The sequence below is a fragment of the Salmo trutta genome, chromosome 11 (genome assembly GCF_901001165.1).
Source record: "Salmo trutta chromosome 11, fSalTru1.1, whole genome shotgun sequence".
Taxonomy (NCBI): domain Eukaryota; kingdom Metazoa; phylum Chordata; class Actinopteri; order Salmoniformes; family Salmonidae; genus Salmo; species Salmo trutta.
In genome coordinates, this window is record NC_042967.1 from 6,057,694 (window position 1) to 6,129,596 (window position 71,903).

The 71,903-nt window shown below is 42.9% G+C and overlaps 3 protein-coding genes, 1 long non-coding RNA gene and 1 pseudogene across 7 annotated transcripts; 4 read left to right on the top strand and 1 right to left on the bottom strand.

Moving 5' to 3' along the window:
• The first annotated feature begins 3,314 nt into the window (after nucleotides 1-3,314).
• Nucleotides 3,315-15,842, top strand: LOC115202139 (fibrinogen gamma chain-like). Of its 3 annotated transcripts, none has more exons than XM_029766067.1 (9): nucleotides 3,315-3,456; nucleotides 3,574-3,621; nucleotides 4,116-4,299; nucleotides 4,729-4,813; nucleotides 5,182-5,312; nucleotides 6,341-6,474; nucleotides 6,717-6,901; nucleotides 12,578-12,855; nucleotides 14,607-15,842. In XM_029766067.1, the coding sequence occupies exons 1-9, from the start codon at nucleotides 3,394-3,396 to the stop codon at nucleotides 14,786-14,788; spliced, it is 1,290 nt and encodes a 429-aa protein (XP_029621927.1). In that variant the 5' UTR covers nucleotides 3,315-3,393; the 3' UTR covers nucleotides 14,789-15,842. The 3 variants fall into 3 exon arrangements, with proteins under 3 accessions (XP_029621927.1, XP_029621928.1, XP_029621929.1); XM_029766068.1 differs by having other exon boundaries at nucleotides 3,328-3,456; nucleotides 3,577-3,621; XM_029766069.1 differs by lacking the exons at nucleotides 3,315-3,456; nucleotides 3,574-3,621 and adding an exon at nucleotides 3,757-3,762.
• A 10,174-nt stretch (nucleotides 15,843-26,016) lies between these two features.
• On the top strand, nucleotides 26,017-36,266 carry LOC115202141 (pleiotropic regulator 1). The gene is made up of 15 exons (XM_029766070.1): nucleotides 26,017-26,158; nucleotides 26,479-26,585; nucleotides 30,021-30,151; nucleotides 30,271-30,324; nucleotides 30,660-30,753; nucleotides 31,026-31,119; nucleotides 31,259-31,360; nucleotides 31,611-31,703; nucleotides 32,235-32,384; nucleotides 32,568-32,669; nucleotides 32,774-32,876; nucleotides 33,158-33,266; nucleotides 33,443-33,582; nucleotides 35,232-35,425; nucleotides 35,661-36,266. Exons 1-15 carry the CDS (start codon nucleotides 26,150-26,152, stop codon nucleotides 35,718-35,720), a joined length of 1,542 nt encoding a protein of 513 aa, XP_029621930.1. The 5' UTR covers nucleotides 26,017-26,149; the 3' UTR covers nucleotides 35,721-36,266.
• On the bottom strand, nucleotides 35,823-41,592 carry LOC115202142 (uncharacterized). Its single transcript, XR_003879918.1, has 2 exons — nucleotides 41,295-41,592; nucleotides 35,823-36,436 (listed from the first exon to the last, which is right to left on the bottom strand). It is a non-coding gene; the product is annotated as an uncharacterized LOC115202142 (long non-coding RNA).
• A 4,659-nt stretch (nucleotides 41,593-46,251) lies between these two features.
• Nucleotides 46,252-50,404, top strand: LOC115202143 (E3 ubiquitin-protein ligase TRIM21-like). 2 transcript variants are annotated; one of them, XM_029766073.1, is made up of 2 exons: nucleotides 46,252-46,491; nucleotides 48,626-50,404. In XM_029766073.1, exon 2 carries the CDS (start codon nucleotides 48,645-48,647, stop codon nucleotides 50,274-50,276), a length of 1,632 nt encoding a protein of 543 aa, XP_029621933.1. In that variant the 5' UTR covers nucleotides 46,252-46,491; nucleotides 48,626-48,644; the 3' UTR covers nucleotides 50,277-50,404. The 2 variants fall into 2 exon arrangements, with proteins under 2 accessions (XP_029621933.1, XP_029621931.1); XM_029766071.1 differs by having other exon boundaries at nucleotides 46,255-46,491; nucleotides 48,643-50,404.
• Nucleotides 50,405-64,567: 14,163 nt separating this feature from the next.
• Nucleotides 64,568-71,903, top strand: part of LOC115201985 (E3 ubiquitin-protein ligase TRIM47-like) — an 8,087-nt pseudogene continuing 751 nt past the window's right edge.

Sequence of the window (71,903 nt, forward strand, 5' to 3'; positions counted from 1 at the left end):
ACAAACCCCGAAACACTCTAAACAAATACCCCCTGCCACGTCCTGACCAAACTACAATAACAAATAACCCCTTATACTGGTCAGGACGTGACATAAACATCTAATTATTTCACCCATTCAATCCCTCATTCACCTCTGTTACTTGTTATGTGTCCATGTGACCGGCTGACATTCACTCACTCATTTTCACTCTTTCCCTCCCTACCTCCCCTCCTCCCCTCCTTCACTCACAAACTCCCTCTTTCAGGGGTGGAAAGAGTGCTGAAATATCCTACTTAAGTAGTACTGTTACTTTAATGAATATTTACACAAGTAGAAATAAAATGTCTGACTTTGAAAAATACTAAAAAAAGTACAAGTACTCAGAAAAGCTACTCAATTACAGTAACAAGAGTATTTGTAATGAGTTACTTTACACCTCTGGTCATTATTCATAATTGCAGATACTTTTCATCCCCCTAATTGTTAAAATTAGTATTGGGGGAAGTTCCCCCTTTTAACCATTATCAAGGATAATCTGATCTGTGTATCAGGTATGAAGGTAAGACCCAGATGCAGACAATGTCGAATTAACAATGGTTTAATTATCCAACAGGGTAAGGCAATAGACAGGTCAAGGCAGGCAGGGGTCAGTAAACCAGAGGTGGGGCAACGGTACAGGACGGCAGGCAGGCTCGGGGTAGGCAGAGGTCAATAATCCAGAGGTGGGGAAAAGGTACAGGTCGGCAGTCAGGGTCAGGGGCAGGCAGAGTGGTCAGGCAGGTGGGCTCAGAGTCAGGACAGGCAAAGGTCAAAACCAGGAGGGTGAGAAAAAGAGATACTGGAAAAAGCAGAAGCTGAGACACAAAAACGCTGGTTGACTTGACAAACAAGATGAACTGGCAACAGACAAACAGAGATCACAGGTAAGAATACACAGGGGATAATGGGGAAGGTGGGCGACACCTGGAGGGGGGTGGAGACAATCATAAAGACAGGTGAAACATATCAGGGTGTGACACTGTGGTTAATAGCTATATCTACCTTGAGTGGCATGCAGAGAATCTCAATTGCATAATCCTCCTTCTCAAAACCCAGAGGATTGATCCAAATCAATGTCTCCTTCAATCATCAGCAAGAAACAAAATAGTATCAGCAACTTTGCTCTAACTGTCTGCCTCAGCATTGCCTATCAGATTATACTTGGTTAGTAATAGTAACACAAATGAGTCTCCATAACGCTAGAGAACAACTTCAGCCTATTACAAACGAGCACATCTGAAATGTACACCACTTTTACAACAATCGTTGTTATAAAACAGTTGTAACAATGCAATTACAGAGTTTGTCTTACTAGTACTACTGAAACTACTATAAGTAGAACTCCAAATAAAGTTGCTGTTTTTCTGTTTCATTTTCACATCTTGTTGGAAGGTTCGAAGAGAGGAACTGTCAGGCACTACTTCCAATGTTTGGAAAATAAATGCAGTGGCTTTGTGTCCACAAGTTCTGTTAGTATTGGGGGAGGATGGATCAAGTTGTTCATAACTGCTGATCCAGGGCTAGGTCTTTTTTTACTGTCCTGATGTTTAAAGGTAGGATTTGGGGTAAAAGGGGCAATCTGCACTTTAAACAATAACAAAGCCGTCGTCGTCACCGTTTTGGTAAACAGCTGAGGGATGGGCATGAAGAAATATTGGCACTTTCAAATTCATAGACAGAGCTATGGATGAAAGGACTGACCATCCATGGTATCCAAGTGATAGTTTTAACAATGTTTTAAGGTTATACAGCCTTTGTTTACAATTGCATTGTTTACAAACAAAGCTTATACACTACATGACCAAAAGTATGTGGGCGGCTGCTTGTCGAACATCTAATTCCAAAATCATTGACATTAATATGGAGTTGGTCCCCCCCTTTGCTGTTAAAACAGCCTCCACTATTCTGGGGAGGCTTTCCACTAAATGTTGGAACATAACTAACGTCACAAGAGCATTAGTGGGGTCGTGGGCACTGATGTTGGGCAATTAGGCCTGGCTTGCAGTCGGCGTTCCAATTCATCCCAAAGGTGTTCGGTGGGGCCAGTCAAGTTCTTCCACATCGATCTCGACAGACCATTTCTGTATGGACCTCGCTATGTCCATGGGGGCGTTGTCATGTCATGCAGTTGGAAGCACAGAATCATCTAGAATGTCATTGTATGCTGTAGCGTTAAGATTTCCCTTCACTGGAACTAAGGGGCCTAGCCCGACGTATGAAAAACAGGCCCAGACCATTATTCCTCCTCCACCAAACATTACAGTTCGCGCTATGCATTGGGGCAGGTAGCGTTCTCCTGGCATCCGCCAAACCCTGATTCGTCCGTCAGACTGCCAGATGGTGAAGCATGATTCATCACTCCAAGGAAAGTGTTTCCAATGCTCCAGAGTCCAATGGCGGCGAGCTTTATACCACTCCAGCCATTGCCTGGCATTGATTTTTACGCACTACGCGCTTCAGCACTCGGCGGTCCCGTTCTGTGAGCTTGTGTGGCCTTCCACTTTGAGTTGTTGCTCCTAGACATTTCCACTTCACAATAACAGTGCTTACAGTTGACCGGGGCTGATCTAGCAGGGCAGAAATTTGATGAACTGACTTGTTGGAAAGGTGGCATCCCATGACAGTGCCACGTTGAAAGTCACTGAGCTCTTCAGTAAAGCCATTCTACTGCCAATGTTTGTCTATGGAGATTGCATAGCTGTGTGTTCGATTTTATACAACTGTCAGCAACAGGTATGACTGAAATAGCTGAATCCACTAATTTGAAGGGGTGTCCACATACTTTTGTGTATATAGTTTATCACTCTCGCCACAGAAATAGCCAAATGGTAGAGGAATGTAACTTGAGGAGTGATTGCGGTCCTAAAAGAACCTTAAAGGGGACTCACTAATTATAGACAATTTTATTTAGAAAACACTCTAATATATCTAATGTAATATCTTGTCATATGTTTTATACTGGTTTGAGTGGAATTTGCAAGGTAATGTTTGGTTTGATTGGAATTTGCAAGGTAAGGATATGGCATGATTGACCCAGTGTTGTTTTGACCCCAACGAAGTTCACCACGCGAGCCTGCTGCCCACGACTTTCCCTGTGATCACAAAGCCGTGGAAGGAACCACACCAAACCTGTCAATCAATCCCAGTCACATCTGGGAAATTATGAGTAGTAGGACATTTGAGTCACAATGTTGTCCCATCATTGAGTCATCTACTAGGACATGAGTTGGATGACCCGGTTCTGTTTACACGCGGACCCCTTATCTGCTGCAGGAAGGAGGACCTTGATCAGATAAATACACCGTCAGGGGCCAGAGGCTCTTCATTCTCCAGCTGTACAACACCACAACTGGTGTACCAAAGGCTAGCAACATGGCTCCTTCACTTTTGTCCACAGCCGCGGGCGTTCTTTTGCTATTCTCCCTCTCCTCTGCAGTAAGTGTCAAATTTCAATGAAGATGTGTTCGCTCATAAACAGTGTTCTGCAACAACAAGAGATACAGTAGCATCTACTAAGATAACAGACTGTGCTGTTTTGCGTCTGTTCCGCAGCAGACGAGGGGAGACTATTCTGAGGACTGCACACCAAGGGATGGATTTGTAAGTATGATTGTAGATGGGATGCACCGATGTACTCTACTCCACTCATTAAGTGGTGTGTGTACAGGAAGAAATTCCCCAACTTACTATTTCATCCTCTTTGTACTGTATGCGTATTGACATTGTTATTTAGATGGATTTGTTGCTAAATTATAGTCCTCACACACATATGATATGTAGTTAATTCTGGGGTATTACAACCAATTTAGTTGGTGCCTCTAAGAACACATGTAATTAAACATTTTGTAGTTTCTTTGAATCCAATGAAAATGTCCAATACTCACACATCCACTGTCACAATATAACAATATATTGTAAATATGTGTCACAAATGGCACTCTATTCCATATAAAGTGCTCTACTTGTGACCAAAGATCAATGCGCCCTGGTCAAAAGGCAGTGCACTATAAAGGGAATAGGGTGTCATTTGCGACACAGACACACCTCTCACATAGTGTTGAAATGAAAGCATTTGTGTTCTGTTCCTGTTGTAGGGCAAGTACTGCCCAACGACATGTGGCGTGGCTGACTACCTCAACAAGTACAAGCCGGTGGTGGACAAGGACCTTGATGAAATGGAGGATATCCTGGATAGAATAACCAACCTTACCACGGGGGCCACAGAGAAAGTAACCTATATGAAGGATTCAGCAACACAACATCAGAAGTCTGGTACAGGTAATTTACTTTTCTGTATCTTGGGTTATTTGACTGTTAAACTAGCTAACAAAATAAACACTGTTAGATGTGGTGCTAAGAAGTGGGGATTTCAGTAGCAGAAAAGTCTAAACCTTCAAGAAATACATCAATGAGGCACACTGCTTTTCATTGCTATGTGATTTATTTTACATCACTTCACAAACAGTTTGTCTATAACCTTTATCAGGGTTGTGTTCAATAGGGAGAAAACGTTTTGAAACAGTGAATCCGGGAGATACTGTCTGAACTCGTCCAATAAGAACACATTTTTGTTTTCCTTTGAAAAATGTTTTTCTACAGTTTGCCCTCCTGAAGACACCCAGGTGTTAAGCTAATTGTAAAATAACTAGAATCTGGTAATTCATGTAGGTTACTGTAACTGAAGCAGGTATTGTGATTGTTCCACAGACGTCCACTATAAAAAGTCATCGAGCATACTGGATGATGTCCTGCGCTTTGAGAAGACCATCGTCTCACAGGAGGAGCAAATATAGTAAGTCCTTTTTCTTTCTTTTTTTACATCAGAATCGAATTTGGTCTCAATTCACTTAGAATTGGACTTGGAACTTCTCCTTAGGAGAGCAATTCACTTCTGGAATTGATTGCCATTTAATTGGAATTGACCCCAATGCTCGTATGTCTCTCAGCGGCTAAAGCTGGTTGAAACCAGTCAATGATATTACAATCATTTCAACCAGTTTTGCCTGCTGGAGACGAATTACCTGGAAATACCAGGGCTAAGGGTACAGGTGTCAAATGCTATGTACTTAAAACACATTGATAGCCAATATAAACCGCAATCTAAGTTTATATCCAAATCACCTGAGAAACATTTTCAATCTGTTCCCCTCTTCTGCTCAGTCAACTCCAGTCGATGCTGGAATCCAATAAGAAGAGGATGTTAGACCTCAAACAGATGTCCATTCAGCTGGATCAGAAATGCCAAGATCCCTGCAAGGATACTGTGGAAATCAAACCCACTACAGGGAAAGGTAAAATCAACAGCGTTCTGCAGGTCGATCCCCATTTCATCAGAGGTTGCTCAACCCTGCTCCTGGAGAATTCACTCTACATACCAGTCATTTGTCCTTGTTGCGTGTTTAGTCAGACGCGAATCAAAGGCATCAATCAATAGAGGCTGAGCAGATTTGTCCCAATACAGTTATTTGGATGTACTTTGTGTCACGGCTGTCGAAAGGAGCAGACCAAAGTGTAGCGTGGTTGTAGTTCCACATTTTATTAAATCCATGAAACTTTGCAATACATAAATAACTGAATTGACAAAACAACAAACCGTGACGCAGAGAGAAACAAACACTACTCAAAATATAATAACACACAAAACCCAGGAAGAAAAACCCCTACTTAAATATGATCTCCAATTAGAGACGAGGACCAGCTGCCTCCAATTGGAGATCAACTAAAAAAAACAACAACATAGAAATAGAAAACTAGAACTAAACATAGATATAGAAAACATAGAACAAAACACAAAACACCCCCTGTCATGCCCTGACCTACTCTACCATAGTAAATAACATCTTACTATGGTCAGGACATGACACTTTGGAAATGGTTAATGAATTAATTTGTTAATATCATGTGTTGGCATTTATAAGTGATATTCTTTATGCAAGGGGTATCAATCCAGTTATATGGATGCACTTTAGATTAGTTCAATTCATTTGTTTATATAATTTATTGGCATTTATAAATTATTGTTCCATAAATAGGTATAGCTTTAATTTAAATGATCAAAAAACGGCTGTTAATAAATACCACAGAGTGGATCTTTACCAGGGACAAGGGACAATAATCAACAATGTGCAAGATCATAAGAACATAATCAACACAATCAGCAAGGTAATAGAGCTAGAGCTCATTTTCATCTGGAACAGGCTAAAAGCAGAATCAAAACACTACAAAACCGTTGTGCATAACGCATTGCCTCATGGGAACAGTAGTCTTTGTTATTAACACGTAACAACATGATCATGACATGTTGTTTTTCTTGTATTAGATTGCCAGGATATTGCCAACAAGGGTGCCAAAATCAGCGGTCTATACTACGTGAAGCCACTGATGGCTAAGGAGCAGTTCCTGGTCTACTGCGAGATCGACAGCTTCGGCCGCGGCTTTACCGTCCTGCAGAGGGTACGTGTGTTCATTATGATTGGCTCATGCAGGGTTCAAACCCCCTACCCCACCATGCTCCAACCCACTGAGCCATTGGAAGTTGGAACCAGGGTTGAAGACAATTCTATTTCAGGAAGTAAACATTCCAATTGGAATTTCAGTTTCCGGATTGACTAAAGTGAAATGGTATTGACCCAAACCTGGTTGTAACCACATACTGTATTATTATCATAACCACCGTCCAACATATATCTCCACAGAGACGTGATGGCAGCGTGGACTTCAACAAGGACTGGGTCCAGTATAAGGAGGGCTTTGGCTACCTGAGCCCAGATGACACCACCGAGTTCTGGCTGGGCAATGAGAAGATGCACCTGCTCTCCACCCAGTCCTCCATCCCATACGTGCTGAGGATCGAGCTCACTGACTGGGTGGGCAACAAGAAGTACGTACTACTAAATTCTCTACTAAGGCTACTACTAGTGCACGCTTAGGGCCTACATTCCCCTCCTGAATAGAAAATGGTGTTCAAAATGTAGTGGGAACAGCTCAAAGTCTTATCCCAGCAGGTAAAACTGGTTCCAAGGATGTCACTCCAACCCGTTGTAAGAATGTTATAATGACATCATTGCAACCAACTTGACCCACTGGGATGCTTACCAATCCAATTCTGTGGTGTCTAGGTTTCATGCTTTAAAAATGCTATAAATACTGTATTTCGCTATTGTCAATTCCCCCTCAAAGTTATTGGGGGCTTGGCATCATTGGTCTTGCCTATATGACACATTTACTCGCACAATTCTCTCCACTAAATTAATGAAATATATAGGGGCAAATCTTAACTTCAGCAAGTCAAATTTTCACTTTATCATTAATGTCAATAGGAGACTAAGTTGAAATTTGACTTAAGGCGAAGTTAGGATTTGCCCCTTTAATATTTTTAGTGGTGAAATATTTAGTGCTATTTAGTGCCATTTTTTATGAGGAATTGTGGAAATAAGTAGCAGTAAGCTGTTTCTTGGTGAGGTGTCTAACCTCAAAATAACATGTGTTTCCACTCATCAAATCAAATCACATTTTATTTGTCACATACTACAACAGGTGTAGAGTCGTGGCCAAAAGTTTTGAGAATGACACAAATATTAATTTCCACAAAGTTTGCTGCTTCAGTGTCTTTAGATATTTTTGTCAGATGTTACTATGGAATACTGAAGTATAATTACATGCATTTCATAACTGTCAAGGGCTTTTATTGACAATTACATGAAGTTGATGCAAAGCGTCAATATTTGTAGTGTTGACCCTTCTTTTTCAAGACCTCTGCAATCCGCCCTGGCATGCTGTCAATTAACTTCTGGGCCACATCCTGACTGATGGCAGCCCATTCTTGCATAATCAATGCTTGGAGTTTGTCAGAATTTGTGGGGTTTTGTTTGTCCACCCGCCTCTTGAGGATTGACCACAAATTCTCAGTAGGATTAAGGTCTGGGGAGTTTCCTGGCCATGGACCCAAAATATCAACGTTTTGTTCCCCAAGCCACTTAGTTATCACTTTTGCCTTATGGCAAGGTGCTCCATCATGCTGGAAAAGGCATTGTTGGTCACCAAACTGTTCCTGGATGGTTGGGAGAAGTTGCTCTTTGAGGATGTGTTGGTACCATTCTTTATTCATGGCTGTGTTCTTAGGCAAAATTGTGAGTGAGCCCACTCCCTTGGCTGAGAAGCAACCCCACACATGAATGGTCTCAGGATGCTTTACTGTTGGCATGACACAAGACTGATGCTAGCACTCACCTTATCTTCTCCGGACAAGCTTTTTTTCCGGATGCCCCAAACAATCAGAAAGGGGATTCATCAGAGAAAACAACTTTACCCCAGTCCTCAACAGTCCAATCCCTGTACCTTTTGCAGAATATCAGTCTGTCCCTGATGTTTTTCCTGGAGAGAAGTGGCTTCTTTGCTGCCCTTCTTGACACCAGGCCATCCTCCAAAAGTCTTTGCCTCACTGTGCGTGCAGATGCATTCACACCTGCCTGCTGCCATTCCTGAGCAAGCTCTGTACTGGTGGTGCCCCGATCCCACAGCTGAATCAACTTTAGGAGACGGTCCTGGTGCTTGCTGGACTTTCTTGGGCGCCCTGAAGCCTTCTTCACAACAATTGAACCGCTCTCCTTGAAGTTCTTGATGATCCGATAAATGGTTGATTTAGGTGCAATCTTACTGGCAGCAATATCCTTGCCTGTGAAGCCCTTTTTGTGTAAAGCAATGATGACGGCACGTGTTTCCTTGCAGGTAAACATGGTTGACAGAGGAAGAACAATGATTCCAAGCACTACCCTCCTTTTGAAGCTTCCAGTCTGTTATTTGAACTCAGTCAGCATGACAGAGTGATCTCCAGCCTTGTCCTCGTCAACACTTACACCTGTGTTAATGAGAGAATCACTGACATGATGTCAGCTGGTCCTTTTGTGACAGGGCTGAAATGCAGTGGAAATGTTTTTGGGGGATTCAGTTCATTTGCATGGCAAAGAGGGACTTTGCAATTCATCTGATCATTCTTCATAACATTCTGGAGTATATGCAAATTGCCATCATACAAACTGAGAAAGCAGACTTTGTGAAAATGTATATTGGTGTCATTCTCAAAACTTTTGGCCACGACTGTAGACCTCACAGAGAAATGCTTACTTACCAGCCCTTAATAACCAACAATGCAGTTCAAGAAAGGGTTCAGAAAATATTTACTAAATAAACTAAGGTAAAAATAGGAAAATTAAACGTGTAAACAGTAAAAATAACAATATCGAGGCGATATAAAGGGGGTACCGAGTCAATGTGCGGCGGTACACGTTAGTCGAGTTATTTTGTGCATTTAGATAGGGGTAAAGTGACTATGCATAGATAATAATCAGCAAGTAGCAGCAATGTAAAAAGATAGGGGAGGTCGTGTCAATGTAAATAGTCCGGGTGGCCATTTGATTAATTGTTCAGCAGTCTGATGGCTTGGGGGTAGAAGCTGTTAAGGAGCCTTTTGATCCTAGACTTGGTGCTCCAGTACCGCTAGCCATGCGGCAGCAGAGAGAACAGTCTATGACTTGGGTGACTGGAGTCTTAGACAATTTTTTGGGCCTTCCTCTGACACCGTCTAGTATATACAGTTGAAGTCCGAAGTTTACATACACTTAGGTTGGAGTCATTAAATCTCGTTTTTCAACCACTCAACAAATGTCTTGTTTACAAACTATAGTTTTGGCAAGTCAGTTAGGACATCTACTTTGTGTAACAATTGTTTATAGACAGATTATTTCACTTTTTCCTCCAAACATAAAGATGGTCATTATGGCCAAACAGTTCTATTTTTGTTTCATCAGACCAGAGGACATTTCTCCAAAAAGTATGATCTTTGTCCCCATGTGCAGTTGCAAACTGTAGTCTGGCTTTCATATGGCGGTTTTGGAGCAGTGGCTTCTTCCTTGCTGAGCAGCCTTTCAGGTTATTTCGATATAGGACTCGTTTTACTGTGTATATAGATACTTTTATACCTGTTTCCTCCAGCATCTTCACAAGGTCCTTTGCTACCAAATACTAATTGAGTGCATGTAAACTTCTGACCCACTTTGAGTGTGATGAAAGAAAGAAAAGCTGAAATAAATAATTATCTCTACTATTATTCTGACATTTCACATACTTAAAATAAAGTGGTGATCCTAACTGACCTAAGACAGGGAATTTTTACTAGGATTAAATGTCAGGAATTGTGAAAAACTGAGTTTAAATGTATTTGGCTAAGGCATATGTAAACTTCCGACTTCAACTGTAGATCCTGGATGGCAGGAAGCTTGGCCCCAGTGACGTATTGGGCCATACGCACTACCATCTGTAGCGCCTAATGGTCAGATGCCGAGCAGTTGCCATACCAGTCGGTGATGCAACTGGTCAGGATGCTCTCGATGGTGAAGCTGTAGAACTTTTTGAGGATCTGGGGACCCATGCCAAATCTTTTCAGTCTCCTGAGGGGGAAAAGGTGTTGTCATGCCTTCTTCATGACTGTCTTGGTGTGTTTGGACCATGGTAGTTCGTTGATGATGTGGACACCAAGGAACTTGAAACCCTCAACACGCTCCACTACAGCCCCGTTGATGTTAATGGGGGCCTGTTCGGCTCGCCTTTTCCTGTAGTCCACAATCAGCTCCTTTGTCTTGCTCACATTGAGGGAGAGGTTGTTGTCCTGGCACCACACTGCCAGGTCTCTGACTTCCTCCCTATAGGCTGTCTCATTGTTGCCGGTTATCAGGCCTTCCACTGTTGTGTCGTCAGCAAACTTAATGATGGTGTTGGAGTCGTGTTTGGCCACGCAGTCGTGGGTGAACAGGGAGTACAGGAGGGGACTAAGCACACACCCCTGAGGGGCCCCAGTGTTGAGGATCAGTGTTGCAGATGTGTTGTTGCCTACCCTTAACACCTGGGGGCAGCCAGTCAGGAAGTCCAGGATCCAGTTGCCCGAGGGAGGTGTTTAGTCCCAGCTTCCTTAGCTTAGTGATGACCTTTGTGGGCACTATGGTGTTGAACGCTGAGCTGTAGTCAATGAACAGAATACTCACATAGGTGTTCCTTTTGTCCAGGTGGGAAAGGGCAGTGTGGAGTGCGATTGAGTCATCTGTGGATATGTTGGGGCGGTATGCGAATTGGAGTGGGTCTAGGGATTCTGGGATGATGGTGTTGATGTGAACCATGACCAGCCTTTCAAGCACTTCATGGCTACCGACGTGATTTCTACGGGGCGGTAATAATTTAGGCAGGTTACCTTCGCTTCCTTGGGCACAGGGACTATGGTGGTCTGCTTGAAACATGTACTTAGGTATTACGGACTCGGTCAGGGAGAGGTTGAAAATGTCAGTGAAGACACTTGCTAGTGTGTCCACGCATGCTTTGAGTACACGTCCTGGTAATCCATCTGGCCCAGCGGCTTTGTGAATGTTGACCTGTTTAAAGGTCTTGCTCACATCGGCTAACGAGAGCGTTATCACACTGTCGTCCGGAACGGCTGGTGCTCTCATGCATGCTTCAGTGTTATTGCTTCGAAGCGAGCATAAAAGGCATTTAGCTTGTCTAGTAAGCTGGCGGCTCCATTTTTATCCCTTAATAGTTTTCAAGCCCTGCCACATCCACTGATTGTCAGAGCCGGTGTCGTAGGATTCAATCTTAGTCCTGTATTGACGCTTTGCCTGTTTGATGGTTTGTCTGAGGGCATAGCGGGATTTCTTATAAGCGTCATGATTAGTGTCCCACTCCTTGAAAGCTGCAGCTCTAGCCTTTAGCTCAGTGCGGATGTTCCCTGTAATCCATGGCTTCTGTTTGGGATATGTACATAAAGTCACTGTGGGGACGACGTCGTCAGTGCACTTATTGATGAAGTCGGTGACTGAGGTGGTATACTCCTCAATGCCATTGGATGAGACCCGGAACATATTCCAGTCTGTGCTAGCAAAACAGTCCTGTAGCATAGAATCTGGTAATCTGACCACTTCCGTATTGAGCGAGTCACTGGTACTTCCTGCTTTAGTTCTTGCTTGTAAGCAGGAATCAGGAGGATATAATTATGGTAAGATTTGCCAAGTGGAGGGCAAGGGAGAGCTTTGTATGTGTCTCTGTGTGTGGAGTAAAGGTGGTCGTGACTTTTTTTTCTTCTGGTTGCACATGTGACATGCTGGTAGAAATTTAGTAAAACAGATTTAAGTTTGCCTGCATTAAAGTCCCCTCGTCTCAAACCTCTGGATTTTAGTTTGCGGAATAGATTTTCTGGTGTCAAGTTACATAGCTGAAAGAACTGGCCTCCACAATCAAAGCAAACAACGTATTCTACTTTGTGGCACTGGTTTTGGAGGCCAATACAGGCTAATATGCTGCATTTTATATGAATACTTGTCTCCTTTGTGTCTAGTGCTTAGTGTCGTGGACACAGGCATATGCACCACAGTAGGCATGGGTTCAAATCCGACCCAATGCCTTTCTGACCTGCACCGCTCCTACCTTTGTTGTCTTCTTCTCACTGTCTTATTTATTCAATAAAACCACACACATAAAAAAATAGCTAATAATGAAATGTAATTTCTTTCTCTAGGTATGCCGACTACGCCATGTTCAAAGTGGGTGCGGAAGTCGACATGTACCGCCTGACCTATGCCTACTACTACGGCGGTGACGCGGGGGACGCATTTGACGGCTTTGACTTCGGAGATGACCCCAGTGACAAGTTCTACACGTCTCACAACGGCATGCAGTTTAGTACCAGTGACAAGGACAACGACAAGTTCCAGGGTAACTGTGCTATGCAGGACGGCTCCGGTTGGTGGATGAACCGATGCCACGCTGCCCACCTCAACGGGAAATATTACCAGGGTAAGGACACACATGTGTACACTCTCACACACAGACACATGCACATTCTTGCATTTTTCTGTTAACTCTTGGAACGCTCGTCCTGTATGCGGGATCAACATCCAGCGTAAAATAATTTCGCCATATTCATAACCGAACAATAGAAAAATTTCATTTTTTTTTTTTTCAAATATAGGACTATTTTATATCGTTTTATAGATACACCTCTCCTGAATCGAACCACGTTGTCCGATTTCAAAAAGTCTTTACAGCAAAAGCAAAACATTAGATAATGTTAGAGGAGTATATAGTCAAAGTGTTCACATAGCCATTTTCCGACCAACCACATGCATCACAAATAACCAAAAAACAGCTAAATGCAGCACTAACCTTTGACAATCTTCATCAGATGACACTCCTAGGACATCATGTTACACAGTACATGCATTCTTTTGTTCGATAAAGTTCATATTTATATATAAAAACAGCATTTTACATCGGCGCATGACGTTGAGAAACTATTTTCCCTCAAATGCATCCGGTGAGCAGCGCTACAATTTACTAAATTACTATTCGAAAACATTTTTAAAATGTAATATTGTCATTCAAAGAATTATAGATGAACATCTCGTGAAAGCACCTGCATTGCCAGATTTAAAAAGAACTTTACTGGGAAATCACACTTTGCAATAAAAGGGGATGCTATACTCAGAAAAATAGGCTAGCAATACAGGTCTGCGCCATCTTGGAACAATCGAATATGAAATCTACTCTTGTATACTATTGTAAATATTCCCTTACCTTTGATTATCTTCATCAGAAGGCACTTCCAGGAATCCCAGGTCCACAACAAATGTAGTTTTGTTTGAAAAAGTTAATAATTTATGTCCAATTAGCTTCTTCTTGTTAGCGCGTTCCGAAGGCTACACAAAATGTTCCGTCGTGCACGGGACTTCTCATCACGAAAGCGCAAAAAAATACTATTTAAGTTCGTTCAAACATGTCAAACGTTGTATAACATAAATCTTTAAGGCCTTTTTCAACCAGAGCTTCAATAATATTCCATGGGGACGGTTGCATTGTCTTTCAAAACGTTTCGAAAGGGGATGGTAGCCAGGGGCGCCCGTGTCATAATGGTAATGGTCCTCCCCATGTGACCAAGATCAACAGCCTCTCATTCGGTCAGTTCGTACTGTAGAAGACTCAAACCACTTTGTAAAGACTGGGGACATCTAGTGGAAGCCATAGGAAGTGCTCAATGAATCCTAACTCACGGTGTGATTTATAGGCAAAGTGCTGAAGTTGAGTCCGCAAATCAGATTTCCACATCCTGTTAGAAACTGTCTCGGGGTTTTGACTGCCATATGAGTTCTGTTGTACTCACAGACACCATTCAAACAGTTTTAGAAACTTTAGGGTGTTTTCTATCCACATCTATTAATTATATGCATATCCTAGCTTCTGAGTTTGAGTAGGAGGCCGTTTAAAATGGGCACGTATTTTTTTCAGAAATCGCTGTAGCGCCCCCTATCCTAGGCGACCGTCAAGAGGTTAAAGAATACTACTCTCCAAATAACATGAACCATACTACAGTTTTACATGTATGCAAATCACTACCAGCCTATACCAGTGTTAGTTTTGGGGGTTCTCTGACATTTTTACTGTTACCTTTCCAAGAAGGCCACATTTATGAGTAGGCCCAACACTGTGATTTTCTTACTTGTAACAAACTTTTCATTGACACTTCTGTCTTTCCATCTTTCCATCCCTAGGTGGGAAGTACACGGAGAAGGACGCCGGCGAGTCAGGCTACGACAATGGCATCATCTGGGCCACGTGGCACAGCCGCTGGTACTCCATGAAGGAGACTACCATGAAGATCATCCCCACCAGCAGGATCACAGCGGGGGACGGACAGCAGACCGGAGGGGTCAAACAGTTTGGAGGCCTGTAACATTACTGAAACATATACTGCAATATTGTCTTCGCTAGAACTTTCCCGGACACAGATTAAGCCAAATCCTAAGAAGCACATGGAGAATCTCTATTAAACATGTAGTCCAGGACTAACCTTAGGCGTAAAATGTGTCTTAAAAAATTGCCCTCTGTCTTGTTGTATCTTTGTTTTATTGGTTCGATCAATTTCGTTTTTTGTCCTGTTGCCTAAAATATTGTCTATGATCAAATCGCTGTTGTTGGACCTTGGAAGATTGGTTTGACTTCTTCTATTTAGCACCTTCTGTTAGAACAAACTTTATCTGGTGTCTATGGAGTTTTATTAGATCTGGTTGGTTTAACCAATTAATAAATGTTGTATTTTTCTAAATGTAGATACCCCTGCTCCGACTACATGATCTAAGACAGGGTTTGAACCTGGGTGGTTTGAAGGCCATAAGACTGTGTAAGCTCTCCGAGCTAAAAACCTAGGCAATAGCTCTGGGAGCTAACACAAGTCTTCAAGTCTCAGGCCAAGGCACTGAATCACCTGGGGCGCCTGCATTTAAAAGACCATGCCCATTTCTTTATTGTACTTTCCCTGATATTCATTCCTGGTACCGCTTGTAATTGTGCTAAATATGATAATTGATACCCACATTTATATGACATACAGAGAAGGCACTGTGCTGGGAAGACTTAACTCATTTCATTCAACTATTTTTAACTATTACAGATAACGATTTTTTGAAGTTATTTTGATACATTGGGGGAAATTCTTGGAAATCACCTATTGGAAGTTCTTTGAACCAATATTCAAATAACCTGGGTTGAATTCTGAGAGGATATGTCAACGGGTAAGAAAGTAACGCTATTAGGTAGGAATGTGAAGTAGGAATTTACCATATTAAAGAGGGTATGTGTGTTTTTTCCCCTCCAAGACCAAAGTGCCCACCAAAGCCAGGTTCATGTTCAGTGTGGAGAAAACGTTCTGAAACAGAATGTAACTATTAAGAAGTCTGATATGTGCTATATGCTGTTCTATTACAAAATAAATACCTACCTGAACATAAGACTTAGTCAATTAATCAATCAATCAAATGTATTTATAAAGCCCTTTTTACATCAGCCATAGATGACCAGCAGGGTCAGATTATAATAATCGCAGTGGTTGAAGAGGGTGCAACAGGTCAGCACCTCAGGAGTAAATGTCAGTTGGCTTTTTATAGCCGATCATTCAGAGTTAGAGACAGCAGGTGCGGTAGAGAGAGACTCCAAAACAGCAGGTCCGGGACAAGGTAGCACGTCCAGAGAACAGGTCAGGGTTCCATAGCCACAGGCAGAACAGTTGAAACTGGAGCAGCAGCATGACCAGGTGGACTGGGGACAGCAAGGAGTCATCAGGCCAGGTAGGCCTGAGGCATTGTCCTAGGGCTCAGGTCCTCCGAGAGAAGAGAGAGAGAAAGCGAAAAAGAGAGAGAGAGAGAAATAGAGAGAGCATACTTAAATTCAAACAGGACACCGGATAAGAAAGGAGAAATACTCTAAATATAACAGACTGACCTTAGCCCCCCGACACAAACTATTACAGCATAAATACTGGAGGCTGAGACAGGAGGGGTCGGGAGACACTGGCAGGATATAACCCCACCCACGGCCTACTACCCTAAGACAAGGCAGAGTATAGCCCACGAAGATCTCCCCCACGGCACGAACCCGAGGGGGGCGCCAACCCGGACAGGAAGATCACGTCAGTGACTCAACCCACTCAAGTGATGCACCCCTCCTAGGGATGGCATGGAAGAGCACCAGTAAGCCAGTGACTCAGCCCCCGTAATAGCGTTAGAGGCAGAGAATCCCAGTGGAGTGAGGGGAACCGGCCAGGCAGAGACAGCAAGGGCGATTAGTCGCTGCAGTACCTTTCCGTTCACCTTCACACCCCCGGGCCAGACTATACTCAATCATAGGACCTACTGAAGAGATGAGTCTTCAATAAATACTTAAAGGTTGAGACCGAGTCTGCGTCTCTCACATGGCTAGGCAGACCATTCCATAAATATGGAGCTCTATAGGAGAAAGCCCTGCCTCCAGCTGTTTGCCTAGAAATTCTAGGGACAGTAAGGAGGCCTGCGTCTTGTGACCTTAGCCTCTCTGGGGTATGTGGGACGATTTCGTCCCACCTACGTAACAGCTACTGGAATTCCAGTGGCGCGATTTTTGAATCGTTAGAAATACTATAACTTCAATTTCTCAAACATATGACTATTTCACAGCTATTTAAAGACAAGAATCTCGTTAATCTAACCCCACTGTCCGATTTCAAAAAGGCTTTACAACGAAAGCAAAACATTAGATTATGTCAGTAGAGTGCCCAGCCAGAAAAAATCTGACACCCATTTTTCAAGCTAGCATATCATGTCACATAAACCCAAACCACAGCTAAATGCAGCACTAACCTTTGATGATCTTCATCAGATGACACACCTAGGACATTGTGTTATACAATACATGCATGTCTGTTCAATCAAGTTCATATTTATATCAAAAACCAGCTTTTTACATTAGCATGTGATGTTCAGAACTTTTAGGTGAAAGCACATTTTGCAATATTCTGAGTACATAGCCCGGCCATCATGGCTAGCTAATTTGACACCCACCAAGTTTGGCCCTCACCAAACTCAGATTTACTATAAGAAAAATTGGATTACCTTTGCTGTTTTTCGTCAGAATGCACTCCCAGGACTTCTACTTCAACAACAAATTTTGTTTTGGTTCGAAATAATCCATAGTTATATCCAAATAGCTCCGTTTTGTTCGTGCGTTCAAGTCATTATCCGAAGGGTGACGCGCCGGCGCATTTCATGACAAAAAAATTCAAAATATTCCATTACCGTACTTCGAAGCATGTCAAACGCTGTTTAAAATACATTTTTATGCTATTTTTCTCGTAAAATAGCGATAATATTCCAACCGGGCGACGTTGTATTCGTTCAAACACTGAAAGAAAAAAATGGAGTCGTCTCGTGCACGTGCGCTCCAGTGTCATTGTTCTCAGCAGGACCACTCACAAAAACTCCTGCTGTTTTTCGCCCAGAGACTGGAGAGCTCTCATTCCACTTTCTGGCGCCTTCTGAGAGCCAATGAAAGTCTTAGAAAATGTCACGTTACAACAGAGATGCTGTATTTTTGATAGAGATGCCCTAGAAGGAGAACAAATTGTCAGACAGGGCACTTCCTGTATAGAATCTTCTCAGGTTTTGGCCTGCCATATGAGTTCTGTTATACTCACAGACACCATTCAAACAGTTTCAGAAACGTTAGAGTGTTTTCTATCCAAATCTACTAATTATATGCATATTCTAGTTTCTGGGCACGAGTAGTAACCAGCCGTGAAAATACTGCCCCCTATCCCAAACAGGTTAGAAGATGGAAAAAAGCTGTCCTTGAAATATTCTTGATATGTTCGTCAAAAGAGAGATAAGGGTCCAGAGTAACGCCAAGGTCCTTCACAGTTTTATTTGAGATGACTGTACAACCATCAAGATTAATTGTCTGATCCAACAGAAGATCTCTTTGTTTCTTGGGACCTAGAACTAGCATCTCTGTTTTGTCCGAGTTTTAAAGTAAAACATTTGCCGCAATCCACTTCCTTACTTCTGAAACACAAGCTTCCAGGGAGGGCAATTTTGTGGCTTCACCATGTTTCATCGAAATGTACAGCTGTGTATCGTCCACATAGCAGTGAAAGTTAACCCCTGTGCGGCCTCCGTCCCGTAAACATTAGATTATGTTAGAGGAGTATATCGTAAAAGTAGCCACATAGCCATTTTCCGACCAACCACATGCATCACAAATAACCAAAAAACAGCTAAATGCAGCACTAACCTTTGACAATCTTCATCAGATGACACACCTAGGACATCATGTTACACAATACATGCATTCTTTTGTTCGATAAAGTTCATATTTATATATAAAAACAGCATTTTACATCGGTGCGTAACGTTGACTAACTATTTTCCCTCAAATGCATCCGATGAAACAGCGCTACAATTTACTAAATTACTATTCGAAAACATTTTTAAAATGTAATATTTTCATTCTAAGATTTATAGATGAATATCTCTTGAAAGCACCTGTAATGCCAGATTTAAAAATAAATTTACTGCGTAATCACACTTTGCGATAAAAGGGGATGCGATACTCAGAACAATAGGCTAGCAATACTGGTCAGCGCCATCTTGGAACAATCGCATATCAAATCTAGTCTTGTATACTATTGTCAATAATCCCTTACCTTTGATTATCTTCATCCTTAGGTACTTCCAGGAATCCCAGGTCCACAACAAATGTATTTTCGTTCGAAAAAGTTCATCCTTTATGTTCCATTAGCTTGTTGTTGTTAGCGCGTTCTGAAGGCTGCACCAAAAGTTCCGTCGTGCGCGGGGCTACTCTTTCAACAAAATGCATTTTTTTCTTATTTAGGTTCGTTCAAACATGTCAAACGTTTTATAACATAAATCTTTAGGGCCTTTTTCAACTAGAGCCCCAATAAGATTCGAGGGGGACGATTGCATTGTGTTTCAAAACGTTTCGAACGGGGAGGGTAGCTAGGGGCGCCGGCGTCATAATGGTGATGGCCCTCTCCGTGTGACCACGTTCCACAGCGTGTCATTGTGTCAGTTTTCACAGTAGGAGACTCAAATCACTTTGTAAAGACTGGGGACATCTAGTGGAAGCAATAGGAAGTGCTCAATGAACCATAGCTCACGGTGTGATTAATAGGCAACGTGATGAAGTTGAGTCCGCAATTCAGAATTCCCCTTCCTGTTTCAATCTGTCTCGGGGTTTTGACTGCCATATGAGTTCTGTTATACTCACAGACACCATTCAAACCGTTTTAGAAACTTTAGGGTGTTTTCTATCCACAAGTATTAATTATATGCATATCCTAGCTTCTGAGTTTGAGTAGTAGGCCGTTTAAAATGGGCACGAATTTTTTTCAAAATGCGCTGTGGCGCCCCCTATCCTAGGCGACCGTCAAGAGGTTAACATTATGTTTACGAAGGACATCACCAAGAGGTAAAATATATAGTGACAACAATAGTGGTCCTAAAACGGAACCTTGAGGAACACCGAAATGTACAGTTGATTTGTCAGAAGACAAACCATCCACAGAGACAAACTGATATCTTTTCCAGACAGATAAGATCTATACCAGGCCAGAACTTATCCGTGTAGGCCAATTTGGGTTTCCAATCTCTCCAAAAGAATGTGGTGATTGATGGTATCAAAAGCACCACTAAGGTCTAGGAGCATGAGGACAGATGCAGAGCCTTGGTCTGACTGCAATCTCGGTGCTATGATGGGGTCTAAAACCAGACTGAAGCGTTTTGTATACATTGTTTGTCTTCAGGAAGGCAGTGAGGTGCTGCGCAACAGCTTTTTAAATTTTCTTTGAGAGGAATGGGAGATTCGATATAGGCCGATAGTTTTTATATTTTCTGGGTCAAGGTTTGGCTTTTTCAAGAGAGGCTTTATTACTGCCACTTTTAGTGAGTTTGGTACACATCTGGTGGATAGGGAGCCGTTTATTATATTCAACATAGGAGCGCCAAGCACAGGAAGCAGCTCTTTCAGTAGTTTAGTTGGAATAGGGTCCAGTATGCAGATTGAAGGTTGAGGCCAAGACTATTTTCATCAATGTGTCAAGAGATATAATATTAACCTCTCTGGTTTGGTTCAAAATAATCCATAGTTATGTTCAAATATCCTGTGTTTTGTTCGTGCGTTCAAGACACTATCCGAAGTGTAAAGAAGGGTGACGCGCCCGACGCGTTTCGTGACAAAAAAATTCTAAATATTCCATTACCGTACTTTGAAGCATGTCAACCGCCGTTTAAAATCAATTTTTATGCAATTTTTCTCGTAAAAAAGCGATAATATTCCAATGGGAAACCGTGTTTTAGTTCAAAGAGAGAGAAAATAAAACATGGGGTCGCCTCGTGCACGCGCCTCAGTCTCATTGTCCTCTGATAGACCACTTACCAAAGGCGCTAATGTTTTTCAGCCAGGGGCTGCAAAGACATCATTCAGCTTTTTCCCGGGTTCTGAGAGCCTATGGGAGCCGTTGGAAGTGTCACGTTACAGCAAAGATCCTAAGTTTTCAATAAAGAGAGTCAAGAAGCCCAAGGAATGGTCAGAGAGGGCACTTCCTGTACAGAATCTTCTCAGGTTTTTGCCTGCCATATGAGTTCTGTTATACTCACAGACACCATTCAAACAGTTTTAGAAACTTTAGGGTGTTTTCTATCCAAAGCCAATAATTATATGCATATTCTAGTTTCTGGGCAGTAGTAATAACTAGATTAAATCGGGTACGTTTTTTATCCGGCCGTGTAAATACTGCCCCCTAGCCCTAACAGGTTAAATTCTTATGGCTGGAATCCCATTAGCGGGATCGATATGACAACAGCCAGTGAAAGTGCAGGGCGCCAAATTCAAAACAACAAAAATCTCATAATTAAAAATCCTCAAAACATACAAGTATTATACACCATTTTAAAGCTTTACTTCTTGTTAATCCATCCACAGTGTCTGATTTCAAAAAGGCTTTACGGCGAAAGCAAACCATATGATTGTTAGGTCAGCGCCTATACACAAAAGAACACAGCCATTTTCCAGCCAAAGAGAGGAGTCACAAAAAGCAGAAATAGAGATCAAATTAATCACTAACCTTTGATGACCTTCATCAGATGACACTCATAGGACTTCATGTTACACAATACATGTATGTTTTGTTCGATAAAGTTCATATTTATATCCAAAAATCTCAGTTTACATTGGCGCGTTATGTTTAGTAATGTTTTGCCTCCAAAACATCCGGTGATGTTTGCAGAGAGCCACATGAATTTACAGAAATACTCATCATAAATGTTGATGAAAATACAAGTGTTATGCATAGGATTATAGATACACTTCTCCTTAATGCAACCGCTGTGTCAGATTTCAAAAAAGCTTTACCGAAAAAGAACACCATGTAATAATCTGAGTACGGCGCTTAGACACAAAAACATGCCATACAATATATCCGCCATGTTGGAGTCAACAATAGTCAGAAATAGCATTATAAATATTCACTTACCTTTGATGATCTTCATCAGGATGCACTCTCAGGAATCCCAGTTCCACAATAAATGTTTGTTTTGTTCGATAAAGTCCATCCTTTATGTCCAAATACCTCCTTTTTGTTCATGCCTTCAGTTCACAAATCCAAATTCACGACGCGCAGGTCAGACGAAAACTCAAAAAATTCCATTATAGTTCATAGAAACATGTCATCTTTAGGATGTTTTTATCATAAATCTGCAATAAAGTTTCAACCAGAGAAATCCTTTGTCTCAGAAATGCAATGGAACTGAGCTACCTCTCACGTGAGCGCACATGGCTGAGGCTCATGCCCTGCTGGCAGTCTTCTCACTCAATGAGCTCTTATTCTCCCCCACTTCACAGTAGAAGCCTCAAACAAGGTTCTAAAGACTGTTGACATCTAGTGGGAGCCGTAGGAAGTGCAAAATGACCCCACAGACACTGTAGTTTGGATAGGCAATCACTTGAAAAACTACAAACCACTTCCTGTTTGGATTTTTTCTCAGGTTTTTGCCTGCCATATGAGTTCTGTTATACTCACAGACATCATTCAAACAGTTTTAGAAACTTCAGAGTGTTTTCTATCCAAATCTACTAATAATATGCATATCTTAGTTTCTGGGAATGAGTAGAAGGCAGTTTACTCTGGGTAAATCAGTCATCCAAGCTACTCAATACTGCCACCATCCACAAGAAGTTAACCGATTTTTGTACTCTGACGTCCTTGGGTAGGTGGAGGGAGTCTGGAAGGGCATCTAGGAATCTTTGGGTTGTCCGAGAATTTATAGCACGGCTTTTGATGATCCTTGGTTGGGGTCTGAGCAGATTATTCGTTGCGATTGCAAACGTAATAGAATGGTGGTCTGATAGTCCAGGATTGTGAGGAAAAACATTCAGATCCACAATATTTATTCCACGGGACAAAACTAGGTCCAGAGTATGACTGTAACAGTGAGAAAGTCTGGAGACATGTTGGACAAAACCCACTGATGATGGCTCCAAAAGCCTTTTGGAGTGGGACTGTGGACTTTTCCATGTGAATATTAAAGTCACCAAAAATGTGAATATTATCTGCCATGACTACAACTCAGTCAATCCTTTATTTCCTACAATACCAACAGTACAGGAGTTAGAACCCATACTGTTGTTGTCCCATTGGTGCATGGCCTTATCAAGACAAATGTTCTCCATACATGTTTTGAGAACAACATTTGTAATCGTTGTCACATGATCTATTAGACTGTGCATGGACAAACCCATGTTTGGATGTCATTCGGTAGATGTGACACTATGACCAAAAATACTCTCTCTCTCCCAATCTCTCTCTCTTTCTCCAGTCTAATCATATTGATCTCAGAAAGGCCTTGTGTGTGAGCACGTTTGCATGTATGAGTGGGCGTGTGTGTCTGTGTGGGTCGATGCGTGGGTTTCTGCTGACTGGTATGTATGCTCTGTGTGAGTGATTATTTGTCTTTGTTTGTACATTGTGCAGGTCCCCTATGTAACCACTCTTTATGTCAATATTACCCAACACACATGACATTTTCCTATCAGTGTTTTTATGGGGTCAACCAAAAGCCAGAACTAGTAAATGTATGTATTTCATAACGTACTACTGCAATAGTCATCAATTGACAATCACTTTCCATCCAGTAGATAGAAAGAGATAGAAGATAGATCCAGTAGATCCAGTAGATCCAGTAGATCCAGTAGATCCAGTAGATCGAAAGAGATAGAAGATAGATCCAGTAGATCCAGTAGATCCAGTAGATAGAAAGAGATAGAAGATAGATCCAGTCGATCCAGTAGATCCAGTAGATCCAGTAGATAGAAAGTAGGATCAGGGAAAACTTGAATTCATCACTTTGGGATAGTAGCATTAACGTTGGTTGATTAGAAGTCCCCTGACGGACATTCCATATTTGTATGGCAGTTACTCATATTGAGTCAAATATGTTTGCTAAATGGATAATACTCATTGCGGAAATATGCTTCATCATGTTTTCCAAGATGCATTGGACTGCAGGGAAATAACAGAAATAGGCTAGAATCTACAGGAGATATGAACAGATTTAGTCTGGTTCTTGATTGTGATCGAAATACTCATTGAAAATTGCAGAATGCAGATGTGCATCTTAAATGGGGTAAACCTAACCCAAATTTAGAATTGATAGTAGTTAAATATGAATCAATGTACTTTAGTTGACAAACATGGTCCTAGTGCCGTAGTGTTCAGAGGTTTTCAAAATGCAGTGTTGTCGTATTCAGGACATAAAGTCAGGATGAAATCCAAATAGACACTTTGAACTGTCCAAAAGCCCCACAATAAAATGAACGGGCCTCGGCTTTACATGTGATTAGAGCTTGAAATGAATCTTAAAAATAGCGGTTTTGCCAGGATAGTCATCATAGCTTGTCTATCTTGAATAACAATTTTGGGCATTATATAAACTAAAAATAAGGCCTGAATGGTTATTAGTAGCACTGCACAAGTCATCATATAAAACTCAGCAAAAAAAGAAACTTCCCTTTTTCAGGACCCTGTCTTTCAAAGATAATTCGTAAATATCCAAATAACTTCACAGATCTTCATTGTAAAGGGTTTAAACACTGTTTCCCATGCTTGTTTAATGAACCATAAACAATTAATGAACATGCACCTGTGGAACGGTCGTTAAGACACTAACAGCTTACAGACAGTAGGCTATTAAGGTCACAGTTATGAAAACTTAGGACACTAAAGAGGCCTTTCTACTGACTCTGAAAAACACCAAAAGAAAGATGCCCAGGGTCCCTGCTCATCTGCGTGAACGTGCCCTAGGCATGCTGCAAGGAGGCATGGGGAACTGAGATGTGGCCAGGGCAATAAATTGCAATGTCTGTACTGTGAGACGCCTAAGTGAGCGCTACAGGGAGACAGGACAGACAGCTGATCATCCTCGCAGTGGCAGACCACGTGTAACAACACCTGCACAGGATCGGTACATCCGAACATCACACCTGCCGGGACAGGTACAGGATGGCAACAACAACTGCCCGAGTTACACCAGGAACGCACAATCCCTCCATCAGTGCTCAGACTGTCCGCAATAGGCTGAGAGAGGCTGGACTGAGGGCTTCTAGGCCTGTTGTATGGCAGGTCCTCACCAGACATCACCGACAACAACGTCGCCTATGGGCACAAACCCACCGTCGCTGGACCAGACAGGACTGGCAAAAAGTGCTCTTCACTGACGAGTCACGGTTCTGTCTCACCAGGGGGGATGGTCGAATTCGCGTTTATCGTCGAAGGAATGAGCGTTACACCGAGGCCTGTACTCTGGAGCGGGATCGATTTGGAGGTGGAGGGTCCATCATGGTCTGGGGCGGTGTGTCACAGCATCATCGGACTGAGCTTGTTGTCATTGCAGGCAATCTCAAAACGCTGTGCGTTACAGGGAAGACATCTTCCTCCCTCATGTGGTAGCCTTCCTGCAGGCTCATCCTGACATGACCCTCCAGCATGTCAATGCCACCAGCCATACTGCTCGTTCTGTGCATGATTTCCTGCAAGACAGGAATGTCAGTGTTCTGCCATGGCCAGCGAAGAGCCCGGATCTCAATCCCATTGAGCACGTCTGGGACCTGTTGGATCGGAAGGTGAGGGCTAGGGCCATTCCCCCCAGAAATGTGAGGGAACTTGCAGGTGCCTTGCTGGAAGAGTGGGGTAACATCTCACAGCAAGAACTGGCAAATCTGGTGCAGTCCATGAGGAGGAGATGCACTGCAGTACTTAATGCAGCTGGTGGCCACACCAGATACTGACTGTTACTTTTGATTTTGACCCTCCCTTTGTTCAGGGACACATTATTCAATTTCTGTTACTCACATGTCTGTGGAACTTGTTCAGTTTATGTCTCAGTTGTTGAATATTGTTATGTTCATACACATATTTACACATGTTAAGTTAAATAAATTTGCTGAAAATAAACGCAGTGGACAGTGAGAGGACGTTTCTTTTTTTGCTGAGTTTACATGTATCATAAAACTTACTAGATGTGGCCATGGGGTGGCGATAATCGTCAGCCGTAGGGGGAAATATTTGACCCGGAAATGAACACGTGAACTGATTGTTTGCATCCGGTAAATCTGAACAGCATTTCTGCGTTTGTTTGGCAAGCGGTATCTTGCTAATCTGTTTTATCGAAAGTTTTTACAGATAGTCAAGCTATCTGGCTTAATAACATCAGAAATGACTGAGGTATGTGCTCTTTCGTGCATATATTTGTCAGTAAAGCTGAAATGACAACAGGTGTAGCTTACGCGCCACTAGCTAACGTGATAGCGAGCTAGCAACGTTAAGTTATACCTGGCCTATTTGAAGCCTACTTGAAATCATTCAATTTGAAAAACGAATATGAGCTAGATCAGTTGTGTAACGTTATTTGCAGTTACATCCGCGAATGTGATATCGTGGAGTTGATGTACGTTAACGGTACTAGCTACAGTAGGTGACAGTTAGCTAGCAACGAAAATATAGTTTTTGTCGAAAGTAATATTTCCGTGTATTTCATTTTTCAGGATGTGCAGAAGCACTCAGTCCACACGCTCGTGTTCAGGTCCCTCAAGAGGACTCATGATATGTTTGTAGCTGACCATGCCAAACCAGTCTCCTTGGATGAAACAAGGTACTCATGTTTTGTATAACAATATGCTGTCGTTGTGTGAGAAAGAGAAGCCGTGTGTGCGTCCAGTCTGTCTGTGTGTTCAGCATAGACATAATAGTTAACGACCCTACACTTACTTACGGACAGGCTTCCTGTTTAAATTAAGACACCGGGACCCAGCACGGGATAAGGCTCGGAAAATCTACTTCCATCCAGGGATGAGAAATGCTCCGAAGTGTCCCATTATTTGTCACATGCTTCGTAAACAACAGGTGTAGTGAAATGCGTACTTACAGGTCCCTTTCCAAAACTGCAGAGTTAAATATACTATTTAAAAATATATATATATTTGTAACTCGAGGAATTAATGAACTGAATAACAAAGAAAAATAAATAACATGGCTATAAACAGAGTACCAGTACCGAGTCGAATGGTGATTGAGGTAGGTATGTACATATAGGTAGGGACTAGGCAAAATGATAGATAATAGACAGCAGCAGCAGTGAATGGGCTGTGAAACTGGTGTCAGTATGCATGTGTGTGTGGGCGTATGTAGTGTGTATATGTATGTGTGAGTGTGTGGATAGTCCACTGTGAGCATAGGAGAATTAGTGAAAACAAGTGTGTGTGTTGGGGTGTAAGTATGTGAATTACACTCAGTGACATCGAAGATTGAATGACACATTTGTAAGTAAACTGAAGTTTTCAACTTCATGCTAACTAGCAGCAGCCGTTGTGGAATGGCACATCACAATTGAACAACAAAGGAGCTGATTGGCTGACACTGCCCTTCCAAAATGGCTGCGGTAGCTTCTGCTACCCAGCATGAGGACAGAAAAGGCAGTTTTCGGAAAAACTAGCAGTCGTTCAAACTTCTCAGTGTAACAGTTGGGATAATGAGACAATTCAGAGTACAATGCATTTCTCATCCCTGGGTTGAAGTGCGTTTTCTGAGCCATATCTCGCGCTGCGTCCGCATCTAAACCAGAAGCCTGTCAGATCCCAGTGCAGCTGTAAGCAAGCTTAGGGTCGGAATCTATTCTGGTTATGTTCAGGACAGAGGCTCATTCTCTGAAATGACTAAGGTTTAAAGGTAGGGCTGGGCGATATATCTAATTCATTTGAATGTATGTTTTAGTATGATATTCCAAATGCCTGTATCGCAGTCTAGTTTTTTTGTTAGCGTGTATGTCCACTTGTTGTCATGTTATCTTTTGGTCTTGTCTCCTTCGCTCCTGCTGTGACGGTGCACCTCATTTACACGCGCACCAAGCCCCTCGCGCACCAAGCCCCTCGCGCACCAAGCCCCTCGCGCACCAAGCCCCTCGCGCACCAAGCCCCTCGCGCACCAAGCCCCTCGCGCACCAAGCCCCTCCCCCACACGCACCAAGCCCCTCCCCCACACGCACCAAGCTCCTCCCAAAGCGTACGAAGCCCCCCCCACATACCAAGCTCCTGCCACTCAGAACAACAAAGATGAAAGATAACTTCTTCCTCTCTGACAAAAAGCGGATTCAACTCGCTATTTGTATTTGAGGTTTGGTCCAACAGAACTGCTCATATGCACACTGAAACACATTGAGACATTATCTTACTGTTATAGAGGAGAACTTTCTAACTATACCTTTTCTATGTCTCTACTGTTGTGTGAAGAACAGACCCTACTAAAACGGGAGTGTCAATGAACATTGATTCTGGAAAATGACTGCTCAGTTTCTGTCACGCGCAACATTGCAGGACTATGCACCGCTAGCAGCATTTTAGCCAAAGACTGTTACACTAGCTGTCCGGTTTGTTTTATAAATGTGCAAAGAGCTTAAAAAAGGCAATTGTATAATGGCAACTCATTCTGAGAAATAAGGTAGGCCTCTTGATGTCAACATCGGAACAAAGTGGACAGGCTAGCGTGCTGTTCAAACAGTTGATGTACAGAAAGGTGTGTTCATCACAATTAAACTTTTCTACTTTGTTGGCTAGCAAATAGATCCAAGTTGGCTAGACCGTAAATATAAAGATTAGCTGGCTAGTCACTAGCATGTGGGCTTGTGCTTGAGATTGTTTATGAGACCGTTGTTCATTTTCCAAAATGCCTGCTACAAGAGGTTGGTCATTTTTAGTGAATGTACAGTACCAGTCAAAATTTGACGCCTACTCATTCCAGGATTTTTTATTTTTACTATTTTCTACATTGTAGAATCATAGTGAAGACAAACTATGAAATAACACATATGGAATCATGTAGTTACCAAAAAAGTGTTATCCAAATACATTTTATGTTTGAGATTCTTCAAAGTAGCCACCCTTTGCCTTGATTTCAAGAAATGTGAACGTTTTTTTCCAGTGCAGTCGCAAAAACCATTAAGCGTTATGATGAAACTGGCTCTCATGAGGACCGCCACAGGAAAGGAAGACCCAGAGTTACCTCTGCTGCAGAGGATAAGTTCATTCGATTTACCAGCCTTAGAAATTGCAGCCCAAATAAATGTTTCACCGAGTTCAAGTAACAGTCAGATCAGGTGAATAAGGCCTTCAAGGTTGAATTGCTGCAAAGAAACTACTACTGAAGGACACCAATAAGAAGAGCCTTGCTTTGGCCAAGAAACACAAGCAATTGACATTAGACTGGTGGAAATCTGTCCTTTGGTCTGATGAGTCCAAATTTGAGATTTTCGGTTCCAACCGCCGTGTCTTTGTGAGACGCAGTGTAAGTGAACGGATGATCTCCCAATGTGTGGTTCCAAGCATGGAGGAGGTGTGGGGGTGCTTTGCTGGTGACACTGTGATTTATTTAGAATTCATGGAACACTTAACCAGCATGGCTACCACAGAATTCTGCAGCGATACGCCGTCACATCTGGTTTGGGCTTAGTGGGACTATTATTTTGTTTTTCAACAGGACAATGACTCAAAACACTCCTCCAGGCTGGGTAAGGGCTATTTGACCAAAAAGCAGAGTGTTGGAGTGCTGCATCAGATGACCTGGCCTCCACAATCACCCGACCTCAACCCAATTGAGATGGTTTGGGGTGAGTTGGACCGCAGAGTGAAGGAAAAGCAGCCAACAAGTGCTCAGCATATGTGGGAGCATTCTTCATGAAGCTGGTTGAGAGAATGCCTAGAGTGTGCAAAGCTGTCATCAAGGCAAAGGGTGGCTGGCTACTTTGAAGAATCTCAAATATAAAATATATTTTGATTTAACACTTTTTTGATTACTACATGTTTCCATATGTTATTTCATAATTTGAATGTCTCCACTATCATTCTACAATGTAGAAAATAGTAAAAATAAAGAAAAACCCTTGAATGAGTAGGTGTCCAAACTTTTGACTGGTACTGTATATTGTGAATCACCTATACGTTTGAAAAGATCAAGATATCATTTTTTAGGCCACATCGCCCAGCCCTACTTTCAGCCTGATGTGTTCAATTTAGTTAACTAGGGTTTCCCTTCGTAGTCACAAGGTGAAGATGGCAGCAAAGCTAAGGGCAGACTACAGTGCCGTTCTACACATGCCCGTTCTGAAAGAGGGCAAGGACAGACCACTGGGATCCAACATGCATGGCAATCAGAACTATCTCCAACCTGGTAAGAATGCCATCACGTCAATCATTGACATATCATTATTGTTTTCATGGGCAACGAATGAGCACTATTACAAGTCAAAACTTCCAAGTATTTCTCATTACAACTCTCTGATCTTCCAGGTGATGATCCAGAGTACTTGATCACTGGGACTCACGCATACCCCTCAGGACCTGGTAATTACAACAGTCTCACCCAGGGATCCCTTACTCTGGTTCTGGAGAGGTTCTTGGGGTGCAGGCTTTCGTTCCAGCCCTATCCGTAACACACCTGATTCAGCAAATCCTGGCTGAAGATCATGATTTATTTGAATCTGGTGTGTTAAATGATTGGCCGGAACCAAAACCTGGACACCCATTATCTCTCCAGGACCAGACCTGGAGAACCCTCCCTCTGCTATAACCTCAATACCACATGCAATGCTACTGTTGCATGTAAAACCACATTCATTCATATTGTGTCCTCGGGGGTGTTATGTCATTTTTATAATGCTGTGTATTGTCATCCTCAGGGGTGGCTCTGACGGCAGACACTCAGATACATAGGAATCCCAGTGAGGCGGGAGTTCATGCCATGGCTCTTGCTCTGCCACCATCACAAGCCAGGTACTTACTTCAGATGATGCACGGTAGATGTTGAAGTGAAAAGACACTAGAACAAACATAATTCAGTAGTTCACGTCAGACATTCATCTGTTTGACACGATACTTCCGTAATTCTATAGCACTACAACCGCCTGTACAGACCCCCAGATGTTAGAGAAATAAGCAAAGGGTTATTGTATCCAATCAACACGAGACCCCAATCGGGGTTGCCTATTGTATGAGTGTACTTTGAGACCATCCAGCATCCATTTAGTTTTTTGGTGTAATTGCAGGCTGGACGCCAGTCGCACAGCAGCCAGTGTCGGGGACATCCACAGACACGCGGGGGGGGCAGAGAGGTCTCACGCTTCTCACTCACACGCTATGGTGGGTAACGCTCTCCGATACGCATTATTAGTACTACACCTTTTTGCGTCTGCTAACACTTCACATGTATTTCTGTGACAACAGCCTTGTATGATATAATGCCACCACTTCGAATAATCATTTTCTGTCCTCTTTCTAGTCTCTTTTGGAAGGAGGCGGCACCAAAAACTCCTCCCTCGTTGCCAGAAAAGCCCCCACTATGCCCAAGCCCCAGTGGCACGCGCCATGGAAGTTGTTTCGCGTAAGGACATTATTTTGTCACATCAAGAGCTTCTGAATACACTTATACAGTCCACATACTTTATCAATGCACTTGGCACACTTACAAAAGCTTGATGTTTTGTAAGGAACTGTCCCTAGTCCTTCAAACGTACTACCATCATTTTAGAATATCTTTATGTAGGGCCTATGCGTTTCAGATACCTTCGGGGGTATTGACTTGCTCCCTGTTTTGTGTAGTAGCCGATACAGGTTTGCTTTATCCCTTCCAGGTCATCAGTGGTCATCTTGGCTGGGTGAGGTCCATTGCCGTAGAGCCCGGCAACCAGTGGTTTGTGACCGGCGCTGGCGACAGAACCATTAAGGTGAGTACAGAGAGAGACCGAGAGATCTATAGCTTCTAAACGGCTGTTTGAAGCGGGTGTACAAAAGCAAAAGACGCAAAAATGAAACTTAAAACCGGGAAGCATAGAAATGGCGCACATAGAACAGATATACTGCTTCTTCAACTTGCTTTCAATGAGAAATCTATAATGCGCTTTTCTATGTGCATTTGGTCAAGTCGCCCAAAAAGTTACATATTGCAGCTTTAAAGGAAGATTAAGTCCTTTGATTAATCAGTGTGTGTGATTGACAGGAGGGATGAGGGGCTAAGTTTTTACCACTATCATCACTACAGGGACTGAAGAATGTGTAGATCGTCTCTGAAAAGGTGCAACCAGTAGGTGCAACCAGTAAAACAGTAGATATGTGAATAATAAGTGACATCATAAGGGTATTGGGGCACCCATTTGATCTATTCAATGTCTGTCAAATGGTGTCAGTTAGTCATGTATCTCTTAATAGATCAGCTATAAGTGACGTCAAATCCCCATTGTTTCTTCTTCTCCTGACAGATCTGGGACCTGGCCAGTGGGAAGCTAAAGCTTTCCCTTACGGGACACATCAGCACGGTGCGCGGCGTGGCCGTGAGCACCCGGAGTCCCTACCTGTTCTCCTGCGGTGAGGACAAGCAGGTCAAGTGCTGGGATCTGGAGTACAACAAGGTACTGTACTAGTACCCTTTCATTTCTGCTTTACTAGTACCCTGTTGTACCCTGTTGTGTTTGAATGGACTGTAGGTCCATTATTATTTAGTTAAGTATTTAGTCTAGTTATGCCCACTCATTTCTGCTCCACTACACGTTTCAATGCCATATTGTTTTTCCAATTATGATTGCTGTTTTTAGGTGATCAGGCACTACCACGGCCACCTCAGTGCCGTGTACGACTTGGACCTGCACCCAACCATCGACGTGCTGGTCACATGCAGTCGAGATGCCACGGCCAGGGTAGGTGTTGCTAATCACTAATTGTCTTGACTTTCAAAAACGTTATTTTAGTGGAATATTTTGGAATGTATTGGGACTTCAATATACAATCTGCGCGTCTATAGGTGTGGGATATCAGGAGCAAAGCCAACGTGCACACCCTGTCCGGACACACCAACACAGTGGCCACAGTCAGATGCCAGGCCGCCGAACCTCAGATCATCACAGGTACGGATACGTTACAACTGCTTTGCCTAGCTGTGTTCATATATTGGCTAGTTGACTCACTGCAAAGTACCATCAATGGCTTATTATATTGTTTTGTTCTATTATGAGCTGGCGCGAGGAGAAATCAGAATTTTGACCTTTTCTCCTGGGTCATGTTCTGTAGGAAGAAAATAGGAGATACCGCTTGAACTTGTCCGATAAGACCACAGCGTTTTGTTTGTTTCAAGATGTTTTGCTACGGCGTGACCTTCTGAACACGACCCTGCTCTTTTCTGTTCCAGGGAGCCACGACTCCACCATCAGGCTATGGGATCTGATAGCTGGGAAAACCAGAGCCACTCTCACCAACCACAAGAAGTCTGTCAGAGCACTGGCCTTACATCCCAGACAGTATGTCAATTCCTCATACGTAGCTAATAATGATGCATATGTCACACCCAAGTTGGTCAACTTCTATTACCTAGTTGTAGTAAATGATAGGATTGATAGCTGATAGGGTCGCTCACTTCACTTTATTTGTGCGTTTGTATTTTGACACTGAACCATTGGTTGGCTGCACATTACAGGTATACCTTAGCCTCTGGCTCTGCCGACAACATCAAGCAGTGGACGTTCCCCGACGGCAACTTCATCCAGAACCTCTCTGGACACAACGCCATCATCAACGCAATGGCAGTCAACTCGGACGGCGTGCTGGTATCGGGAGGTATGAAAACGTCCTTCGCTTTCTCCAACTGGCCTTGTATATATGTTCCTGTTGAAATGGACAGTTTTGAGCCTCTGTCATGATGATTGGGTCAGATTCTTTCTAGTCATAGTACATTGAAGGGCGTTGTTGCTTTGAAAGCGCATTACTAAAGATGGGCAACAAACAAAAGGGAAGTGATAACGGAAGAGGCTGGAAGCGAAGATATTGGAATGGCTAAGTAACAGGAAATCCTATAGGCAGCCGTGTCTAGGTCCTAGCCCTATATCTATACCAATGTCTTGATCTACAGTACCAGTCAAAAGTTTGGACACACCTACTCATTCCAGGGTTTTTCTTTATTTTTACTTTTTTCTACATTGTAGAATAATAGTGAAGACATAAACTATGAAATAACACACATGGAATCATGTATTAACCAAAAATGTGTTAAACAAATCAAATATACATTTTAGATTCTTCAAAGTAGCCACCCTTGAGGATAGCTTTGCACACTCCTGGCATTCTGTCAACCAGCTTCACCTGGAATGCTTTTCCAACATTCTTGAAGGAGTTCCCACACATACTAAGTGCTTGTTGGTTGCTTTTTCTTCACTCTGCGGTCCAACTCAACCCAATTGAGATGGTTTGGGATGAAGTCGGGTGGTTGTGGAGGCCAGGTCATCTGATGCAGCACTCCATCACTCTCCTTGGTCAAATAGCCCTTACACAGCCTGGAGGTGTATTGGGTTATTGTGCTGTTGAAAAACAAATGATAGTCCCACTAAGTGCAAACCAGATGGGATGGCGTATTGCTGCAGAATGCTGTGGTAGCCATGCTGGTTAAGTGTGCGTTGAATTCTAAATAAATCACAGACAGTGTCACCAGCAAAGCACCATCACACCACCTCTTCCATGCTTCATGGTGGGAACCACACGTGGAGATCATCCGTTCACTTACTCTGCGTCTCATAAAGACACGGCGGTTGGAACCAAAAATCTCAAATTTGGACTCCAGACCAAAGGACAAATTTGCACTGGTCCAATGTCCATTATTCTTGTTTCTTGACGCAAGCAAATTTCTTCTTGGTGTCCTTTAGTAGTGGTTTCTTTGCAGCAATTCGACCATGAAGGCCTGATTCATGCAGTCTCCTCTGAACAGTTGATGTTGCGATGTCTGTTACTTGAACTCTGTGAAGAATTAATTTGGGCTGCAATCTGAGGTGCAGTTAATTGCTGATTTCTGAGGCTGGTAACTCTAATGAACTTAACCTCTGCAGCAGAGGTAACTCTGGGTCTTCCTTTCCTGTGGCGGGGTCCTCATGAGAGCCAATTTCAATGTAGTGCTTGATGGTTTTTGCGACTGCACTTGAAGAAACTTTCAAAGTTCTTGAAGTTTTCCCTGTTGACTGACCTTCATGTCTTGAAGTAATGCTGGATGTTTCTCTTTGCTTATTTGAGCTGTTCTTGCCATAATATGGACTTGGTCTTTTACAAAATATGGCTGTTTTCTGTATACCACCTCTACCATGTCACAACACAACTGATTGGCTCAAACCCATTAAGAAGGAAATAAATTCCCCAAATTAACTCTTAACAAGGCACACCTGTTAATTGAAATGCATTCCAGGATACAGCTAAACCTTACAGCTTTTTATTGTCTCTGTTAGCTGACAACGGCACCATTCACCTGTGGGACTGGCGGACGGGCTACAACTTCCAGCGTATCCACGCCGCCGTGCAGCCCGGCTCGCTGGACAGCGAATCGGGGATCTTCGCCTGCATGTTCGACCACTCAGAGAGCAGGCTGATCACGGCCGAGGCTGACAAGACCATCAAGGTGTACAAAGAGGACGACACTGCGGTAAGAGATACTTTCATGTGCGGTATATCTACATGAGTTTTTGTTTTGAGATGTAATTCAATAGTGGATTTTTTTTTTTTTTTTTTACTATCTCATCCAAAGTGGATGTTTATTCAATCAGGGAAAATGACAGTCACTAAAACATTGCTAAGCTAATGAAACTGAAGTATTCCTTTGAATACTTCGTAAGTTCTTGTTTCTGACTAGGGTGGGATTTTATTTTTATTTCTTTCAGACCGAGGAAAGCCACCCAATCAACTGGAAACCGGAGATCCTCAAGAGGAAGAGATTCTAGTTTTGGCCAAAAAAGTTATTACATTCATTCATTTCTGTTGTCAATATTCCCATCAATAGAAGCCCATAATTTTTGTAACAAGAATATTCACACAAAACATACTTTGAACAAGTTGGCTTTTATTTCCACTTGAATATTTTTTGTGTTCAATGTACTCATTATTCTAAGTACCATTTTCAGTCTTCAGTGTACGATGTTAGTCCAACAAAGCAGCCATTATGGACAGCCTTTAACCTTCCAGAATGTTTGTTCTTGATGATGACCTCTCTCCTAGCTCTGGTCATTCTCGTCCACCATGAGAAGCCACTCCTCAGCTCCGTAAGGGCTCTCCTTAGTGTGCACACAGTCCCCACTGGGATCAAATCCGATTCATGTGTAGAAAATTCAAGATTTTCTCAACTGCAGTTTGAAAAGGTCAGGTTTTATTTTTTTGTATTGATCCAACAGAATCACTGACTGCACAACAAATTACGTTTCTCTTGTATGTACAATCTGGTGTATGAAATAAATCACTGTATGATCAACAGAACCATTAAAAAAACAAAACATGTTGCTTCTCATTTTGAAGTTCAGCGACGCGTAACCATTGGTGACAACATTCCGGTAGTCTTTGCAACTGTTTCCCTTGATCTCCTCCCACTATCCGTTGTCTCCTGGGTAGTCCTGGAGCTCCACCGTATTCCTGGTTTCACTGATAATGTGAGACGTCTGCTCACCTGTTAGACAAAGTGAAGGTACACTGTAACGTAAAACTAATTCATACGGCAATTTGGGGTATTATCAACTGTAAACTGCTCAAACGTTTCACTGCAGTATACTGTAAATTGTGGGGGAAAGTTTTGGGTGGGGAAATATTTGCTGTATTTTGAATGGTACTGTAATTCCACCCCACAGAATACCGTACTGTATTTTTGGGAGTGCCAACATTTTTATTTTTGTTTCTGGCTTATTAACATATTTTCAGGCGTGCCTTGTAACAGGCTATAGTGCACCCGTGAGTGAGAGCGCTGTACCAATTTAACTCCTATGTGGTTATAGTGCCCCATCAATTTAAAATGTATAGGGGACAGGTTGGAGTGGGGCAAGTCTTAAACGGTTGAGCATTTTGCCATGTCCTTTTGGTCTGTTTTCCCCTGCCAGTTTGGAAGTTTCCAGAAGTGCAAGTGTTATAAGACACCAAAAATTAATTATATGCTGTAATGTGTAAAAACTTTACCTAGCAGCCAACCTGCCTGCACCAATCCCTTGTATTTACTGTGAAATATTTTTTCCATTCATTACGATTACGTAGGATTCACTTTTTACAGTATAATGATCAATGTTACGTATTGTACTGTCATTACACAGTACTTGCTTTGAGACTATTACAGTAGATGTACTGTAATATGAAATACAGAATGACTTGCCACAGCTGCCTGTAAGTTACTGTCAAATTCTCAGCAACCCCTTTACAGTGTAAGTTAACTAGTCAATGTGCATTAAAGGGGCAATCTGCGGTTTCTACATCAATTGTTACACATACCCATTCATTCTTGAAGAATATAACTTATAAATGCCTTGTGAGTTTAGTTCAACTGTCATACCTGATCAGAACCTAAAATACAGTTGAAGTCAGAAGTTTACATACACCTTAGCCAAATACATTTAAACTCAGTTTTTCACAATTCCTGACATTTAACCCTAGTAAAAATTCCCTGTCTTAGGTCAGTTAGGATCACTTTATTTTAGGAATGTGAAATGTCAGAATAACAGTAGAGTGATTTATTTCAGCTTTTACTTCTTTCATCACATTCCCAGTGGGTCAGAATTTTACATACACTCAATTTGTATTTGGTAGCATTACCTTTAAATTGTTTAACTTGGGTCAAATGTTTCAGGTAGCCTTCCACAAGCTTCCCACAATAAGTTGGGTGAGTTTTGGCCTATTCCTCCTGACAGAGCTGGTGTAACTGAGTCAGGTTTGTAGGCCTCTTTGCTCGCACACGCTTTTTCAGTTCTGCCAACAAAGGTTTGAGCTCAGGGCTTTGTGATGGCCACTCCAATACGTTGACTTTGTTGTCCTTAAGCCATTTTTACACAATTTTGGAAGTATGCTTGGGGTCATTGTCCATTTGGAAGACCCATTTGCGACCAAGCTTTAACTTCCTGACTGATGTCTTGAGATGTTACTTCAATATATCCACATCATTTTCCTCCCTCGTGATGCCATCTAACATGATGCTGCCACCCCGTGCTTCACAGTTGGGATGGTGTTCTTTGGCTTGCAAGCCTCCCCCTTTTTCCTCCAAAGATAACGATGGTCATTATGGCCAAACAGTTCTATTTTTGTTTTATCAGACCAGAGGACATTAATCCAAAAAGTACGATCTTTGTCCCCATGTGCAGTTGCAAACCGTAGTCTGGCTTTTTTACGGCGGTTTTGGAGCAGTGGCTTCTTCCTTGCTGAGCGGCCTTTCAGGTTATGTCGATATAGGACTCGTTTACTGTGGATAAAGATATTTTATACCTGTTTCCTCCAGCATCTTCACAAGGTCCTTTGCTGTTGTTCTGGGATTAATTTACACTTTTCACACCAAAGTACGTTCATCTCTAGGAGACAGAACGCGTCTCCTTCCTGAGCGATAAGATGGCTGCGTGGTCCTATGGTGTTTATACTTGCATACTATTGTTTGTACAGATGAACGTGGTACCTTCAGGCTTTTGGAAATTGCTCCCAAGGATGAACCAGACTTGTGGAGGTCAACAATTTTTTTGCTGATTTCCTTTGATTTTCCTTTGATTTTCCCATGATGTCAAGCAAAGAGGCACTTGAAGGTTTGAAGGTAGGCCTTGAAATACATCCACAGGTACACTTCCAATTGACTCAAATTATGTCAATTAGCCTATCAGAAGCTTCTAAAGCCATGACACCATATTCTGGAATTTTCCAAGCTGTTTAAAGGCACAGTCAACTTAGTGCATGTAAACTTCTGACCCACTGGAATTGTGATACAGAACAAGAGCAAAGGACCTTGTGAAGATGTTGGAGGAAACAGGTATAAAAGTATCTATACACAGTTAAACGAGTCCTATATCGACATAACCTGAAAGGCTGCTCAGCAAGGAAGAAGCCACTGCTCCAAAACCGCCATAAGAAAGCCAGACTACAGTTTGCAACTGCACATGGGGACAAAGATCGTACTTTTTGGAGAAATGTCCTCTGGTCTGATGAAACAAAACTAAAACTGTTTGGCCATAATGACCATCGTCATATTTCGAGGAAAAAGTGAAATAATCTGTCTAAACAATTTTTGGAAAAATTACTTGTGTCATGCACAAAGTAGATGTCCTAACCGACGTTAACAACACATTTGTTGAGTGGTTGGAAAACGAGATTTAATGACTCCAACCTAAGTGTATGTAAACTTCCGATTTCAACTGTATAGACTAGGCGGTGTCAGAGGAAGGCCCAAAAATTGTCTAAGACTCCAGTCATCCAAGTCATAGACTGTTCTCTCTGCTGCCGCATGGCAAGTGGTACTGGAGCACCAAGTCTAGGATCAAAAGGCTCCTTAACAGCTTCTACCCCCAAGCCATCAGACTGCTGAACAATTAATCAAATGGCCACCCGGACTATTTACATTGACACGACCCCCCCTATCTTTTTACATTGCTGCTACTTGCTGTTTATTATCTATGCATAGTCACTTTACCCCATCTAAATGTACAAAATAACTCGACTAACGTGTACCCCCGCACATTGACTCAGTACCCCCTTTATATAGCCTCGTTATTGTTATTTTTACTGTTTTTACTTTTGTTTATTTAGTAAATATTTTCTGAACCCTTTCTTGAACTGCATTGTTGGTTATTAAGGGCTGGTAAGTAAGCATTTCACTGTGAGGTCTACAGTCGTGGCCAAAAGTTTTGAGAATGACACAAATATACATTTTCACAAAGTCTGCTTTTTCAGTTTGTATGATGGCAATTTGCATATACTCCAGAATGCTATGAAGAGTGATCAGATGAATTGCAAGTAATTGCAAAATCCCTCTTTGCCATGCAAATGAACTGAATCCCAAAAAAACATTTCCACTGCATTTCAGCCCTGTCACAAAAGGACCAGCTGATATCATGTCAGTGATTCTCTCATTAACACAGGTGTAAGTGTTGACGAGGACAAGGCTGGATCACTCTGTCAGGCTGATTGAGTTCAAATAACAGACTGGAAGCTTCAAAAGGAGGGTAGTGCTTGGAATCATTGTTCTTCCTCTGTCAACCATGTTTACCTGCAAGGAAACACGTGCCGTCATCTTTGCTTTGCACAAAAAGGGCTTCACAGGCAAGGATATTGCTGCCAGTAAGATTGCACCTAAGTCAACCATTTATCGGATCATCAAAAACTTCAAGGAGAGCGGTTCAATTGTTGTGAAGATGGCTTCAGGATGCCCAAGAAAGTCCAGCAAGCGCCAGGACTGTCTCCTAAAGTTGATTCAGCTGCGGGATCGGGGCACCACCAGTACAGAGCTTGCTCAGGAATGGCAGCAGGCAGGTGTGAATGCATCTGCATGCACAGTGATGCAAAGACTTTTGGAGGATGGCCTGGTGTCAAGAAGGGCAGCAAAGAAGCCACTTCTCTCCAGGAAAAACATCAGGGACAGACTGATATTCTGCAAAAGGTACAGGGATTGGACTGCTGAGGACTGGGGTAAAGTCGTTTTCTCTGATGAATCCCCTTTCTGATTGTTTGGGGCATCCGGAAAACAAGCTTGTCCGGAGAAGATAAGGTGAGCGCTATCATCAGTCCTGTGTCATGCCAACAGTAAAGCATCCTGAGACCATTCATGTGTGGGGTTGCTTCTCAGCCAAGGGAGTGGGCTCGCTCACAATTTTGCTTAAGAACACAGCCATGAATAAAGAATGGTACCAACACATCCTCAAAGAGCAACTTCTCCCAACCATCCTGGAACAATTTGGTGACGAACAATGCCTTTTCCAGCATGATGGAGCACCTTGCCATAAGGCAAAAGTGATAACTAAGTGGCTCGGGGAACAAAACGTTGATATTTTGGGTCCATGGCCAGGAAACTCCTCAGACCTTAATCCTATTGAGAAAGTGTGGTCAAACCTCAAGAGGCGGGTGGAAAAACAAAAACCCACAAATTCTGACAAACTCCAAGCATTGATTGTGCAAGAATGGGCTGCCATCAGTCAGGATGTGGCCCAGAAGTTAATTGACAGCATGCCAGGGCGGATTGCAGAGGTCTTGAAAAAGAAGGGTCAACACTGCAAATATTGACTCTTTGCATCAACTTCATGTAATTGTCAATAAAAGCCCTTGACAGTTATGAAATGCTTGTAATTATACTTCAGTATTCCATAGTAACATCTGACAAAAATATCTAAAGACACTGAAGCAGCAAACTTTGTGGAAATTAATATCTGTGTCATTCTCAAAACTTTTGGCCACGACTGTACATATTAATATACTGAGTTCACAAAACATTAGGAACAAAACACTCCTCCCCTTCATCCACATTGCTTGAAGTAGATTTAATAACTGATATCAACAAGGGATCATAGATTTTCACCTACCCATATTGTTGACCTTCTTTGACAGAAGGAAAACTATCCCTCAAAGGGGAGCTGAACCAAAAACACGACTTCTCTGGTTGAAAGCGGCCTGTGGCATTTATTATTCCAAAATTAACTAGGGTACATAAGATAATTTGTCATATAGTCAGTATCTTTCAAAACAGATTTGCGAGATTCTGTGAAATGTACGACGTTCCTTGGATATTTGACGGTTGAGTATGATTTCAATCATGCCCAGTCATGCCCACTTGGCCTCTAACACGGGATGGTAACGCCTATGGAGAATTGCAATACGGGAAGGTTGAATGGAAAAAAAGGTGTGCTGAGTGTGCTCTATCTAATCGTAGCAGCAGAGTCAACCTACAGCCTGCTTATCTCTTTACAGACAGCAGAGAACTAACCATTAGCATGGCGTGCCCCAGACCTGTTTACATGCATATCAGACATCGTCGCAATGGGACTCCCAAGTGGCGCAGCTGTCTGAGGCACTACATCTCAGTGCTAGAGGTGTCACTACACACACCCTGGTTCGAATCCAGGCTGTATCAGAACCAGCCGTGATTGGGAGTCCCATAGGGCGGCACACAATTGGCCAGCGTTAGCTGTGTTTGGCCGGTGTAGGCCGTCATTGTAAATAAGAATTTGTTCTTAACTGACCTGCCTAGTTAAATAAAGGTTAATACATTTTTTTTTGAAAGAACGAGACTTGTTCATAATAAATGGCTTAGGGTTTACCACCTCAAACATCCTCACATTTGTGAGATAATGTTAGCATCACAACCACAGTTTATCAAAGCTACTTTAGAAAGGAGGCAATGTATGATTCGATTTGTGATTCTTGAACATTCATGTTCACGCGGTTGCTAAGCCAATAGTCACTTCATTCAACTCAAATGAAATTAAAAAGTAGTCCAAGTTATGTTGCTTTAATTCATCAAATGAAATTGTGTTTGTCACATACACGTGTTTAGCAGATGTTATTGCGGGTGTAGCGAAATGCTTGTGTTTCTAGCTCCAACAGTGCAGTAATATCTAATCATTTGACAACAACACACACAATACACACATCTAAAGGAATGGAATTAAGAATACATAAATATTTGGGCGAGCAATGTCAGAGCGGCATAGACTAAGATACAGTAGAATAGGATGGAAAACAGTGTGCGTATATATATATGAGATGAGTAATGCAAAATATGTAAACATTATTAAAGTGACTAGTGTTCCATTACTAAAGTGGCCAATGATTTCAAGTCTATGTATATAGGGCAGCAGCTTCTAAGGTGCTAGTGATGGCTATTTAACAGTCTGATGGCCTTGAGATAGAAGCTGTTTTTCAGTCTCTCGGGTCCCAGCTATGACGCACCCGTACTGACCTTGCCTTCTGGATGATAGCGGGGTGAACAGGCAGTGGCTCGGGTGGTTGTTGTCCTTGATGATCTTTTTGGCCTTTCTGTGACATCGGGTGCTGTAGGTGTCCTGGAGGGCAGGTAGTTTGCCCCCGGTGATGCGTTGAACAGACTGCACCACCCTCTGGAAAGCCCTGCGGTTGCGGGAGGTGCAGTTGCCGTACCAGGTGGTGATACAGCCCAACAGGATGCTCTCAGCCTTTGCACGAATGCTGCCATCTATCCACGGTTTCTGGTTAGGGTAGGTTTTAATAGTCACAGTGGGTATAACATCTCTTATACACTTCCTGATAAACTCAGTCACTGTATAAGTGTGTTAGTCGATGTTATTCTCGGAGTCTACCCAGAACATATCCGAGTCCGCGTGATCAAAACAATCTTGAAGCGTGGATTCCGATTGGTCAGACCAGCTTTGAATAGTCATTAGCACGTGTACTTCCTGTTTGAGTTTCTGCCTATAGGAAGGGAGGAGCAAAATAGAGTCGTGATCAGATTTGCCGAAGGGAGGGCGGGGGATGGCCTTGTTGGCATCCTGGAAGTTGGAGTAGCAGTGGTCGAGTGTTTTAGCAGCGTGAGTCCTACAGTTAATGTGTTGATAGAACTTCAAATTTGGTTTGTTAAAATCCCCAGCTACAATAAATGCAGCCTCAGGATATGTGGTTTCCAGTTTGCATAAAGTCCAGTGAAGTTCTTTGAGGGCCATCGTGGTATCGGCTTGAGGATGAATATACACCGCTGTGACTATAAACGTAGAGAATTCTCTTGAGAGATAATACGGTCGGCATTTGATTGTGAGGTATTTTAGGTCGGGTGAAAAACAGGACCTGGGTACCTGTATGTTATCACAATCACACCATGAGTAGTTAATCATGAAACATATATTTAGGTCTAATGCTGACCTTTGACAGAAAGTTATACTATTTTTCTCTCTTAACCTCTTATTCTCTCTCAAAGAGAAGCTAATGATATGGCACTTCCTTTGAGAAGGAAGTGCATGTACTGTAGGTGAATGTGATAAAGGACGTACTTTTCCTTTGAGCTGGTTGTGGATTTAGGTGAGGATGGCCACGGTACCTAGATGGAAGTCGACCAGTCGTAGCATAGAGAACAGAATGGGGGTCATGGTCAGCTGGGATTTATTCCTGATATCCACCACAGGGTAGAGGAAAATGTAGTTAGGAAATAGTCAAACTGATACAAGACAGACCTGGATTCAAATAGTATTTGTTTTCTGTCAGATACTTTGAGCATTTGATTGAGCCTGTATATAGAGTACCAGACATAGATATTTAATAATTCCATTTATATGGTGCCAGATTGGTGGGGTTGTACTTTTGGGACTATTCTATTGGTTATAATGCCCCACGTAATCAATCAAGTGCAGCTAACTTATTTGACAGAAGAAAAAATACACTTTGAACCCTGGTCTGATACAGGGTAATTTCCATTTCACCACATCCCAATCACAAGCATTTAATTTAATTAAATGTATTGTTTTACTGTTGGGTATAACATTATTGTTTTTATATTTGGGTATATTGTTTTATTGTTTCTCTGTCTTATTGGATATCTTAGTGACATGCAGACACAAACAAATGTCCAAGATTGTCAGAGCTGTGGGGCAAGAGAATCAGTTCAAAGACAAGAGGACATTGATTGTTTCCTTGTATTAATCTGCATAAAAATGTTATAACAGTTCTGTGTCATAACACAAACTCATGAAGGGAATAGAGATACAGTCATAGGGAATCCCTTTTTCTATGGATAGAGTGCTACAAACTTAGTAAGCAGTAATGACTCAATGTTGCCACAATTTGGGGATTGTCAGTTAAGATCATGCATTGCCTCTGACATAAGACAACTTCAGTACTTGTAGGACCTGCATTTCATACATTAGAGTAATAGAAAACCTTCTTATTAAAGTAAATAGCTATTTCATATTTGATCCACCGTAGTAACACGATCCTGTTATTAACAGGCGAGGGAGAACACCTTGCACAAATTTAGAAAAAAACAATCACAAACTTTCCAAACATGTCCGTGCTAGTCAGTTGTATTTGTCAAGGAGGAATACACCAGAAGTAGCAACCATGATCATCAATCCCACAATGCAAAAAGACATTGATATGCAAACAGTAGTATTGATAAAAAAATAACAGTAATGACATTGAACACATTTGAATAATCTCTCACGATAACTTCACCCACAAGAGGCTAAACAAAACCAAAACTCTACAACCTGTAGAATAGCACCAAACTACAATAACATTAGGCCAAAGTTGAGGACGCAACAGATCACCTGACAAGACTAAATCCAAACATTACACTGCTGATTTTATGTGCATTTTACATGTACTGTATTTTTATCAGCATCATCATTGTGGGTATATGACTCTAGGTTATGGAGGTAAATCAATGTATTCTCTGTTGGAAAAGTTTTGTTAACTCTCACCACCGTCTCCATCTGCCTCGGGACGATCCCTTCTCGACATTTTCTTACTGTTCTCTACAAACTCCAACAGAGAGAGGTAGAGGGAGAAAGAAGAAAGAGCGTAAATGTGTGTGTTGGGTGTTGAGACAATAGGGGGCAAGTATCGCGAGTGTGGTGTGAAATGTGCATAAACGCCATTCACAATATAGAAATGGATTAAAGTGGTACTCCGTAAAACCATTCAGGTACGTTAGACACTTCTTCAGGCACCACAAGCAGCAGATGCAGGCTTTCAGCATACAGCGAGCACAGGCATTTTCTTACATTCCCATTGTCTGGCATGACTTGATGAACTGGTAGTTTGTATGAGCGAAACTGAGTATGTTTCTAGGCATAATCTGGGATATTTCGTGCTGCTTATGTACCCCTTTCCTGCAGTCAAATGACCTAGTGGCCTCATGGGTGGAATGTTATGAATATGTTTCATATTTTCATTAATAAAAAAAAATTAAAAAAATTAAACAGTCGAAAATCCGGTGTTGCTATGTCAAACAGTTTTGTTATATTTCAGTCTTCTGTGATGTATATAAAGTGTAATATCGCAATGGAAACTCAAAACTGAATACATTTCAACTCTATATCTGACATGGTACAGGTGTCTTCTTTTTTAAGCCCATAACCATGTGTGTGAGGTGTATACTTTTGTTTCAAGGTAGATTTGTTTAAGACTAACAAGAAATACACTGTGTGACCCTGACTTAATTAGGGTCACACAGTGACTTGAGTACCTGTATGTTATCACAATCACACCATGAGTAGTTAATCATGAAACATATATTTATGTCTAATGCTGACCTTTGACAGAAAGTTATACTATTTTTCTCTCTTAACCTCTTATTCTCTCTCAAAGAGAAGCTAATGATATGGCACATCCTTAGAGATACAAAATCTAACTAGACTGACAGTATTTGTTCATCCCCTGTGAATTCTATTGTAGTCGATGTCTTTCGAAAACCTTCAATACATCTGCGGTAACTCCTGAATTAACATTTCGGATTCACACTGTTGTATCAAGAATGTATCATGAATGAAGAGAGAGATCAGACATGTGAAGGGTTAACTCTGTTCCAGAGCACAGAGCAGCACTGGGTGGGGAGCAGCATGTCAACGTCACTTGACTTCAGAGAAACTGAAGTGTATAGACCTACTGTATGTTGCACACACAAGCAAACGGTCTCAAACTCTTCTGAAAAGTCTTTAAGACAGCTACGCAGTCTGTTTTTTTTTTATACTACAGTATATAGTTCCGATAAGTCTGACAACGCGCCCAAACTCTTTCACTCACACATAGATACAGGTGAGTAGAGATTTACAAGGGCAGGTGAAGATACATTCTACTTTTTGAATTCTTGTATTCTTCCGTTTTCTTTATCGGTTACAGTACCTATGTTTAACTTTATTTTGCAGATTGACAAATTTATACTGTATGTTGTATGCAGGTTTGGGGAGTAACGGATTACATGTAATCTGTTCAATGTAAGGGATTACAAAAAAAGGGTAACTGTTACGTTACCAGCAAAAAGATTGTAATCAGATTACCGATACTTTTGAAAAACAAATTGATTACTTAAAAATTAAAAATTTAGAAAGGATGTTTGCAAAAAAATCTTTGACATTCAAATCAGCATTGAAAAAAAGGCGCAAGTTTTAACTTTGTTCCACCTGAGCGAGTCTGACCACAAGTCAGAGACCAGCTATGATGACACACCAAATGTGTTTGATGGATCACAGGAAAAGAGCAGGAATAGGCTTTTGTAGGCTACAGTCCAAGCTATGTCTTCCAATGGTGCGACTGCTGTTGGCATCCAAAGATTATCCAACTTGAATAAACGCTTGGAGGTAAGGATGACAGTAGTGGTGTAGTCTACGGCGATACGGATATCACTTATTATTGATATCTACATAGCGCATTGATGTGAATCACACTGCTACTCTCTCATTTAGCTATTTGCGCCTTACGGATTGTGGTTGTTGTGGATGGCTGTTCACAAATCTAAATGTGTATTTGAACCCAATAACGTTTGAATTCAAGAAGATTAAGCAGCCTATCAATCATTGTTTTTGAAACCAGTGGACAGCCAGTGAAAAATGCGCTCTTGCAACAGCTGCATAGTGCAGATCCCAGCCTATGGAATAAAAGGGGGGTTTTTATTGCTCAATCTAATTCATGCTGATACAAAAAAAGTTATCCATATGCGTAATGGACACATGCTCAAACTTGCACACTTTTGAAAGACTTAAAGGGGCAATCTGTAGTTGTTACATCCATTTTTGGACTTATAAATATATCCATTGATTCTTGAAGAATATAACTTATAAATGCCTCATGAGCTTAGTTCAACTGTCACACCCCATGAGAACCCAACATATAAGCTTGTTTTTCTCCAATGTTTGTGAACATTGTAAATGTAAACAAACACTGTATAGCCTCATAACATGGTTAAACAATAATTTTGAAATCATGGATGGTCGGTCCTTGCATCCATAGCTCTGTCTATTAATCTGAGTGGTTACATTTCTCCAGGCCCATCCCTCAGCTTTTTACCAAAACAGAGTGGGGCAGCACGTTTCGTTATTGTTTCATCTCTGGATTTGCCCTTTAAACAGCTGCATATTATCTAGATATCAAAGTGTCACCAACAAAAAGGTAAACAATAGGCCTATAGCAAATGCAGCATATGGCATTTGTTTTTCACATGTAAATAGCACTTTTCAGTAGTGCTCAAAGCATGCCATTCCATGAGCGCAGCATTTTTTTCCCCCAACTCGAATCAATGAGCCCAATCAGTCCTCCATGACAACAAAATCATAAACAACAGAGTAGGGCTGGCTAATAAGTCCTTCGTTTTGGGGTCATGCTCAGGTAAAACAATTTGGCTAATCTATACTTCCATATCTACAAGTCCTATTCCTGAAGATCAAGGAGTATAACATTTATTGGAATGACTGGAATTCTGATAGACTTTGGTTTTTAATTGTAAAGATATAATTTAATCGTATTATTATATGTAGTTGAAAGCAAAGGGTTAGAAGAAGCCTACATAACCAACCCATAATGTAAATTTAACATCCATATATTGCCAGCTATGTAAATTTGAACATTGATTTGTCCTGCAATAGATGTCGTTCAATTGGTAACATACAGTTTTGTTTTCTTCTAATGCCGCTTAAAATGGGGAAAGTAATCAAAAAGTAACGGAATGCAATCAGATACCGTTACTGATTTTGGGTAATCCAAAAGTTATGTAACTGATTACAATTTCGGACAGGTAACTAGTAACTGTAATGGATTACATTTAGAAAGTAACCTACCCAACCCTGGTTGTATGGTTAAACAACTTTAATCAATGTTGGTTAGTGTCTCTAAATGCCGTGTTGACAATGGCACTGAAACAATCGAGAGCTGACTCATTCCAGGAAATAATTTATAGTTCCGCCTTCTTTCTAGATATGGCTTCCTCCAGCAGTCTCCTGTCTGAAGAGCAGTTCCTGTGCTCTATCTGTCTGGATGTGTTCACTGAGCCAGTCTCCACTTCATGTGGACACAACTTCTGCATGGCCTGTGTCACAAAGTACTGGAATGGCAAGAACATGTGTCACTGTCCACTGTGTCAGGAGAAATTCTCGAGACGACCTAAGCTTCATATCAACACGACCTTCAGAGAAGTTGTAGAGAATTTTAAAAAGATGAGAGACAGACGTAGAGATTTGTCCCCTTCCAAACCGGAAATAGTTCCCTGTGACGTCTGTACTGGGATGAAGCACAAAGCCCTGAAGTCCTGCCTGGTGTGTCAGACGTCTTACTGTGAGACTCACCTTGAGCCTCATCAGATAGCCTCACCCTTAAAGAGACACAAACTGATCGACCCTGTGGTGAACCTAGAAGACAGGATGTGTAAGAAACATGACAGACTCCTGGAGCTGTTCTGTAGGACTGACCAGCTCTGTGTGTGTCAGTTCTGCACTGAGGCAGACCACAAGACTCATGACACTGTTCCTATAGAGGAAGAGTGTGGAGAGAGGATGGTTCAGCTGGGGAAAACTGAGGCAGAAGTGCAGCTGATTATCCAGGGGCGACTGAAGAAGGTTAAAGATATCAAATTCTCAGTAGATCTCAGCAAGAGAGATGCAGAGAGAGAGATCGCAGACAGCGTGCAGGTTTTCACTGCTCTGGTGCGCTCCATTGAGAAAAGCCAGGCAGAGCTAATTGAGGTAATTGAGGAGAAGCAGAAAGCAGTAGAGAGGCAGGCTGGAGGGCTCATTAAAGAACTGGAGCAGGAAATCACTGAGCTAAAGAGGAGACGCACTGAGCTGAAGCAGCTCTCACACACTGAGGACCACCTCCAACTTCTCCAGAGCTTCCTATCCCTAGTGTGCAAACCTCCACCCACCAAGGACTGGTCTGAGATTAGTGTTCACAGTGATCTTTGTGTGGGGACTGTGAGGAGAGCTGTGTCTCAGCTGGAGGAGATACTGAATAAAGAGATGGAGAAGCTGCCTGAAGTCAAACTGAAGAGGATTCAGCAGTATGCAGTGGATGTGACTCTGGACCCTGATACAGCACATCTATATCTCATCATGTCTGAAGATGGAAAACAAGTAAGATGTGGAGACACACCACAGAATCTTCCTCCCAACTCAAAAAGGTTTTATCAGTATCCCATTGTCCTTGGAAAGGATGGCTTTTCCTCAGGGAGATTTTACTATGAGGTGACGGTTAAGCGGAAAACTGACTGGGATGTAGGTGTGGCCAGACAGCCCAAAGACAGGAAGGTTAATATCTCACCTAGCTCTGCATATAGACTCTGGACTGTGTCTCTAAGGGATGGGAATAGTTACAAAGCCTGTACCTTCCCACCTGTCTTCCTTTCCTTGAGAGAGAAGCCCCAGAAGGTGGGGGTGTTCGTTGATTATGAGGAGGGTCAGGTCTCCTTTTATGATGTTGAGACCAGGTCTCATATCTACTCTTTCACTGGCTGCAACTTTACAGACAAGCTCTATCCATTCTTCAGCCCCTGTATGAATGCTGGTGGTAAAAACTCAGCCCCACTCATCATCTCTCCTGTCATTCACACACACTAATTTCAACAATGGAGGGACATTTTCATCTTAACATAGATCATAAATGTTTTTATTTGCTGAAAAGACTATCAACTGAAATTAACTTAAAGGTGTAGTTGGTTCAACATATTAAAAACCCCAAATACATGTACAGTACCAGTCAAATGTTTGGACACCTACTCATTCAAGGGTTTTGTTTCTTTTTACATTTTTTTTTCATTGTAGAATAATAGTGAAGACATCAAAACTATGAAATAACAAATAGTAGTAAACAAAAAAGTGTTAAACAAATCAAAATATATTTTAGATTCTTCAAAGTAGCCACCCTTTGCCTTGATGACAGCTTTGCACACTCTAGGACCACATTTTTTTCTGAGGTTTTGGCTGATATATTTAGATTTTCCCATGATGTTAAGCAAAGAGGCACTGAGTTTGAAGGTAGGCCTTGAAATACATCTACAGGTACACCTCCAATTGACTCAAATTATGTCAATTAGCCTATCAGAAGCTTCTAAAGCCATGACATAATTTTCCAAACTCCTGAAGGTACCACGTTCATCTGTACAAACAGTAGTACGCAAGTATAAAAACCATGGGACCACGAAGTCATCATACCGCTCAGGAAGGAGACGTGTTCTGTCTCCTAGAGATGAACGTACTTTGGTGCGAAAAGTGCAAATCAATCCCAGAACAACAGCAAAGGACCTTGTGAAGATGCTGCAGGAAACTGGTACAGAAGTATCTGTATCCACAGTAAAACGTGTCCTATATCGACATAACCTGAAAGGCCGCTCAGCAAGGAAGAAGCCACTGCTCCAAAACCGCCATAAAAAAGCCAGACCACAGTTTGCAACTGCACATAGGGACAAAGATTGAACTTCTTGGAGAAATGTCCTCTGGTCTGATGAAACAAAAATGTAACTGTTTGGCCATAATGACCATTGCTATGTTTGGAGGAAAAAGGGGGTCGCTTGCAAGCCGAAGAACACCATCCAAACTGTGAAGCACAGGGGTGGCAGCATCATGTTGTGGGGGTGCTTTGCTGCAGGAGGGACTGGTGCACTTCACAAAATAGATGGCATCATGACGAAGGAAAATTATGTGGATGTATTGAAGCAACATCTCGAGACATCCGTCAGGAAGTTAATGGGGTTGAATGACCTCTTACCGCTGTTCTGACTTTCTGGTGGGGCCTGATCACCCTCACTAGAAAGGCTCGAGACATTGGGTGAGATTTAAATGTAATATGTAAACACTGATAATTAGGAAAAAGTTTATCATTTATCAATAGTCCTAAGTGTGATTCGGAACACAAGAAGGACAGAGAGCTTGAGAGTGCTCTGCCCCTAAACGAGGGACACCTCTCACTAGTCTATTTCACTATTTCTTGAATTACCTTACAGAATAAAATTATTTCCTTATGGAGTTATTGTCACGCCCTGACCATAGAGAGCCCTTGTTTCTCTATGGTGTAGTAGGTCAGGGCGTGACATGGGGTTAGTCTAGTTTAATATTTCTATGTTGTGTTCTAGTTTATATTTTCTGTTGGTGTTTTGTATGATTCCCAATTAGAGGCAGCTGGTAATCGTTGTCTCTAATTGGGGATAATATTTAAGTAGCTATTTTTCCCACCTGTGTTTGTGGGATATTGTTTTGTGTTTGTGCCTGTGCACCACATAGTCACGTTTAGTTCTTCGTTTATTTGATTTATTTGTTTTTGCTTGAAGTTTCACTTTGGAATAAAGATATGGAACTCTACACACGCTACGCCTTGGTCCTGTTCTTACGACAACCGTGACCGTTATCAAGGGTTGTAATTCTAGGATAGCTTTGTTTTTCTGTATAATACACTTACATTATTTGTCTACCCGCATGATGTGGATCATTGTCAGGTATTAGATATAAACTTCAGTATCAAAATAACACCATGGTTGTAAATGTGTTCAGAAAACTTTGATGTAAGGCATGATCACACCTGTCGTGACTACTTCTATCCGTCCCGCTCGTTGTTGCTTATCCAACGCAATGTTGAAAAACAGAATGCTTCCCACCACTAGATCACATAACTAGATGTGAGCTGGATGTGATCCCAACGCTGCTGCCAATTTAGCAGAAGAAAGTGAAAGCTGGAACAGGGACTCTAACCAGGGCTCATACGTGGCGAAGTGAGCTCTAACGGCTGTTGCCATGAAAGCCTAGTAAGCCTCTTGGGCAGAGGCAGTAGGCCTACAATGCTGGCAAATGCCTTGTTTCAATAGCCTAAGTATATAACATGATTGACACGACCGTAATAATCATCATGAAATAGCCTTCGAAGTGCCACAAGTGTAAGCCAACATAATTCATTATTTAACATTATTAACCTGTTTAACTGCATTGATATGGCTTAATTGATCATAGTCCAGACTCATTATAGTGGCAAATACCATGCAGGTGCACCAGGGGAATTTAAACCAAAGATATATTTTTTGCAGGTCTTCTGTTTCCCCACACTTACTGATGAATTAATTTCCCATCTTGAAAATGTCTCCCCATTCCCCAATCAAATACCTTCATCGATACCACAAAAAAACCGGACAAATAGAGCTTTTTACTCCAATCTGCCAACCATCATAAAATCCGACAGAGCACCAGCTGTAAGGGGTGCTTACTGGCGGCAGAGAAGTCAGGCGCAGGAGAGCGAAAACTGTGTTACAACGTCGTATTTTAATAATAAAATCACCGTAAACAGAATAAACAATACAAAACCCGTTGCACACCAGCATAACGTGCACAAGCACTTACAATAAACAATTCCGGACAAGGACATGGGGGGAACAGAGGGTTAAATACACAACATGTAATGATGGAATTGAAACCAGGTTTCACCGGGACAACCCGGAGGGCAAGGCGCAGGGCGATCCGGACAAAGACGGTGGAACTCCTGCAGCATTGAAGGGTCCAACACATCCTTGACCGGAACCCAGCATCTTTCCTCTGAACCATACCCCTCCCACTCCACGAGATACTGAAGGCCCCTCGCCCGACGCCTCAAATCCAGTATGGAGCGAACGGAGTACGCCGGGCCCCCTCGATGTCCAGAGGGGGCGGAGGAACCTCCCGCACCTCAGACTCCTGGTGCGGGCCAGCCACCACTGGCTTGAGGAGAGACGAGGGGTTAATACAGTAATCTGGGGGAAGCTGTAACCTATAACAAACCTCGTTCACTCTCCTCAGGACTTTAAATGGCCCCACAAACCGCGGACCCAGCTTCCGGCAGGGCAGGAGGAGGGGCAGGTTTCGGGTCGAGAGCCAGACTCGGTCCCCCGGTGCGAACACCGGGGCCTCACTGCGGTGACGGTCTGCGTTCTCTTTTTGGTGCAGCATCCCAGGTCTCCTCCGCGCACCTGAACCATTCGTCCACCGCAGGAGCCTCGGTCTGACTCTGATGCCAAGGTGCCAGAACCGGCTTGTACCCCAGTACGCACTGGAAGGGAGAGAGGTTAGTGGAGGAGTGGCGAAGCGAGTTCTGTGCCCGTGCCCAGGGCAAGAACGCCGCCCACTCCCCCGGCCGGTCCTGGCAATAGGACCGCAGAAACCTGCCCACATCCTGGTTTACTCTCTCCACCTGCCCAGTACTCTCGGGGTGAAACTCTGAAGTAAGGCTGATCGAGACCCCCAGACATTCCATGAACGCCTTCCAGACCCTAGACGTGAACTGGGGACCTCGATCAGACACTATATCCTCAGGCACCCCGTAGTGCCGGAAGACATGCGTAAACAAGGCCTCCGCAGTCTGTAGGGCCGTAGGGAGACTGGGCAGAGGGAGGACACGACAGGACTTAGAGAACCGATCCACAACGACCAGGATTGCGGTGTTACCCTGTGAGGGGGGAAGATCGGTAAGAAAATCCACGACAGGTGCAACCAAGGCCGTTGTGGAACGGGTAAGGGGTGTAGCTTCCCTCTGGGCAGGTGCCTAGGAGCCTTACACTGGGCGCACACTGAGCAGGAGGAAACATAAACCCTCACGTCCATAGCCAAGGTGGACCACCAGTACCTCCCGCTCAAACAGCGCACTGTCCGACAGATCCCAGGATGACCATAGGAGGGTGACAAGTGGGCCCAATAGATCAACCGGTCATGAACAGTAGACGGGATGTACAGACGCCCAGCGGGACACTGGACAGGAGTGGGCTCTTCACGTAATGCCTGCTCAATGTCCGTGTCCAGCTCCCACACTACCGGCGCCACCAAGCAGGAGGCGGGGAGTATGGGAGTGGGATCCAATGTGTCCCGGCTTCACGTTCTGGGAGCCTGGTCTATACGAAAGGGTGAACACAAAACGGGTGAAAAACATGGCCCACCTTGCCTGGCGAGGGTTCAGTCTCCTCGCTGCCCGGATGTACTCCAGATTGCGGTGGTCAGTCCAGATGAGAAAAGGGTGTCTAGCCCCCTCAAGCCAATGTCTCCATGCCTTCAAGGCCTTGACGACAGCCAACAGCTCCCGGTCCCCCACGTCATAGTTTCGCTCCGCCGGGCTGAGCTTCTTCGAGAAGAAGGCACAGAGGCGGAGCTTCGGCGGCGTACCCGAGCGCTGAGAGAGCACAGCTCCTATCCCAGCCTCGGACGCGTCCACCTCCACTATGAACGCCAAAGTGGGATCCGAATGGGCTAGCACAGGAGCCGAGTTAAACAGAGCCCTCAGGTGACTAAAAGCCCTGTCCGCCTCAGCTGACCACTGCAAACGTACCGGGCCCCCCTTCAGCAGTGAGGTAATGGGAGCCGCTACCTGACCAAAGCCCCAGATAAACCTCCGGTAGCAGTTGGCAAACCCTAAGAACCGCTGCACCTCCTTTACCGTGGTGAGAGTCGGCCAATTACGCATGGCTGAAATGCGGTCACTCTCCATCTCCAAGCCTGAGGTGGAAATGCGATACCCTAGGAAGGAGATGGACTGCTGGAAGAACAGGCATTTCTCAGCCTTGACGTACAGGTCATGCTCCAACAGGCGACCAAGCACCCTGCGCACCAGGGACACATGCTCGGCGCGTGTAGCGGACTATATCAGAATGTCATCAATATACACCACTACACCCTGCCCGTGCAGGTCCCTGAAAATCTCGTCAACAAAGGCTTGGAAGACTGATGGCGCATTCATCAACCCGTATGGCATGACGAGGTACTCATAGTGCCCTGAGGTGGTACTGAAAGCCGTCTTCCACTCGTCTCCCTCCCGGATACGCACCAGATTGTAAGCGCTCCTGAGATCTAGTTTGGTGAAGAAGCGCGCCCCGTGCATTGACTCAATCGCTGTGGCTATGAGCGGTAGTGGGTAACTGTACCTCACCGTGATCTGGTTCAGACCCCGATAGTAAATACACGGGCGCAGACCTTCCTCCTTCTTCTTCACAAAAAATAAACTTGAGGAGGCAGGTGAAGTGGAGGACCGTATGTTCCCCTGACGCAGGGATTCGGAGACATATGTTTCCATAGCCTCCGTCTCCGTCTGTGAGAGGGGATACACGTGACTCCTGGGAAGTGCAGCGTCTACCATGAGGTTTATCGCACAATCGCCCCGTCGATGAGGTGGTAATTGAGTCGCCTTCTTTTTGGAGAAGGTGAGAGCCAAATCGGCATATTCAGGGGCAATGCACACGGGGGAGACCTGGTCTGGACTTTCCACCATAGTAGCACCAACGGAAACCCCTAAACACCTCTCCGAGCACTCTTGCGACCACCCCGTGAGAGCCCTCTGTGGCCAAGAAACAGTGGGGTCATGACACGCTAACCAGGGAAACGCAGGAGAATCAATAAGGAAGAGACTAATTCTGTCCTTGTGACCCCCCTGCGTCACCATGCCCAGAGGAGCGGTGGCCTCCCTAATCAACCCTGACCCTAATGGTCGACTATCTAAGGCGTGAATGGGCAAGGGCACAGCCACGGGAACAATGGGGATCCCTAAACTATGGGTGAACAATCTATGAAATTCCCAGCCACGCCTGAATCGACGAGCGCCTTATGCTGGGAATGCGGGGAAAACGCAGGAAAAGTGACATACACAAACATATGTGCAACAAAGGGCTCTGGGTGAGAATGGTGCCGGCTCACCTGGGGTGACGCCAGAGCGCCCTGCCTGTTGCCTTGATACCCAGAGGAACCAACCTGGCACCGACCGGCAGTGTGACCTCTGCGGCCACAGATGGTGCACGAGCTGGAACCCCCTCCAGTGTCCCTGCGCACCGCCCCTCCCAGCTCCATGGGTATTGGAGAGGGGGTGCGGGGGGATGGAACCAACAGACCCCGATCTGAATGTCTGCGGGTAGCCAGCAGGTTATCCAGCCGGATGGACAGGTCCACCAGCTGGTCGAACGCGAAGGTGGTGTCTCTGCAGGCCAAATCCCGACGGACGTCCTCGCGCAGACTGCAGCGATAATGGTCGATCAGGGCCCTATCGTTCCATCCCGCGCCGGCAGCCAGGGTCCGAAACTCCAGGCCGAACTCCTGGGCGGTCCTTGTCCCCTGCCTCAGATGGAAGAGGCGGGTGAACTCCTCAAACTGGTCCAACGCCGCATCTCCCTCTCTCCACACGGCGTTGGCCCACTCCAGGGCTTTCCCGGTGAGGCACGAGACGAGGGTGGACACCCTCTCACGGCCCAAAGGAGCCGGGTGGACGGTTGCCAGGTATAAGTCCAGCTGCAATTGGAAACCCTGGCAGTTTGCAGCCTTCCCATCATATTCCTGGGGAAGGGAGAGACGAATCCCACTGGGTCCAGGAGAAGGAGGGGCGCGTAGTGGAGACCCCAGTTGTGCTGGTGGAGGCGCTGGGAGAACTCCCTATCTTTCCCAGCGGTCCATTGTCTGGACAACGCGGTCCATGGCGGTGCCAAGATGGTGGAGCATTGCTGCATGCTCCCGGACGCGCTCCTCCACAACCTATACCCGGGGTACCTGCTCCTGCTGACTCCATAAGTTTGGTCCGGAATTCTGTAAGGGGTGCGAACTGGCGGCAGAGAAGTCAAGCGCAGGAGAGCGAAAACTGTATTACAACGGCATATTTTAATAATAAAATCACCGTAAACAGAATAAACAATACAATAGGTACAAAACCCGTTGCACACCAGCTTAACATGCACAAGCACTTACAATAAACAATTCCGGACAAGGACATGGGGACAAGGACAGAGGGTTAAATGCACAACATGTAATGATGGAATTGAAACCAGGTGTGTGGGAAGACAAGACAAAACAAATGGAAAATGAAAAGTGGATCGGCGACGGCTAGAAGACCGGTGATGTCGACCGCCAAACGTCGCCCGAACAAGGAGAGGGACCGACCAGCGGAAGTCGTGACACCAGCATATAAAAGTATTAAGCGAAAACAAGCATAGAAAACAGCATTGGCATTAATAAAACATTTCATAAAACGTAAGGATACTATTATATTATAAGTATTTTGGTGATAACCTGGTTAATTAACAATACTGGGTTGTTAACACATTTGTTTTTCATATAAATAAATGTGGAACACAAAAAAGGCAGTGTAGAACACCATTGCCCAAAATGCATTGCTCCAATAACTTTTAAAAGATTGTTCCGAAGTCCCCCCCCCCCCCCAAAAAAAGTACTTTCCTATGATTGAAGTAACACAAAAATGTGTGTATTTTCCTACGAATGAAGTCGGACAACAATATATTTCCACACGAATTAAGTCAAACTAAAACGCACAAAATCTGCTGAATTACTTTTTGTACAGATTTGCACAAATTGAGTGTGAGATTGTGTTGCCACGGATCTCCTCTGAAATATTATAATGAAATTAAAATTAAAACCTTTCTGTACATCTTAATATACTGAGTGCACAAAACATGTTGACTCCAATGCTTCCCACAGTTGTGTCAAGTTGGCTGGATGTCCTTTGGGTGGTAACCATTCTTGATAAGCGTGAAAGGCCCTGCAGCATTGCAGTTCTTAACACATTCAAACCAGTGCACCACGCACCTACTACCATACACCACTTAAAGGCACTTCAATCTTGTGTCTTGTGCATTCACCCACTGAATGGCACATATACACAATCCATGTCTCAACTGTCTCAAGGCTTAAAAATCCTTCTTTAACTTGTCTCCTCCCCTGCATCCACATTGATGAAGTGGATTTAATAAGTGATATCAATAAGGGATCATAGCTTTTCACCTACCCACAATGCTGACCTTCTTTGACAGAAGGAAAACTATCCCTCAAAAGGGAGCTGGCATTTATTATTATTCCAAAATAGTCAATTAGGGTAAATAGGATAATTTGTCATAAAGTCAGTACCTTTCAAAACAGAGATTTGCGAGATTCTGTGAAATGTATGATGTTCCTTGGATATTTGAGAGTTGAGTATGATTTCAATCATGTCCAGTCATGCCCACTTGGCCTCTAACACGGGGTGGTAATGCCTCAGACTGTTTACATGCATACCAGACATCGTCGCCAATAAAATGTTGAAAAAATGAGACTTCTTAATTTTTGGTTTTTCCACCTCAAACATCCTCACATTTGTGAGATAACGTTGGCATTAAAAACCCAACTGCCATCAAAGCTACTCTAGAAAGGAGGAGGAAATGCATAATGCAATTTGGGATTCTTGAACATTCATGTTCACTTTGTCACGCTGCGTCACGCGGTTGCTAAGCCAATATTCACTTCATTCAACTCAAATTAACTTAAAACCTAATACAAGTTATGTTGCTTTAATTTAACATAATTTATGTCTAATGCTGACCTTTGACAGAAAGTTATACTATTTTTCTCTCTTAACCTCTTATTCTCTCTCAAAGAGAATCTAATGATATGGCACATCCTTAGCCTTTTACCTGGTTGTGGGTGTAGATGAGGATGGCCACAGTGCCCAGGTGGAAGGCGGGCCAGTCGCTGCATAGAGGAAAGGGAAAGGGGGATACCTAGTCAGTTGTACAACTGAATGCATTCAACTGAAATGTATCTTCCGCATTTAACCCAACACCTCTGAATCAGAGAAGTGCAGGGGGCTGCCTTAATTGACATCCACGTCATCGGCGCCCAGGGAACAGTGGGTTAAACCTGTTAAGGTATAGGGGGCAGTATTTTCACGGCCTGATGAAAAACGTACTCAAATTAAACTGCCTACTGCTCGGGCCCAGAAATGAGAATATGCATATTATTAGTAGATTTGGACAGAAAACACTCTGACGTTTCTAAAACTGTTTTGAATGATGTCTGTGAGTATAACAGAACTCATATGGCAGGCAAAAACCTGAGAAAAATCCAACCAGGAAGTGGGAAGTCAGACTTGTAGTCTTTCAAACCATTGTCTATTGAAACTACAATGTCTGTGGGGTCATTTTGCACTTCCTAAGGCTTCCACTAGATGTCAACAGTCGTTAGAAAGTTGTTTGAGGCTTCTATGGTGAATTTTGAGGGAATAACAGCCGGATCAAGCAGTGGACTGTCTGAGGTCATGTAGTTACTTCATGCGCATGAATTCGCTTATTGTCCGGTTGGAATATTATCGATTATTTATGTTAAAAACACCCTAAGGATTGATTGTAAACATCGTTTGACATGTTTCTACAAACGGTAATGGAACTTTTGAGCTTTTCGGCTATTGATTTGCGCTCCCGCATCGTGCCTTTGGAATAGTGTTCTAGACGCGCCAACAAAACGGAACGTTTGTCCTCAACAGGTTTTAACTGCCTTGCTAAGGGACAGAATGACAGATTTTTACCTCGTCAGCTCGGGGATTCGATCCAGCAACGTTTTGGTTACTGGCCCAACACTCAAATCTCTGAAAGCTGAACCGTGAGGTGGACTATTGTTACAAGTATTGTTTTAGGAAATTAGGCTAAAACCTAAAAGTTTTGCATACGCTACACATCGAAACACAATAAATAGTGTTTTTGTAATTTGTTATAGGCTGGTTATAAGGACACGGAAATGTGGCTTATTTATCCAACTTTCCTCATTTATTGTTGGCGCTGGCTGCGCCATGTTGCATCTGAATGCATATGGATGTCCATTACATTTCTCAAATGTCGGGTAAATTCATGTTGTATGGCGCCAATTGTTTTTGACGATTTTTGAATATTCACATGAAAATCTGCCACCAATTGGTTGCAAACCTAGCTACAGACACCCTAAAGACTCTGGCAAGTGCACTAGTCTAGTGTCACTTTGATTTTGTTTGCACATCATGGTTCACCAGCAGCCCAAAACATCTAAAGAATAAGCTACCAGCCAAACAAGCTAATAAGAACGCATCACCGAGGGCAAACTACCTGCCCTCCAGGACACCTACAGCACCCGATGTCACAGGAAGGCCAAAAAGATCATCAAGGACAACAACCACCTGAGCCACTGCCTGTTCACTCCGCTATCATCCAGAAGGCGAGGTCAGTACAGGTGCATCAAAGCTGGGACCGAGAGTTTGAAAAACAGCTTCTATCTCAAGGCCATCAGACTGCTAAATAGCCATCACTAGGCGACTTCCACCCGGTTACGTAACCCTGCACCTTAGTGGTTGCTGCCCCATATACATAGACTTGAAATCACTGACCACTTTAATAACGGAGCACTAGTCACTTATAATGTTTACATATTTTTGCTTTACTCATCTCATGTGTATATACTGTATTCTATTCAATGGTATTTAGTATATGCTACTATGACATTGCTCATCCTAATATTTATATTTTCCTTAATTCCATTCTTTTACATTTAGGTTGTATGTCTTGTGTGTATTGTTGTGAATTGTTAGGTATTACTCCACTGTTGGAGCTAGAAACACAAGCATTTCTCTACACCCGCAATAACATCTGCTGAACATGTGGATGTGACAAATAAAATGGGATTTGATTTGACTTAAACTCCCCCTTCATACTCATCTGGAGGTTGAGCCTTTTCCGTCTCTATCTCTGTAATGTGTCTGTAATTAATAATTCTAATTATGAATGTATTTATGTAAAAAATATGGACCATAATGGAAATACGTCTCTAACTTTATTGTGCAATCCCTGTCACTTACATTTTTTTGGGGGGTGTATTTGTTTTTTTTTACAGACAAATAAAATCAATCAATGAATCCAAACTGTGCAGTGGCCAACTTGATGAATGGAAAGAGACATCTGTTACAAAACACCCAGAAGTTTAATGACATTCAGAGATTGTCAAGCCAAGCCTTCGATACTGGGTAAGCCCACAAGGTAGCCTCATATTCTCTCCACTTATTCTCAGATTTTAGACAGGTAGAATAGGTGAAGGTGATAAATGACCTACTTTTCCTTTGAGCTGGTTGTGGATGTGGGTTGGGATGAGGCGAGGGGTCTCCACCAGGGTGATGATGAAGGAGCCTTTGGCCACGGTTCCCAGGCGGAATCGGGCCAGACGCAGCATAGACAACCGGATGGGGTCAGGGCCAGCAGAGATGTATTCCCGATGTCCATTAAAGGGTAGAGGAAAAGAGGAGTTGGAAATGGTCAAACTCATTCAGAACAGGGTTCCTGGGTTCACATATTTGTTTTCTAAAACAATACTTTGAGTGTTTGATTGAGCCGAATGTGCACCGATTGCATTTTACACACATTTTTGGACAATATCACTTACGACTGACTGCATTATACACTGCTCAAAAAAATAAAGGGAACACTTAAACAACACAATGTAACTCCAAGTCAATCACACTTCTGTGAAATCAAACTGTCCACTTAGGAAACAACACTGATTGACAATACATTTCCCATGCTGTTGTGCAAATGGAATAGACAACAGGTGGAAATTATAGGCAATAAGCAAGACACCCCCAATAAAGGAGTGGTTCAGCAGGTGGAGACCACAGACAACTTCTCAGTTCCTATGCTTCCTGGCTGATGTTTTGGTCACTTTTGAATGTTGGCGGTGCTTTCACTCTAGTGGTAGCATGAGACGGAGTCTACAACCCAAACAAGTGGCTCAGGTAGTGCAGCTCATCCAGGATGGCACATCAATGCGAGCTGTGGCAAGAAGGTTTGCTGTGTCTGTCAGCGTAGTGTCCAGAGCATGGAGGTGCTACCAGGAGACAGGCCAGTACATCAGGAGACGTGGAGGAGGCCATAGGAGGGCATCAACCCAGCAGCAGGACCGCTACCTCCGCCTTTGTGCAAGGAGGAGCAGGAGGAGCACTGCCAGAGCCCTGCAAAATGACCTCCAGCAGGCCACAAATGTGCATGTGTCTGCTCAAACGGTCAGAAACAGACTCCATGAGGGTGGTATGAGGGCCCGACGTCCACAGGTGGGGGTTGTGCTTACAGCCCAACACCGTGCGGGGCGTTTGGCATTTGCCAGAGAATACCAAAATTGGCAAATTCGCCACTGGCGCCCTGTGCTCTTCACAGATGAAAGCAGGTTCACACTGAGCACGTGACAGACGTGACAGAGTCTGGAGATGCCGTGGAGAACGTTCTGCTGCCTGCAACATCCTCCAGCATGACCGGTTTGGCGGTGGGTCAGTCATGGTGTGGGGTGGCATTTCTTTGGGGGGCCGCACAGCCCTCCATGTGCTCGCCAGAGGTAGCCTGACTGCCATTAGGTACCGAGATGAGATCCTCAGACCCCTTGTGAGACCATATGCTGGTGCGGTTGGCCCTGGGTTCCTCCTAATGCAAGACAATGCTAGACCTCATGTGGCTGGAGTGTGTCAGCAGTTCCTGCAAGAAGAAGGCATTGATGCTATGGACTGGCCCGACCGTTCCCCAGACCTGAATCCAATTGAGCACATCTGGGACATCATGTCTCGCTCCATCCACCAACGCCACGTTGCACCACAGACTGTCCAGGAGTTGGCGGATGCTTTAGTCCAGGTCTGGGAGGAGATCCCTCAGGAGACCATCCACCACCTCATCAGGAGCATGCCCAGGCGTTGTAGGGAGGTCATACAGGCACGTGGAGGCCACACACACTACTGAGCCCTACTTGTTTTAAGGACATTACATCAAAGTTGGATCAGCCTGTAGTGTGGTTTTCCACTTTAATTTTGAGTGTGACTCCAAATCCAGACCTCCATGGGTTGATAAATTGGATTTCCATTGATTATTTTTGTGTGATTTTGTTGTCAGCACATTCAACTATGTAAAGAAAAAAATATTTAATAAGATTATTTCTTTCATTCAGATCTAGGATGTGTTGTTTAAGTGTTCCCTTTATTTTTTTGAGCAGTATATATTATTGATTGATCCAAAGGGCAGTATTTACACGTCATTGATGTTCCCTGTCACCCCTCCTTCAATATCCATCCACACTGGCAGTCCGTCTTCTTAGGGATGATCGTCCCACTGGTATGACAACATCACATGAGATGGCATCTTCTCCCCTCCAGAGAGAATGTAGTTGACACAAGCAAAGTTAGCACATTCTGGCAACGTTGGATGTAGCTCCTGATGGTTGTCTTTTAAGAGGGAGGTAGTATGAGAATGTGGCTTAGACAACGCATCCGCTTTGTGTGGCTTTGGTTTCTCAGGTAGCACAGCTCAGGTTTCATCTGTTGCCAGGTTACAGTAGGCCTACTTAGACCAATGGGAGGAGAGACACCTGCTTACTCTAGACATGCACAGTGTGTGAAATATGTATCTTTCACCTAAAGCACATTACATTTGAACATTCTCTGTGATGCCTCAACAGCATGTTAACTGATGATGGTAATGTGCACCGCAAAGGGGGAATTTGTGGCTTAGACATCCCTTTTCCTATGGAAACAGTAATACAAACTCAATAAGCAGTAATTTTGTAAATTATTTGTATTTATTTCACCTTTATTTAATTTAGTAATGACCCAATGTTGCCACAATTTAGGGATTTACTGGCCTATACAGGTCCATAACGATGCACCCATTTGATTGTATTTTAGATCACAATCTTGATATTGTAAAGGACCAAAACTGTATTACTATTATTGCTCTTTGTTTTTGTTGTCAATTGTTTGTCGGTGTTGTTTTATCTGTTGGTGTTTATGGATGCCGTGTGGGTTGTCTGCCACCAAGTGGCATGTTTTGTTATGTCCTGCACATTTGTTTTTTTTAACTCCAAGAAATATATGAAAGAGACAAGCTTAGTAAGCAGTAATGACCCAATGTTGCCACATTTTAGGGATTGTCAGTTACGATCATGCATTGCCTTTAACATAAGACATCTTCAATATTTGTAGGACCTGCATTTCATTAGACACTTCTTCAGGCACCACAAGAAGCAGATGCAGGCTTTCAACATACAGCCAGCACAGGCATTTTCCTACAAACAGAAAATACATTTTCTCCTTTCACCCATTGTCTGGCTTGCCACATTTTAGGGTAGTTGGTATAAGTCAAAGTGAGTATGTTTAAAGGCACAATCTGGGATATTTTTTGCTTCTTCATTAATGGTCAAACTTCTAAAACTGACACTACTTTTTCATTCCATGTGGAATTGTAAGTGTTGTTGTTGTCTGAAAACCTTCCATACACCTGCAATAGGTCTTTATTTAACATTTCTGATTCACACTTCTTCTACCTAGATCAGTAAGACAATTAACACCCCTGTTTAAACTCCTGCTTAAACGTTGTTTGATTTTAGATGGTAAAACAATGTCTCAAGAATGAAGAGAGAGATCAGCCATGTGAAGGGTTAATTATGTCACAGAGCACAGATCACAGAGCACAGAGCACAGAGCAGCACTGGGTGGGGAGGAGAATGTTCTTGTCACTTTGCTAATGTGAAACTAAGGTTGCTCGACATGCTGTATGTTGTACACATGAATAAACTCTCTTAAACTCTTTGGAAATCTATCTTAAACTGCTACACAGTCTGCTGTGTTTTTTTGAACTATGGTATATACTAGAGAAGAATCTGAGAACATGCCCACACTCTTTTACACAGACACAGGTGAGTAGAGATTTACAAGGATCGGTGAAGAAATATTACTGTGTACATTTATTTGATGGTAATATCCTGTTCTTTATCTACAGTACCTATGTTGAACTGTATTTATTAAATTGACAAATTTATACTGTATGTAGTACGGTTAAACAACTTTAAGCAAGATTGGTTAATATCACTTAATGCCGTGTTGACAATGTCACTGAAACAATCGAGAACTGACTCATTCCAGGAAATGGAAAATGCTCCGTTAAAAAACATATATATTGTATTATTGACTAATTGATTATAATCTGGAGCTGGAGTCTTACTCTTTTGATCTGAAGGTTTGCTGCAATTTTCTAAATAAAAACATTGAACTTTAACTATGCTTTACAGTTTCGACTTTGCTCTCTCTCTATTATATATATATATATATATATGGCTTCCTCCAGCAGTCTCCTGTCTGAAGAGCAGTTCCTGTGCTCTATCTGTCTGGATGTGTTCAATGAGCCGGTCTCCACTTCCTGTGGACACAACTTCTGTATGGCCTGTGTCACAAAGTACTGGAATAGCAAGGATCTGTGTCAGTGTCCACTGTGTAAGGAGAAATTCTCCAAACTACCTAAGCTTTGTGTTAACACAACCTTCAGAGAGGTTCTAAATAACTTTAAAAGTATGAGAGACAGAGGTAAAGATAAGTCCCCTGCCAAACCTGGAAAAGTGCACCGTGACGTCTGCACTGGGACGAAGCACAAGGCCCTGAAGTCCTGCCTGGTGTGTCTGGCCTCTTGAAGCCTCAGCCTTCAAGAGACACAAGCTGATCGACCCTGCTGAGAACCTGGAAGACAGGATCTGTAAGAAGCACAACAGACTCCTGGAGCTGTTCTGTAGGACTGACCAGACATGTGTGTGTCTGTTCTGCACTGAGGCAGACCACAAGACTCATGACACTGTCCCTATAGAGCAGGGGTGGGCAATTCAAGTCCTCGAGGGCCTGATTGGCAGTTTTTCCCCGGCCCCAGCTAACACACCTGACTCCAATAATTACTTAATCATGATCTTCAGTTTAGAATGCAATTTGATTAATCCGCTGTGTTTGCGAGGGATGGAGAAAAAGTGGGACACCAATCAGGCCCTCGAGGACTGGAGTTGCCCACCCCTGCTAAAGAGCAGGTATTCCCAAACTGGGGTACGTGTAACGCGTAATGCCGTCGGGGGTACGTCAAATATAAACGTGATTCACAATGTTAAAAAAAAAATCTTCACGTATTCAAACAGTCCATTTATATTTTCCAACGGGCTATACATTTGGGTGAGGTTTTTTTCTCGCCTGAGTAGCTTCATTTCACTGCCAAAAATCAAATTAAACCATCTAGTGTTCAGCGAAATAACAACACAATGTCAAATACAGGTAGCCTAGTCAAATAATTAACATCCAATCATATTAACCATTACTCTCTCGTGGGAATTCCACTAACGGTCCGTATGTAGCCAAACGTAGCTGCTGCTCATTCCGTTTGCTCGAAAATTGATAAATGGTTAAAAAAGTAAGGCCCGAGTCCATAGAGACACTTACCGGCTCTATTGATAGTACTGCTACTACCAGCAGTACTACACCTGCACCTGTTGACGACACAAGTTGTTCTGCTTCCACGAGCACATCCAATGCTAGCATCAGTAATTCTACATTTGTTGTTAGCCCAGCTAGCATGGACACTGACAGTTGTGAATCTGATGCAGCCGAAGAGCTTCTGCCCCCTTACCCGGGAAAGCACCAAACACAGCAGACAGGGACGTTGGACCATCGAAGAGGCGCAAATATGATGAGAACTACATTTATTTGGGGTTCACTTATATTGAGAGTAGTGCCTTTCCTCAGCCACAGTGTGTTATATGTGCAAAAGTACTATCTCACAACTCAATGAAACCTTCACTCACATTTAGAAACAAAACATGCCAATTTGAAAAATAAGCCACAGGTGTTTTTTGAGCGAGACTTAAGAACACTTTTGAGTGGTAAGACATAAAAGCAACAGATACCATTAATAAGAAGGGACTAGAAGCATCTTACATGGTGAGCTACTGAGTGGCTAGGACAGGCAAGACCCATACTACTGTGGAAGACTTAATTCTTCCTGCTGCTACGGATATGGCTGGGACAATGCTGGGAGTAAAGACCAAAAAAAAATATACAGACAATGACTTCATCAAACAACATTGTTTCACGACGCATCAGTGACATGGCAGGAGATGCTTTGAAACAATTACTGCTTCACATACAAGCCGGTGAATTCTATGCGTTACAGCTGGATGAGTCAACAAACGTGGCGGGCCTGGCACAGCTCCTGGTATATGTCCGTTACTTTTATGGGGTGTCAATTAAGGAAGACATCCTCTTCTGCAAACCACTGGAAACCAGGACAACAGGAGAGGATATTTTTAAAGTACTGGACAGCTTTGTGACATTAAATGGACTTTGGTGGTCAAGATGTGTTGATATTTGTACTAATGGTGCAAAAGCCATGACAGGGAGACATAGTGGAGTGGTAACGCACATGCAAGCAGTTGCTCCCAACGCCACTTGGGTACACTGCAGCATACACCTTGCTGCCAAGAGAATGCCTGACAGCTTGAAAGATGTTTTGGACAGTGAAAATGGTTAACTTTGTTAAAGCAAGGCCCCTGAACTCTCATGTATTTTCTGCACTATGCAATGATATGGGCAGCAACCATGTAACGCTTTTACAACATACAGAAGTGTGCTGATTATCAAGGGGCAAAGTTGACATGTTTTTTTAATTGAGAGACAAGCTTAAAGTTCTCTTTTACTGGCCATAATTTTCACTTGTCTGACTGGTTGCATGATGACGAGTTTCTTACATGATTGGCTTATCTGCGTGATGTTTTTTCTGGCCTGAATGATCTGAATCTAGGATTTACAGGGATTCTCCACAATTATATTCAATGTGCGGGACAAAATTGAGGCTATGATTATAAAGTTGGAGCTCTTCTCTGTCTGCATTAACAAGGTCTTTCCATCATTGTCTGATTTTGTGTGTGTGCAAATGAACTCAAGCTTACGGACAATGTCAAATGTGATATAGCGAAGCACCTGTGTAACAGTCGTCGTACGTAGTGGACCAAGGCGCAGCGGGTTGAGCGCTCATCTTAACTTGATTTGAACACGTAACAAACAAAACAAGAAAACGATTGAACGAACAGTGTTGCAGGCTAACACTCAGCAGTACAACAACAACTTCCCACAAAGGGACAGGTGAAAACAGGCTACCTAAGTATGACTCCCAATCAGAAACAACGATGTACAGCTGTTTCTGATTGAGAGCCATACCAGGCCAACAAAGAAATACACAACATAGAAAACCATAGAAATACAAAACAAGAACATTACCCAAAAACCCGGAACACATAAATCAAACACCGCTCTTACATAAATACATATCCCATTAACCTGTTTGGGATAGGGGGCAGTATTTTCACGGCCGGATAAAAAACGTACCCGATTTAATCTGGTTACTACTCTTTCCCAGAAACTAGAATATGCATATAATTAGTAGATTTGTATAGAAAACACTCAAAAGTTTCTAAAACTATTTGAATGGTGTCTGTGAGTATAACAGAACTCATATGGCTTGCAAAAACCTGAGAAGATTCCAGGCAGGAAGTGGCCTGTCTGTGTCTATAATTATTAATTATATTTTGTCAACGTTTATCATGAGTAATTTAGTAAATTCACCAGAAGTTTTCAGTGGGTATGCTGGTTCTGAACATCACATGCTAATGTAAAACGCTGGTTTTTAATAGAAATATGAACTTGATTGAACAAAACATGCATGTATTGTATAACATAATGTCCTAGGAGTGTCATCTGATGAAGATCATCAAAGGTTAGTGCTGCATTTATCTGTGGTTTGGGTTTTTGTGACATATATGCTTGCTTTGAAAATGGCTGTGTGATTATTTGTGGCTATGTACTCTCCTGACATAATCTAATGTTTTGCTTTCGCTGTAAAGCCTTTTTGAAATCGGACAATGTGGTTAGATTAACGAGAGTCTTATCTTTAAAATGGTGTAAAATAGTTGATTGTTTGGTTTTGTATTTCGCGCCATGCGATGCCATTGGCTATTGGCTAGGGGTTCCGCTTGTGTCCAGTGAACTTATTAGGAAGAGATGCGATGACCCTGTTAAATGTGGCCGTTACCCCAATGGAAAGAGGAATGAGAGCATACATAGTCCGAGATAATATGGTTGTCTGTGGGGAAGGAGAACCATGCTATAGGTACAGTCAGGACTTGCTAAGGGGGGGGGGGATCACTGGTATCCCTAAAACATTAATGGAACTCGCAGATGATGTAGTGCTAGGACCCACTAAAATGTCACTTGACGACCTACATTGTACTCTGGTATAACACAAACCCAGGTCCAGATCAGGAATATGAGGAAGCATTACTTAAAAGCACAGAGAGAACAATAGGGTTAAAGTGGTTTCACTATGACAACACTCACGCCGCAGTAGAAGTAGAGCTACAGCCTCAGAGTCAGAGACTGTTCAGGGAAAGGTGGAGTCCTCATGTATCTCTTGCAAAAGAGCCTTCAGAAGGGTGGGAGGACATGGGCCAATGGGTATCCAAGGGAAAGGGAATTATGGATTGGGTAGACTTGATGAGTGGTGATCAGCATAGCCCAACAACTGATAGGTACCGTAGGAAGCTGAATTGGAGAGCTAACAGTGTTCCAGGAGAACACCTGCATGAGTACAGAAAATACTGAGGAGAAGAGTACCTGTTGACAGAGGAACAGGAGGTAGAATTAACAATTGTCCCTGAACATCTATGATCACAAGGTCCAGCAGACGTAGGATTAATCAAAGGGGTAATTCCAATACAGGTAGTACCCAAATCCAATCATAGGCCATACCAGAAGCAGTATCCCATGAAACCAGAGGCAATAAAGGGTATTAGATAAGAGCGTCTGCTAAATGACTTAAATGTAAATGTAAATGTAATTACTCCAATTTTTTAACAATTGAGGAAGGGGGGGGGGATCATTCCGGGAGATGAGACATTCTGTAATTCTCCCCTGTTTCCAGTTAAAAAAGCAGCTCCTAGTACAGATTGGAGAATGGTAATGGATTTACAAGGGGTCAATAATAGTATTATTCCACGGGCTCCGTGTGTCCCTGATCCACATACATTGTTGAACCAATTGAAACCTGAAAATATTTATTTTACAGTGATAGATTTGGCGAATGCGTTCTTCAGCATTCCAGTACATCCCGATAGTCAAGGTTGGTTTGGGTTCACTTTTATGGGAAAAAATGGAAATACTCGAGGACTCCCCAGGGATATTCAGAAAGTCCAACAATTTATAGTCAAGCAATTACCTGAAATCTAGGTCAATTTGACCCTCCAAGAGGGAACCAAATTTTAATATATGTAGATGACATATTGGTGGCTAATCCCTCTCAGAAGGCCTGTAAGGCAGACACACTAGCTCTGTTAGTGTTCCTAGCAGAACAAGGTCATAAAGTTAGCAAGAGGAAATTACAACTCTGGAGTCCAGAGGTAATTTATTTAGGACACACTATAACACAGGAAGGGAGAACACTTAACTCAACTAGAAAACCAGCCATTGTAGGAGCACCTAAACCACTCAATAAGAAACAGATGATGAGTTTTCTTGGAATGATTAACTATTGTCGTGCGTGGATACCACACTGCATTACATACAGGGAAGCTCAGTGAGTTGCTATATGGTAAAGCGATGGCAGCCAAAGATAAGATAGAATGGACTAGGGAAGCAGAGGACCAATTCATGAGCATTAATGAGAGTCTTATCTTTCAGATTGTGTAAAATAGTCGTATGGTTGAAAAATTGAAATTATTTCATTTTTGAGGTATTTGTATTTCGCGCCACGTTCTTCCATTGGATATTTGGCGAGGCGTTCCGCTAGTGGAACGTCTAGATGCAAGAGGTTTTAAACACACATGGGGCAGGGAATATGAGACTAATATCTGGAAATGGAGTGCACGGTGGGGTGTTGAACGGAATAAGGATATTCCCTCATGTATGTTGGGGATAGTAGTTACTATACAAAATGTAACTAGTAATGACATACAAATGAAGTATATGGCATGCGCTGATGAGTATGGCAAGGATACCTGCATATCATTTCAGTTGACAGACACTACAGTGATAGACCCACTTATTAAATCCGTTATTAGGAATTGATAATTCAGGTGGAAAATCCTTTGGTTCCACTAGTCTACCTGATATGAAGGATTTCCTTCTCCAAGAAAGGAACCAAGGGGAGATAGAAGGAATACCAGATGAAAATCTCTGGTTAAAATGGATGAATTACATGGCCAGGGCTCTGGGCCAAACAAATTGTTATGCATGTTCTACTGGGCGACCAACTATATTGACTGCTCCAATGCCACAGACAATGCTCTCTTGTGTGTTAGACTTAGGATCTAATCAGGAAGAGGTAAACTGTACAGGGATGGGGTTGGCCAGATTAAAGAGCGCAGCCAATCCACCTCAGTTCACTCTAACTCCTGGAGAGTATCAGTGTTATAGACACAGGAATGGTAGTAGGGACTTGGGAGATTTTAATGGATGTAAGAAAGTAGTGAATGTGACAGACTTAGATTGGGAAGTGCAGGAGAAGATTCTTAACCTCACAGCACCTATAACTGATGTATGGTGGGCATGTTCCGACCAAGGACGCATAAGGCAGATGTTACCAAAAGGGTGGGTAGGTA

Excerpts from the sequence above, each read along its gene's own strand:
- LOC115202143 (XM_029766071.1), top strand. The coding sequence starts at position 46,296 with ATGTCAACGTCACTTGACTTCAGAGAAACTGAAGTGTATAGACCTACT. Across the intron at positions 46,492-48,642 it reads TCACTCACACATAGATACAG|ATATGGCTTCCTCCAGCAGT; the intron begins GTGAGTAGAGAT and ends CCTTCTTTCTAG.
- LOC115202139 (XM_029766067.1), top strand. The coding sequence starts at position 3,394 with ATGGCTCCTTCACTTTTGTCCACAGCCGCGGGCGTTCTTTTGCTATTC. Across the intron at positions 6,475-6,716 it reads GCTTTACCGTCCTGCAGAGG|AGACGTGATGGCAGCGTGGA; the intron begins GTACGTGTGTTC and ends ATATCTCCACAG. Across the intron at positions 12,856-14,606 it reads CAACGGGAAATATTACCAGG|GTGGGAAGTACACGGAGAAG; the intron begins GTAAGGACACAC and ends TTCCATCCCTAG.
- LOC115202141 (XM_029766070.1), top strand. Across the intron at positions 26,586-30,020 it reads GTCTCCTTGGATGAAACAAG|TCACAAGGTGAAGATGGCAG; the intron begins GTACTCATGTTT and ends TTCCCTTCGTAG. Across the intron at positions 35,426-35,660 it reads ACAAAGAGGACGACACTGCG|ACCGAGGAAAGCCACCCAAT; the intron begins GTAAGAGATACT and ends TATTTCTTTCAG.